Source organism: Delphinapterus leucas, chromosome 7, assembly GCF_059928025.1.
Source record: "Delphinapterus leucas isolate spDelLeu-1000000601 "Yukka" chromosome 7, BTC_Dleu_Yukka2, whole genome shotgun sequence".
In the NCBI taxonomy this organism is placed as follows: domain Eukaryota; kingdom Metazoa; phylum Chordata; class Mammalia; order Artiodactyla; family Monodontidae; genus Delphinapterus; species Delphinapterus leucas.
Window position 1 is genome coordinate 69,678,409 of NC_143135.1, and position 71,745 is coordinate 69,750,153.

The 71,745-nt window shown below is 46.1% G+C and overlaps 1 protein-coding gene across 1 annotated transcript; it reads left to right on the plus strand.

Annotated features, from left to right (window-relative positions):
* The first annotated feature begins 6,096 nt into the window (after positions 1-6,096).
* Positions 6,097-50,988, plus strand: PANX1 (pannexin 1). Its single transcript, XM_022561358.3, has 5 exons — positions 6,097-6,898; positions 30,711-30,850; positions 43,631-43,854; positions 44,505-45,163; positions 45,721-50,988. Exons 1-5 carry the CDS (start codon positions 6,718-6,720, stop codon positions 45,798-45,800), a joined length of 1,284 nt encoding a protein of 427 aa, XP_022417066.1. The 5' UTR covers positions 6,097-6,717; the 3' UTR covers positions 45,801-50,988.
* The last annotated feature ends 20,757 nt before the right edge of the window (positions 50,989-71,745 follow it).

The following is a 71,745-nucleotide window of genomic DNA, read 5'->3' on the forward strand; positions in this document are numbered from 1 at the left end:
AAGAGATGTGGGAACATATGTATATGTATAACTGATTCACTCTGTTATAAAGCAGAAACTAACACACCATTGTAAAGCAATTATACTCCAATAAAGATGTTAAAAAAAAAAAAAAAGCTGGAAAAGGCATGGGAATGCATTCCCCACTAGAGCCTCTGGAGGGAGCTTTGTCCTGAGGGCACCTTGATTTTATTCCATTGAAACTGATTTCGGACTTCAGATTTCCAGAACCGTTAGAGGATAAATGTGTGCCAAGTTTGTGGTAATTTGTTACACCCTCTCCATAGGTTATTTCACTCATCCTCATGGATCTGAAAACCATCTTTATGCTAATAAATTCAAAATGTGTTCCTCCTTGGGTTGCAAACTACAAGTCCTATTCAAGCAGATCACGGTAGCAGTCCCCTAACCAGTCTCTCCCTTTGTCACTCCTGTCCCTTCCAGCCACAGTCCACACAGCTGCAGCAGTGTTCTTCCACATCTGATCACATCACTTCCCTGGTGAATCTCCTTTACTGTCTTTCCACTTCACTTTCAATAATATCTACACTCCTTACCTTCGTCAGTAAGACTCAGACCGATCTGGCTGCCCAACATGTCCACCTCTCCAACTTTATCTCTGGCTCCTCTCTGCTCCAGCTTTTATCAGTTCCTGTGCCCTGCTAGTTCCTTCTTGCCTCAGAGCCTTTGCACCTACCGCTTTCTGTGCCTGGAATGCTCTTTCTCTCTAGCACCCTCATCCCCTTTCCTGCCTTTCCTACTTCAGATGTGAGCTCCCCAGACTGCCCTTTCTAAAGTGTTATTTCCAATTTCCATTATTTCCCTTTGTAGCACATATCACAGGACATATCCATTTTACTCGTTAGTTTGATTTTTGTCTGCTTCTTTGACTGAAATGTAGGCTCCATGGAAGCAAGGACCCCAGACCTGTTTTGCTCACTGCTGCATCCCCAGCACAGACCATAGTGTAGATACATAATAGTTGCTCAGCAAATATTACTTGAATGAATAAATGAATATATAAACTGAACAGGCAGAACAGGGCTTAACTATCTTGACTTTGACTATTTTGGTCACGAAAGATCTCATATTCAAATGTCAATTGTCAAGGATACCAAGCAAACAAAAAACAGTTCTGGCACCATAGCTGTGAAGCCCACAGCTGCTTTGGCCTTCTAACTACTGACACTGGGATAAGGAGTGGGGGAAGGGAGGATTTGGAGGAGGATGTGTTATTTAATCCCTAAATGCATGTTATAATTATAAAAAGCAATGTCATCAAAAATAAGGAAATCCTAAGAAATTTTCACGGCTAAGGGGAGCTAACGAGACAAGACAACGAAAAATAATATGGTATCCCTGTATGGGATCCTAGAACAGAAGAAGGATAGTACGTAAAAATTAAGGAAATCTCAATAAACTAGACTTTAATTAATATAAATTTATCAATATTGGTTTGCTAATTGTACCAAATGTACCATACAGGGGAAACCGCTACGGGTGTCTTGTACCATCTACTCAATTTTTCTGTAAATCTGCAACTGTTCTAAAAATTAAAGTTTATTTTTTAAAAAAGCAACATTATACATACTGTCATGTGACACCTTAAACTCCTGAGATTGGTAGTGACAGCTCTTAAAAGCTAAGTGCCCTGGGGAGGCGGAAGGGTAAACTGCAACAACGTGAGAGAGTGGCATGGACATATATACACTACCAAATGTAAAATAGCTAGCTAGTGGGAAGCAGCCGCATAGCACAGGGAGATCAGCTCAGTGCTTTGTGACCACCTAAAGGGGTGGGATAGGGTGGGTGGGAGGGGAATGCAAGAGGGAGGGGATATGGGGATATATGTATATGAATAGCTGATTCACTTTGTTATACAGCAGAAACTAACACAACGATGTAAAGCAATTATACTCCAATAAAGAAGTTAAAAAAAAAATCTGCAATGATGCGGCAGGCACTGTTACATATATGATCACATGTAATCCTTAGAACAACCCAATGAGGTAGGCGGTCTTACCCTTATTTGGCAAATGAGGACATTGAGACTTAGAGATTCTCAGTGATATACCCTTGGTCACATAGCAAGTAAGTAGCCAGTCCAGGAGTTGAACCCAGGCCCTTACTTTCTCATTTCCTGCCAGAGAAACTTGGCACACATTGGATTATTTGATCTGATTTTTGCAGTAGGAAAAATGGCTCCTTTAACCACCACTTTTTTTTTTTTAATCAGAATAATCTTTATTGATATGCTCGGTGCTACCTTGTTAATCCGGTCACGTTGTCGCTGTGGCTGAGGTAATGGGGAGAGCCCCGGCCAGCGCCGGCCCGGGCCCTGGGGGCGGGGGGTGGGGTTGGCCTGGAGGAGACCTGGTTATTCCACTGATACCGACCAGGGTTCTTGGCCTTCCCCAAGCAATAGAAATTGACTAGAGGCCAGACAAGAAATTCAGGAAGGCTTTATTGCGGCCCCTGCTGTAGCAGGGGGAAGTGAGAGCAAACCACAGGTTCCCTTGCTTGCTTGCTCTTATATGGGGTGAGGGTAAGGGTGTGTCCAGGGGTCAGGCCAAAGGGGAGGCTTGGGTGTCTTGCCCACCGCTTAGGTGGTGCTGTGTGCAGGAGGCATGCGCAGTACCCTGCTTTTGCTCCCAACACCCTGTTTTTGCTCCTGCTCTTCAGAAGTGGCAGCTGAGTTGTTTTTGTTTTTGTCTTTTGTATCTTTTGGTCCAGAATTTGCCTCAACTGTGCATGCACACAGTTATTTTTAGTCCCATAGAGTTTCTTTGTATTTTGTAGCTTGAGGAGAGGTGTGTCCACCTGCCAGCTTTGCAGCACTGCAGCAAAGGGTCCCAGGTCCCAGGGCTATCTCACCACCACCCCCCGCAGCTCCCTCCTGAGTTGTCCTGCCACCCCCCAGGCCCTTCACAGGCCAGCATCCCAGGCCCAAGACAAAATCAACCAGAAAAATTAATTCTTCTTCTCTCAGCTGAGCACCTGATGTAGGGGAGAGGGGCGGCTCCAGGCCTTTCTGGCCAGGGGCTCCACTAGGGTCATGGTCAGCCCCTGCCCAGCCAGTGCCCTGACGATGCCATCTGGGGCACCGGGTGGGAGAGGTGCTGAGCCCCACAGCATGCGGACAGGAGGCTGGGGGCGTACCACCACTCTTTTCTGCGCCATTCATGTCTGTTCTCAAAGACAAGGGGCCAGTTTGGGCTCTGATTACTTCTCATGTGCAAAATCTCAGCAACCTCTTACCTTGCCTCTCCACCTCCACTCTGCATTTCAATCCACTCTACATGTGGCTGGAAGACATCTTTCTAAAGTGCAGCTCTCTGTATATTACTCCCGTCCAAAACCTCTCTAATGCCTACTGAAAAAAAAAAAAAAAATTCCAGACTAACTTCTCTGGCCCCAACCCCTTCACTTTTGTCTCCCTCACCTTCCTCTTCCCTATACCAGTGTCAGAGGTCTCCACTTCCCATTTCCTAATGGAAAGGTCTCCACTTCCCATTTCCCACTTTCACTCCCTCCTAGAAAGTTCCTGTGCCAGCTCTGCCTGCCACAAACGGACGCATCCCACCAGGCCCCATCTTCTTATGCACACCCCTTGGCATACCCTACATTTCTCAAGAAAGTTCTCTTTCTTGCCTCCGTTGTAAATTCAACACAGGTGGATTGACTTCCTGCTAAATTTGAAAAACTCTGCCAGGGCTGAGGGTAACTGACAAAACTGTTGGAATTCCATCCAGATCCTCAAAGGAAGTGATACCTAATGAGAAAGCAGACATGCAATCAACCATCACGCAAGGCAAAATGAGCTAAATGCTAGAATAGAAGAAAGGGATAAGGGAGAGAATGATTCATCACAACTGGGGGATCCTGGAAGGCATCCGGAAGAAGGGACATGGGAGCCTGTTGGATATGTAGATTCTGACGAGAGAAGGGGCAAGGCATCCATGCTTTCACTCCTTCCTAGAAGGTTCCTGTGCCAGCTCTGCCTGCCACAAACGGACGCATCCCACCAGGCCCCATCTTTTTATGCACACTCCTTGGCTTACCCCACATTTCTCAATATTACTTACACTTTCTAACCTGTATCATAGTTAATTGTGCACGTACCTTATTCCTCTTACTAAGCCATGAGATCTTTAAGGAAATGGAATGCGTCACTTCATCTTCGCTTCCCCATCCATCGAGCCCACACCTGGCCCATCACTACCCTCTAATACATGCCTTGAATGTATGGCAAAATGAATGTAGGTTGGGCCACCTGTTTTTAAACAATTTTCAAAGTGAAAGATTTTCATCTTCCTTCATTTAATAAACCTTTATTAAAGTACCTACTATGTGTCAGGCATTTATGCTAAGCGCTGGAGATGAGAGTGGTTGGTATACACAGGTGTGGACCTGCCCTCATGAAGCTTACCATATAAAGGGGGAGACAAACGTTAAATAAATGGACAAACACATATTTGTTGAATTATACTTGTGATTTTCATTAAGAAGGAAAAATAGAGGGCAACAGTAATGGATAACATTTACATAGCACTCATCAATTGCTGGGCAATGTCCTAGGCGCTTTACGTATATTAACTCTTTTTTTTTTTTTGCGGTACGCGGGCCTCTCACTGTTGTGGCCTCTCCCGTTGCGGAGCACAGGCTCCGGACGCGCAGGTTCAGCGGCCATGGCTCACGGGCCCAGCCGCTCCGCGGCATGTGGGATCTTCCCGGACCGGGGCACGAACCCGTGTCCCCTGCATTGGCAGGTGGACTCCCAACCACTGTGCCACCAGGGAAGCCCTATATTAACTCTTTTGATCTTTATCTCGATCCTAAGCAGTATAAACACTTTACAGATGAAAAAACTGAGGTACAGGAAGGGCAAGTAACTTTCCCAAGGCCCACAGCTAGTATTACAAGAATATTTAACAAAGGGACCTAATGTAGTTTAGCATTATCAGAGAAGATTCTCCTGGGAAGTGACATCCAGTAGGGATCAGGAGGGTGAATCTGAGTTGGCCAGGCAAAGAGGCTACCGTGGAAGCGTTTTGGGCAGGGGAAGGTCTGGAGGAGGCACGGGGCTGGCTAACTTGAAGAACTGACTGGAAAGTAGTGAAGTTGATAAGGCAGGCAGTGGCCATGGTAAGAAATTTGGATTTTATCCTAAAAACAATGTACACTTTAAGTAGGGGAGTGAAAGGATCAGACGGGAGCTTTTAAAAGCTCCCTCTGGCAGCCATGGGGGAGAATGGTTTGCGGGCCTGCAGGGTACATAACCTGTATGCGGTTAGGAGAGAGGATGGCGGCAAGGAGCGTTGGCAGTGCAGGTGGAGAAAAACTATGAGATTTTCTACATTTAGGAGAGAGACGCCGCAGGATTTGGAAACTGGTTATGGCACCTGGGGAGAGACTGCAGTGTTACACAGGGCACTCCAGGTTTCTGCTTTGGGCGTCCCGGTGGATGGTGGTGAACTGAGCAAGATGGGGAAGACTGGAGTTCAGGTTGAGACGAGCATAAGGATTGCGGTCCTGGCCATTGTGTGGTCCTGGTCTTGTGAGTCATCTAAGTGGAGAGTGGCGCAGGCCATCGGATGAGGGCTCAGAGGGCAGGGCAGGGTGGAGATGTACATATGGCAGTTGAGGGCACAAAGAAGAGGCTTGTGTGCATGGACCTGCCCACGTACAAAGAGCAGAAAAGGCAGCCCAGCCCCAGGGAGCGCTCACGTTCAAAGGTGCTGTCTGCCCCCAAATGTTGCTGAATAGAGCGTCTCTTGACTATTTCTCAGCATCCACTACCTGAAAGTGGTTCAGAAGTAGCTCTCCCCCAACACCCGCTTCCCGCAGACACCCACTGCTGGCTCCCAGACCGAGGCTCCCACGGGGAAAGCAGGAGGCTAAGCACAGACACCTGAGACCTAGTCAGACGCAGGGCTCACCACCACTGACCCCGCGCCTCCCTGTCCCGCAGTGCTTCTGGAAGAGTCCAGCGTTCCCTCTTCCGCACCGGCTTGGTCTAACGCGCTCGATAGCCCTTTAGGGCCCCGTTGCTCTTTGAAGCGTTTGCACCTGCTTTTAACCTGATTCCGCCACGTAGAAATGTTGGGGGTGAGGCGTAAAAGGGGGCCATCCTGTCCACTGGGTAACAGGTCGCTTTCAGAAATGATTTCAAAAATCCCGGGTGCCAGGAAGTGGGGAGAATGAGGTTGGGAGAGGCGCGAGGATTTGACGAGGTACCGCTCGCCGGGAAGCTCCCTTTGCTGGGGGTGGATCCCAGGGTCGCGGGATGCTGCCGCGCCCACCCGCCCCGCGTCGCCTCAGCTTCCGGAAACTCCAAGTCGCCAGGGCGCAGCGGCAGAGCCGCGGCGAGGCTAGCGCTTTGTTCCGCGGTTGAGTCTCGCGCCCTCGGGCGCGCGCATCCCGGGGACCTGCGGGTGCGGCTCTGCCCCAGGCCCGCGGCGGAGGAGCAGGCGCGATCCCGTGCGCCCGAAGCAATCCCGGGACCCGCCAGGCCAGGCCCCCAGAGAAGACAGCTGCGGCGCTTCGAGACACAAAGACCAGTGGGATGTGGAAGCAAACGGGGAGCCGGCAAAGGGAAAGCGAAAGCCGCGGGCCCAGTCAGTAACCGGGTGAAGGCACCGCGCCGCCCTCCCGACGCCGGCGGTACCCGGGCCTGCCCTTGCGAGCCTTCCTGGCCCAGGCTCGTGCGCCGCAGCCATGGCCATTGCTCACCTGGCTACCGAGTACGTCTTCTCAGACTTTTTGCTGAAGGAGCCCTCGGAGCCCAAGTTCAAGGGGCTGCGGCTGGAGCTGGCCGTGGACAAGATGGTCACGTGCATCGCCGTGGGGTTGCCGCTGCTGCTCATCTCGCTGGCCTTCGCACAGGAAATCTCGATTGGTAAGGCCCGGGGACAGCGGCACCGGGGCGGGCTGGGCCGGCGTTATCAGAGGTGACCGGGTCTCTGGCGAGAAGTGATTTTACCGCGCGTCCCTGGCGGTGCCCGCCGTTGTCATGGGCGTGAACGTTGGGAAGGAATGTAGCCCGAGCTGATGGGCCGAAGCATTCTTTGTTCGCGTGCTCCCTTCCCCCCCCCCCCCCCCCCCCCCGCTGTGGACCCTTCTCGCATCCCTGCTACCCATTTCTGTTCCCTGCTGCCCACTGATCCCGGCTCTGGCTTAGTGTTCAAGTCCCACTCTTGAACAACGCCGTTGTCACCAGATTTGCCTCTCTTTTCCCTCCCACACATTTCTGCGGTCACCCAAAATTTGTATCAGAGAAGCTCCCGAATGGCTAAACGGAGGACGTGAAGAAAAGTAGCCCATGAAAAGTGCTTTCTCCCTTATCTTACATTTAGTTGGTGTGTACTGAGACTTTAGCTCTGCAGGGTTGTGAGTGATGCGAAATAACTGCTCTTGGCCAGTATTAGAAGGGATACCCAAATCCTCTACCTGGACGGCCTTATTTTGAATGTGAGATGAACGAGTCCCCTTCTTGTAAATCCTCCTTTGTCCTAATAACAGTTCTGTGAGATTCTGAGAGTCTGGTGGTTTGGTCAGGATCACGTGGCTAATAAGCAGCTGGTCTTCCTCATCATCTCTTCTGACTTTGAGCGCAGGAGAGAGTGTTTATGAGTCAAGAGGAAGGCCGTGTATGAGGCTAGACACAGCTCTGTGGGGAAGGAGGCCGGTGGGGCTGGACAATGGGGAAAGCTTATGTGAAGGATTGGGCTGGCCCTGAGCCCCTGCCCGTGGGTGGGATTTGGATAAGCAGAAGTGAGACCTTTGCCAAGATATTTGGGATGTCAGAGAATGGTACGTGTTCCTGGAAGGAGAGGAACAGCGAGGAGTGTCCTAACTGAGGCAGGAGGATTAGTCAGGGTTCCTGGAATATAAGAGTGAATATGGGCCTGGGTTAGTGAGAACAGAGGAGTACAGACTTGATGGTTTAAAAAGTGCAAAGTTGGGCTTCCCTGGTGGCGCAGTGGTTGAGAGTCTGCCTGCCGATGCAGGGGACACGGGTTCGTGCCCCGGTCCGGGAAGATCCCACATGCCGCGGAGAGGCTGGGACTGTGAGCCATGGCCGCTGGGCCTGCGTGTCCGTGTGCTCCGCAACGGGAGAGGCCACAACAGTGAGAGGCCCGCGTACCGCAAAATAAATAAATAAAAAGTACAAAGTTATTATTTGAGCAGAGGCTGGACTGGTTGAAAACAGCCCTTAATAAGTAATAACCCGAGGGTACATGTAGGGTCTGTGAAAGAGGGGAGTTGGAGCTAGGGAGGATGCCATAAAGGTGAGGCATCAGTTGAGGTCTTGTGAGAGGGTGGGTGCCAAGACTAGAAGGGAAAGGATGGGAAATTTCCAAGATCAAGGAGTAATAATCCACTCTTGGGCCCCTAGCTTTTCATCGGCCACAAAGGGCCGAGACTGATCAGAGGTATCAGAAAGGCTGCAGGCCTGGGTGATTGGAGAATGATATTGATGGAAATGGTGAAGTTGAGGGAAGAGTTGGTTAGAAAAAGGTTACAGTGAGCTTGATTTTGTGATCCACACCACTAAGTTGTTCAACTTGGCAGGAAGCCGCCAAATTCATTTTGGAAGGTAGTCTTCAGTTTTCCTTGTCATTGGGCAGGCATAGATATAGTCAAGGCTTTCCCTCCGCCTTCCAGATGGCCGGGTGTTGAGGCTTCCGGTTGGAAGGAAAACCACCAAGTAGCATGGGTCCTGGAGATAATCTTTCCCTTCAGCAAATGTTTCTTGAGTACCAGCTGTGGGCTGGACCCAGTGCTGGGCACTGAGGACCCAGGAGTCAGGGAGACATGGACCCTGGAGGAGGGTGCCATCTGATGCCAGGAGGGAGGACTGGTTACCGTTCATGATGAATCCCGTTCAGTTGCCCCACTTGACTTATAAGCATAGGTTGTATTGCAAATACCTCAAATTTCCTTTTGCAGTAATTTCCTTTCGCAGTATTTTTATGGCAAGGAAGAATCTGTGTTTGAAATGTTGAAAGGCTCAGGGGAAGGTGGATGAGTGTCATTCCATGTGGCTCCATAGAACACATGAATGTCGCCATATGGTAGGTGCAGGAGGTCAGAGTTGTGTGCCACAGAAGGACCTTCATTTCTACCACACCTGTCCCCAGATGCCTCTAGAGGTGCAGCCCCTTTCACCTGGAGGTATATCTATATCTGTATCTATATCAAGAGAGAGTTAGTGAGTTAGTTTAGGAAATAGCTGAGTGACAACTCTGTGTAGAATACAAGCATAATTAGGCTACATGGCCTTCAGACTCTGAAATTATAGGAGTATTTATCTAAATTGTTGAAGAAACTAATTCCCTAAGCATGCTGCTTTTCAACAGACCAGACTCTGAATGGGATTCTTATTATTGGGGTCTTTTGATGGGTCAGCAGTACCCTTGGCTTAGGGCTACTCAGGACCTGGGACCGAGATGTCCTCCCTCAGGGACTGCTTTGACTCTCTGGTGCCTTAGCCTGGTGTCTTAGGAGACGCTGGGAGAGCAGAGCTCCTATCTCCCACCAGGATGCTTCATGCCCGGTGCCAGGGTGGCTGGACCAGATGAGCAGCAGGGGCAGCCACTGGACCCCTGGGGAAGGGTGTCTGGTCCGCCCAGGGAGCCTTCTCTCCCTGCTGCCCTCCCAGCAGGCAGCTGTAGTTCTGGACAGAGGGACTTGGTCCCTTAGGGTTAGCTCTGCTCTGCTGCTGTCATTACAGGGCAGGCGCTGGGCCAGCCCCAGTGAGCCAGGGGACAGAGAGAGCTGCAGCTGCTTCCAATGCTGTTAGTTCCCAGTTCCCCTCTTGTTTCCTCCAACTGAGTCAGCAGCCAGGTGGCTTAAGTCATCTGCTCTGTCGTGGCTGCTGTAGGCCCATCTTTGGAAATGTGTTCAGGCTGCCCTTCCAGGTGGCAAAGCTGATTCTTCTTTTCAGGGGTGTCTATAAGAATGGGCTAATACTTAGGGTCTCAGGGCAAAGGTCCCAAAACAGCACATCCTCAGCTCACGTTTAAAGGCAAAGCACCAAGGGAGCCTCCTGGTCCCTTTCCAGAAAGATGCCTGCTATCCAGAGAGGCTACTGATACATACATGTTTTTCTTTGTTAATTTTTTTTTTGGTACTTTATTGTACAGATAGTACCTAAATACCTTCTCATGGTAAAGGATTCATAAACCTCCTTCACTATGTGTTAGAGGTGAACACTGTGGACACTTTGGACAGACGTAAAATCCCCTTTCTCTGCATTAATATAACGTATACACATTTTTTTTTTAACCAAACTGAGTCACATTGTAGTGGTTTGCATTGTCCTGCTTAGTATGGAAAGCACACTGTGTGGAAAGGTGTGGAAAGCCTTCTGTGTCAGTACAGAGGTGTCACCTCACTGTTTTTTTTGTTGTTGTTGTTTTTGCGGTACACGGGCCTCTCACTGTTGTGGCCTCTCCCGTTGCGGAGCACAGGCTCCGGACGCGCAGCCTCAGCGGCCATGGCTCACGGGCCCAGCCGCTTCGCGGCATGTGGGATCCTCCCAGACTGGGGCACGAACCCGTGTCCCCTGCATCGGCAGGCGGACTCTCAACCACTGCGCCACCAGGGAAGCCCACGTCACTGTTTTTTAATAGACAGGCAGGCAGATCTTCCATAGTGTGGAATGTTCCCATCATAGTTCAACCAGGCACTCCCCTCGTGATGTACATTTAGGTTCTTCCGAATTTTCCACCATTACACATCAGGCTTGTTGGTACATAAATCTTTGTAACTACTCCCCTCCTCCCAGCATTGAAAGGAAAGGAGAAGAGACTAGTATCGGTTTCCAGAAGGATGAAGTCATTTTTCAGGATAGTTTTGCACTCCTGAATTCTTATTTCAAGTAAGGAGAAGAAAATGCTGCTTTGTATACCCTCCACCTCCAGCTCCCTCTGAATGTGATGCTGTCAGACGAGTGGAAGAGGGATTTTGATGTGCTCCTGGTTTTAAGAAAGAAATAGCCTCTTTCAGGGGTAAGATTGCAACTTGCCATGGACTTTTTGATGTGTCCTTGTAGCACACTACATTTCCTTCCAAGCACTTATCACAGGTTGCAGTTAGGTAATTATTTGCATAATTATTTGTTGAATACTGTCTCGCCACTGGCCTGTAAGTTCATCAGGCACAGGAACCATCTATCCTCTGTTGGGTTGACTGCTCTGTTCATAGCTTCCACCACAAAACTTGATACATAGTAGGCATTCAATAGAGTGTGTAAATGAATGGAATCATCAAGGATAGCAGTAGGATTTTAGCATTTTGGGATCCTGAGTGTTAGTTGTTCTGTCGTCTATAAGATGGGATTTTATGTATCTTGAAAGAGTTCGTGTTAAAAAAAGTACCATCAAAAATATTTGAAAACTCTGTATAATGTCATTGGAGCTGACTAGAATAACAGTAATAGAGCATAGAATGTGAACTGACAGATAATAAGCAAACATTTAGTAACGATGAGATTGATTTTAAAAATATACTAGAATTTACCTGTTTGTTTAGCATTTGTTCTGTTTCAGTGTACACTGTTGCCTGACTTTGAAAGACCCAGTGAATTAGAAGATCTATTTTTAATTATTTACTAATCCCTTTCTCTTCCCCCCACCCCACAGAAAAAAAGAAAAGAAAATGAAGTTGTGGGAAAAACCCTATTATTTCCAAATAGATGAAACTCCCACCCTTATCACAAACTGAACATATGTCTTGAAATCTTTGCAGATTCTGGGTTTGGATTAGCAGCATCCTTTTCAAAGCCACGCAAACACCCACCCTTCCTCTGCACATTGCTTTCTTCTCAAACCCCTAACTGAAGCAGTGAGTTTAGTCCAGTGTGGGGGAGGGGAGGCAGTTTGGGAGCATCATACCCTGGCTGAGTGAGTTGGATACAGCTGCGTGCTTTGGGGTTATCAAGGGCAACTGGGGCCACTGGTTTCCAGGGAAGGCACCGAGGTGAGCCTGCCTCTGTGTGGGGTGCAAGGTGTATGGCAGCAAAGGGAGATTCTTCTCATTTATTTATTCAACCTCTCTAAAGCTTGCACTCCTTTTTCTCAAAAGCCATTTGTGTATGTGTATATTTGTCTGATTAAAAAGATATGGCTGACTGTAGAAAATATGGGAAATGTAGCAGCTAGCGGCTGCTTCCCACTAGCTATCTATTTTACGTTTGGTAGTGTATATATGTCCATGCCACTCTCTCACTTTGTCACAGCTTACCCTTCCCCCTCCCCATATCCTCAAGTCCATTCTCTCTATCTGGTCTGTGTCTATTCCTGTCTTACACCTAGGTTCTTCATGACATTTTTTTTCTTAAATTCCATATATATGTGTTAGCATGTGTGTTTTCCCCCAGACTTTATTAAATGTGTGTTTTCCCCCGGACTTTATTATGTATACAGAGCTGACAACTTGTATTCTACTTTTTAAAAACCAAACTCCATTTCGGGTCATTTTGCCTCGTTCTTAAATCTTATAAACTTGCTTTTTGTTGGCTACCAAATTAAATGTTGAATAGGTGTATTGAAACTGAACCCATTTACAGAGTTTTTTGCTAATATAAATAGCATTATGAGGAACACTCCTGAACATAAACCTCTAAGCTATAAAGATCTCAGTATTTCAACAAATTATATAAATCTAATTACAAAATCAAAGAAGAGTGGCATTGTTTTCCGATTTTGCAAGTCTCCTTAATGCCTGGCTCAGTAGAAGACCACTGCCTGCTCCTATCGGCTTCTCATTCATTGTGCAGTGATATCCCATGTCAGTAGCCTCTGGAAACCATACTGTACATACTCACAAGAGAATGAGAATGAGAAGGCAGATAACAACTTAATAATATTGTGAAAAGAGGGTTCACATCATGAACCTCCTGGAAGAGTCTCAGTTTCCAGATCCCCCTTTGAGAACCATTCTCTGGCGTCAAACTGGAGAGTGGCGTTTGCAGTTAGAAGCACACGAAGTGTGCACGTTTCACGTTCAAAAGGCACTTCCAGTTGCCCTTCAGAACACGGTTTACACTCCTGTCAGCATGTAGGGAGCAGCCCTTTCCTCACTTCTTTACTGCTACCTAATATTTTCAGAGTTTTCAGTTTGCCATTCTCGTGACGGAAATGACATCTTGTACCTCACTGTGACTTTGATTAAAAAGAAAAATTCAAAAAAAAATTTAAAACTACACATAAAAAAAGTCTATTTTGTTTGATTTAAAAAAAGAAAGAAAGAAATGGCATCTCACTGTTTCAGCCTGCAGTTCCCAGTATGCAGGGAATTTCACAAAACACTGGGATTTCACAAAACATAGTTCTGGGCTCTTTGTCTGACACTTGGCAGTTTCTAGAGGCTGCTCATTGCCTCCAGGCTAATTACCATTGCCTTTTGGCCTGGAGTATTTGATCCTAGAGACAGTCAGGTCTCAGCTGGTTATCATTAGCTTATAAAATATTTCCCTCCCTCCTTCACCCTTCCCCAGTCTCTTTTTATCTTTCTTTTTTTTTTTAAGCTAAAAGGTTAAAAAAATAAGTTGTTTCCCTTCTGACCCCTCTGTTTCCTGTTTAAATTTAATTAAATAGCAAAACTAGCAAGTACTATTTTTTAGGAAATATAAAGATGTCTTTACAAAATCTTTCTTTAATATTAACATCTGCTCCACATTTGATGATCAAATGTGGGTTCTCAAAGTTTTCAAAAAGCACAGTCACTGCAGTGTGGAAAGGTGACTTTTCAGAGAGAGAAGTGCTTATTCAGCTGTACCCTTTCTTGGCAAGGTTCACCTCTCCTCTCTGATCAGGTTTTCTTTTGCAAAACAGATAATGATGCTGTTAAACAAGATAATACATGGAAAGACCCTGACACATGGTTTGTATTCAGTACATGTTGGTTGACTCAAGCTCGTGACATAAGCTTCTACAATCTGAAGGTAATTTGCAGCCAACAAAGCTGAGACGGAGGCCTCACGCTTCTCTCCAGGGATCGTGCAGATTCAGGGGCTATTCAGACAGGCACTGGAGGCTCAGCTCGGATGAGTCTGGGTGACCGTAACTGTGACTTGCCCACCTTCCCTTCCCCTGTGTTCCTTGGAGAGAGGAGAGTCCAGGGGCTGATGGACTTGACCTTCTTCTAAATAAGGCTTTATTCCTTTTGAGTCTCTATAAACATTCTAAGCCCTTATGTTCTCCGTGTTTCTGTTTTGCACACCTTGAAGTGAATTCCAGAACAGAAAAATGATGCACTTTGGAGAATTGAAGGAACACTCTTCCGGCACTTCTTGCTTACCAGAAAGGAACAGCTGTGTGGAGCGTATGTGACCGGAAGGCGTCTCACCTTGACTCAGTTTCATCCTTTGTAACATGAGGACGTTGGATTAAAATTAGTTATTATGTGCACTCCAGTACCTTTCTGATTCTGGCAGTGGTTCATGCCTCGCCTTACTGTAATTACTCTTTCTTACCTTTTGTGTCCGTTCATTCACATCCTCATTCATGTCACTTATTCACTGAGCACTGCTCTGTGTTCTAGGATCTATCAGTGAAGGAGACAGACATTGTCTGGGAGCTTGCAGCCTGGCAGGGGAGACAGCTCCCCAATAATTACAGAGTTCTGGCTGTGATAAGTGCTTTGAGACAAGTGCCATTGCAGGAGCTTCGCCCAGTCGGGGGCATTGAGATGGCTTTCTGAGGAAGTCACAGACATGATTTCTTGGAGAATGGAAAAGGGTCAGTGTTACTGGGGCCTGCCGAGCAGGGGGAAAGGGTGAGTGGTATAGATTCGAGAGCTGGGCAAGGATCCGATCGTCGAGGGCCTCATGGGAATTTGGATTTTAGGGTTTATCCAGAGCAGTCGGAGGGCTTTTAGTTATAAATGACATAATCAGATACACATTTGAAAATCTCACCCCAGATACTTTGTGGAGACGGGAATGGAGATGTGGAGAGACTAGTTAGGGGCTGTCACGGTTAAGTTAAGGCTTACTAACTCTGTGTACTTGGAGGACGGGGACTGTTATATGTATCTTGGACTCCACCATGGTGCTTTTTTTTTTTTTTTTTTTTGCGTTACGTGGGCCTCTCACCGCTGCGGCCTCTCCCGTTGCGGAGCACAGGCTCCGGACACGCAGGCCCAGCGGCCCTGGCTCACGGGCCCAGCCGCACCGCGGCATGTGGGATCCTCCCGGACCGGGGCACGAACCCGCGTCCCCTGCATCGGCAGGCGGACTCCCAACCACTGCGCCACCAGGGAAGCCCCACCACGGTGCTTTGTATGGGGCAGATAGTTTATAAAAGTTTATCGGGAGCCATTGCTGGGAGCTCTGCGGGCACACCCGATACCTCCCCGTTGTCCTGGGATGTTGGAGCTGATTTGGGAAGGCCCCAAGCTGGCCGCATTCAGCGGTTCTGCTCTGGGGCTCCACGGTCTCGTGGAAGCCCGGCCTGGAGCAGTGGACTATCAGGAAGGCTGTGCCTGGCAGGGGTGGGCCGGGTCCATGCGGAAGTCTGGTCCAGGGTAGACCCCAGCAGCCGGCTCTCATCGCCTGGCACAGCAGGAAGCCCTGTCCGCTGAGGGCCTGGGAGAAGCTGCAGCTCTGGAAGGGCCTGGCCGGGGCCCTGCAGGTGACCAGCCAGAGGGGTTGGTGTCCAGAGGGAAATGTTGCCTCTCCCCTCTGCACTTAGGCAGTTGCTTCGAATGCCTTCCTTCCCCTGCTGTCCTTAGGAGCGATGCTAATAGCTGCTGTGTGTACGTGCATACACACGCGTACGTTTTCATTAAGACTTTACCCTGCTCCCACACATGCACAGCCTTCTCTGTTATCAACATTCCCCACCAGAGTCGTACATTCTGTGGGTTTGGAAAAGTGTATAATTATCCATCATTATGGTATCATATGGAGTATTTTTACTGCCCTCAAAATCCTCCGTGCTCTACCTATTCAACCCTCACCTGTATAACCCTTGGCAACCACTGGCTTTTTTACAGTCTCTATGGTTTTGCCTTTTCTACAATTTCATACAGTTGGAATCATGCAGTACGTAGCCTTTTCAGAGTGGCTTCTTTCACTTAGTAACATGCATTTAAGATTCCTCCATGTCTTTTCATGGCTTGGTAGCTGTTTCTTTTTAACACTGAATAATATTCCATTGTCTGGATGTACCACAGTTTATTTTTCCATTCACCTACTAAAGGACGTCTTTGGTTGCTTCCAAGTTTTGGCAGTTACGACCCAAGCTGTAATAAACATCCATGGGCAGGTTTTTGTGTGGACATGAGTTTTCAGGTCCTTTGGGTAAATACCAAGGAGCACGTTTGCTGTAAAAGCATGTTCAGTTTTGTAAGAAGCTACCAAACTGTCTTCCAAAGTGGCTGTACTACTTTGCAGTCTGACCAGCAGTTAATGAAAGTTCCTATTGCTCCACATCCTTGTCAGCACTTGGTGTTGTCTGTGTTCCAGATTTTGGCCCTTCTAATAGGTGTGTACTGGTATCTTGTTGTTCCATGTGCTTATTTTCTATCTGCATACCTTCTTGGGTGAGGTGTCTGTTAAGATCTTTGGCCCATGTTTTGAGTTGTTTGCTTCTTATTGTTGAGTTTTAAGAATCTTTTGTATATGTATTTTTTATTTGAGGTATAGTTGATTTACAATGTCGTGTTAGTTTCTGGTGCACAGCAAAGTGATTCAGCTATATATATATACATATATTCTTTTTCAGATTCTTTTCCATTATAATTTACTACAAGATATTGAATATACAGGAGGACCTTGTTGTTTATCCATTATATATATAGTAGTTTGTATGTGCTAATCCCAAACTCCTAATTCATCCTCCCCCCCACCCCACCGTGCTCCCCTTTGGTAACCATAAGTTTGTTTTCTCTGTGTATGAGTCTATGTTTTATAGATAAGTTCATTTGTATCATTTTTTTAGATTTCACATGTAAGTGATATTATATGAAATTTGTCTTGCTCTGTCTGACTTACTTCACTTAGTATGGTAATCTCTAGGTCCATCCATGTTGCTACAAATGACATTATTTCATTCTTTTCTATGGCTGAGTAATATTCTATTATGTATATATACACCACATCTTCTATATGCAAGGAATTCTTTGTATATATTTAATAACAGTCCTTTATCACATGAAGCCACCATATATTGACGCTGCCTGTGTGCTAGGTCCTTCTAGCATGATATTTTTCCCAGCAGAAATTCTTCAAAACAGGTGTATATTTTAATTCTGGGGAGACTGTGGAATATTGGTTAAGATGTGAGTTTGGAGACAGACTGCCTGGGTTCCAATCCTGGTGCATCACACATACACTGTGACACATTGGGCAAGTTCCATAATTTCTCTGTGCCCCAGTTTCCTCATCAATAAGTGGGGTAATAGTAAAACCTATCTCACAGGGTGGTGAGAATTAAATGCATTAACACACGTGAGCCCTAGAACCATATCTGGGACATAGTAACCTTACAGTAAAGGTTAGCTGCTAAACACGCCCCAGTACTGTATGACTGACAGATGAGGAACTGAGGCCAATAGAGGCCAGATAACGTGCTCAAGGGCACACAGAGCAGAGCTGGACTGTAGCTTTGATTCTGAAGCCTGAATTCTCGGGCACCACTGTGTCCTCTGCCCTCTCCCTGTCCTGTGCATGAGGAACAGTGCACTGAAAGCAGAACGAGCTTGTACCCAGCACAGAGGCTACTAGTTTGTTCTGAGTCTCGGCCCTGCTGCCACGGGATCATCCTCCCCACTCTTGGGACCATCTCCCCACTCCTGGCTTTCTTGCTGGGGAGGGTGCCTTCTCTGTTAGAATCATGGCCGGCACTGCAGCCTCAGCAGGGCATCAGGACCATGGGTGCATGAATTACAGCCCTAAGGATATTAAAACACAGTCCCTCCACCCGTCCTGCCAGACCTCCTTGCTATTATCATAGCATCAAGTCTAGACTGCAGCATGTCATCCCAGGACGTCCTTTATCTGATTCCCAGCTGGACTCTGTTCCAGGCACAGTGCTGTGCTCCCCTTCGTAACATGCGGTGAACTTTAAAGACTCCGAGCCTTTCTCATGCTCTTTCCCAGCCTGGGTTTTCTCCTCTCCTCCCTTCAGGTATGAAAGTCTGCCATGGCTCAGCCATTACCTTAGGCAATTTTTTTGTTTGTTATCATTAGTGGTTCATATTCTTGGCCTCCTCCTGCACTGCAAGGAGGACAGGGACCACGCTTTCTTTGTCTTTGAATCCCCCGTGGTATCATGCCCAATAAATGCTTCTTGGCTGGAGCGCAACGCCATCGAGGTCTGCATACCTTCGGGAGAACAGCTGTGCTCTGTTGTACCATAAGAGAAACAGAAGGAACAGCCCTTGGGGAGAGCAAGGTCCTTGGCTTGTTTTGGTATGCTGCTGGCACAAAGGCTCTGTGGCATTAAATACCAAATTTAGACACTCAAGGCCTTCTGCAACACAATAGGATTTCTTTGTTGCAGGAACTACAAGATCTAGCTCTTAAAAGGCAACTTTGAGGGAGAGGTGATACAAAAGGACTTAACAAAGTTGGGTCTAGTTTCAGGCTGGGGCCCCGTTAAATCTCAAATCCCGATTATCCAAGGCCGGCTTTAACAATGCGTATGTTCAAGATTTGTAGAAGATAAGACAAACAGGTAAACCAGTAAGAACGGTGAAATTCAAATAATTATAAGTGCACTGAAGAAAATAATACAGGATGTGACAAAGGAACCGTACATCTTTGTATCTCCAGAGCTTACCATGGTGTGCCGGCTGCATAGAAGTAAAAACAGCTACCATTTATTGAGTTCTTACTATCTCCTTGCGCTGTGGTAGATGTTTCACTAATCTTTATAGGAATTCTATGAGGTTTTGCAAACAAGAAATATTAGGTTCAGAGAGGTTAAGTAACTTACTAGCAAGTAAAAGAGAAAACTTAATAACTGTTGGATATAATGGGATCTTAAAGCAATATTCAGGAAATAGAGATTCTAGAACCTCTTCTTATAGATGTACCTAATTTTTTCCCTTTAGGCTAAAATCCCTTCCCCACTCCTAACTGGACTTCCATGTTGTTTCGCACAAATTAGGTCTCTGGCCCTTTCCTGCTCTGCTTGTGTTACTGGCTGGCCTTGCTGTCCACAGCGCCTGTCCTTCTCCACTCCGCCCCGCCTCCACCTTCTCTTTCCCCTGGTCACTTGTTCTCAGGGTGTCATCATATTGGGGAAAGAGGAGGGCCACACACTTGGGATTGTATGGAACCTACACCGAGTATTAGCTGTCTGCCTCTGGAAGTTGCTTAACCCCTCTGAGCCTCTGTTTCCGCATCTGACAAATGACACTAAATGATAACTAGTTCACAGCTCTTTTATTCGATTGAGTGAGAGCATCTAATTCCTATCTACTCGTAGTATTTAGTAAATGACATCTGTTCTTGGTGATTCTGTGATGGACAGTAGCTTATATGTGATTAGTGTATGGGGAATACCAATATCATGTGTGAGTCACATTGGTTCATATACTTTTTTTCAGCATGTGAGTGATTTGTGCCACCAAGGAAGAAGATCTGGATGAAGAAAGCTTCAGAGGAATATGGCGCACATGATGCCCATTAACCCCATGCTCTTCCTCTTGGCTGCACATTGGTCAAATGCCCTGTTCTGGAGGTGCTATCACGCGGTTCTGTCTGGTCTTTGTGTGTTTCCCTTTTTTCCTTGGGTGCAGAACTCAGCAGCTTTTCTTACACACCCTCCATCACACTACTGTGGTTTTTTTTGTTTTTTTTTTGTGGTACGCGGGCCTCTCACTGTTGTGGCCTCTCCCGTTGCGGAGCACAGGCTCCGGACGCGCAGGCTCAGCGGCCATGGCTCACGGGCCCAGCCGCTCCGCGGCATGTGGGATATTCCCGGACCGGGACACGAACCCGTGTCCCCTGCATCGGCAGGCGGACTCTCAACCACTGCGCCACCAGGGAAGCCCACACTACTGTGTTTTTAATCAGGATGGTTGCTGTTTGATTAGTGCTCTAGGTACAAAATCTGCAGAGACTTGGAGTGATCTGCCTCAATCCTGTATACTCCATAGCTCTGTTATTTTAGTGATTTTGCAGAATATTACTTTTTTTTTTAAATACACAAATTGTGTTATAGCAGAGATGTTTGTATTAATTTCCCTTTTTACCTTTCATCTACCTTTTGTGTTAATCTTCATTTTATAGAAGCAAAACCTTTGCCCTGGACCAGGCTAGGACCTAGAGGTGATGGAAGAGACTTCGGGCAGACGTGTGCTGTGACTATTTCTTCATACTCTCTCTCATCTGGACTATTTTTTTTTATTTGTGTTATCGTTATTTTTATTATTTTTAAATTAATTCTTATTAGAGTATAGTTGATTTACAATGTTGTGTTAGTTTCTGCTATACAGCAAAGTGACTCAGCTATGCATATACATATATACACTCTTTTTTAGATTCTTTTCCCATATAGGTCATTACAGAGTATTGAGTAGAGTTCCCTGTACTATACAGTAGGTTCTTATTAGTTATCTGTTTGATATATAGTAGTGTGTATATGTCAGTCCCAATCTCCCAATTTATCCCTCCCCCCCTTCCCCCTTGGTAACCATAGATTTGTTTTCTACATCTGTGACTCTACTTCTGTTTTATAAATGTTTTTAGAGTCCACATATAAGCGGTATCATATTTGTCTTTCTCTGTCTGACTTACTTCACTCAGTATGACAATCTCTAGGTCCATCCATGTCGCTGCAAATGGCATTATTTCATTCTTTTTTATGTCACTTGGACTATTGCAATAGATTCCTGACTGGTCTCTACTTCGGTTCTTGACCCTGAATGGCCAGTTTTTGACATAGCATCCAGAGTGAACCTTTTAAAACGAATACCAGAAGATGTCTTTGCTTTAAAAATTCTGAAATTATTATTATTATTTATTGATATTTTTGGCTGCATTGGGTCTTCATTGCTGCGTGCGGGCTTTCTCTAGTTACAGCGGGGGATGCTACTCTTCGTTGGGTGCACAGCCTTCTCCTTGCGGTAGCTTCTCTTGTTGTGGAGCACAGGCTCTAGGTGCGCAGGCTTTAGTAGTTGCAGCACACGGGGCCCAGAGCGTGTGGGCTTCAGTAGTTGCGGCGTGCGGGCTCAGCAGTCCTGGTGCACGGGCTTAGTTGCTCTGCAGCATGTGGGATCTTCCCGGACCAGCGATCGAACCTGTGTCCCCTGCATTGGCAGGCGGATTCCTAACGACTGTGCCACCAAGGAAGTCCCTAAAAGTTCTGAAATTATTTTGTGTGAATTTTTAGGATTGAGCCAATGAGTAACTATGTTGATGTATTTGGGAACTAAGGGTCTAAATGAAAGGAGGATACAAACATGGAATGAGGGAAGACAAGGAAGATCCCAGTGGTGTTGGATTGGAATTAGAAGTCTCATCATAAACTCACACACACACAAATAGATTTCCTATCTGTGTCTGAAAGGGCCTGGGAGCAATGACATCTCAGTAGCAGTGAGCACAGCTAGCGTGCAAATCTTCGTTTTAAAATTTTATTACCGGGACTTCCCTGGTGGCGCAGTGGTTAAGAATCCGCCTGCCAATGCAGGGGACACGGGACACGGGTTCGAGCCTTGGTCCGGGAAGATCCCGCATGCTGCGGAGCAACTAAGCCCATGCACCACAACTACTGAGCCTGCGCTCTAGAGCCTGTGAGCCACAACTACTGAGCCTGCGTGCTGCAACTACTGAAGCCGGCGAGCCTAGAGCCCGTGCTCCGCAACAAGAGAAGCCACCGCATGAGAGGCCTGCACACTGCAACGAAGAGTAGCCCCCCACTCGCCAAAACTAGAGAAAGCCCGCACGCAACAACGAGGACCCAGTGCAGCCAAAAATTAAATAAATAAATTTATTAAATTTTTTTTTTTTTTTTTTTTTTTTACCGACTAAAGGAACTGAAGGTTCGTTGGAGAAATGGCCAATTGTAGGGCTGGGGCAGGGAAAGTACAAGATAAGCCCAGAACATTTTGTGCCAGGAAGTATGGAAGTGCTCAAAACCAAAGGGAACATATTAGGTACAGGAGCTAGTTTGAAACAATTTAAGCATCAAAATAAATAAAAGTAACGGATTATAAAATATTGAAAAACAAAAGACTACCTGAGTCCATGTTTATGCTAAAAAAGAAAAAAATGTGGGGAAGGTGAAGTTCCTTTTTGTAGTAAAATGCCAGCTAATAAATGTAGAGGGAAGAATAAAGTTGGAAAATCTTCACTTTGCAACCACAGTTGAAGTATTTGATTCACCACTGGATGAAAGCTTGTTGGGGAACAGAATACTTACAGTCTAGGAGGGTCGTCTCCCCATAGACCACTTATTTCTCAAGGGAAAAAGGCACTTTTACAGCAGAGCCCTGGCAGAAGGCACCTTAACCAAGTGACCATCATAGGTGACCTTACCTGTCATGGGGGAAACTGTTGTCAGGCGCCTCCGGGGGTGTCCTGTGGATGACCAACAACCCTTCCCTTATTGGGATCCCTGCCAATGATGCAGAACCTAGATCAGAGTATGGAGAAACAACAAACACAAATGAAGGGGTGTCGCACAAAACAGAGGGCCAGTGCTCTTCACACGTTAGGGTCTTGAATGACAGAGAAGGGTTGTGGAACCCTCCCAGGATAAAGCAACTAGAGAGATATGACATCTGAATGCACTGTGTGTGGTGCGGGATTTGATCCTGAGTAGAGGGGAAAAAAAATTGCCGTAAAGGATAGTTCGCGAAATCTGAATATAGATAGCAGTAGTGTTTTCGTTTTTTTGTTGCTGCTTTTAATTTGGTAATTGGACTGGGTTACGTAAGAGAATATCTTATTTTAGAAGATATACACTTTGAGAGGAAAGGGTCATAACCTCTGCAAGTGGTTCAGAAAAAAGGTATATGTTATACATACATGTGTATAAAAGGAGGATGTGTGGCAGAATGTTGACAATGTGGTATTTCATTGTAAAATTATTTTTTATGGTGATGCTCTATTTTGTATGTTTACACATTTTATTTATTTTTTCCAGTTTTATTGAGCTGTAATTGACACATAACATTGCATAAGTTTAAGGTGTGCAACATAATGAATTGATATATGTATCTATTGTGAAATGATCACCACAGTAAATTTCATTAATATCATCACCTCAAATAGTTATATTTTTTTTCTTATGATGAGAACTTTAAAGATCTACTTGCTTAGCTTTCAAATATACCATACGGTATGGTTAACTATAGGCACTGTGCTGACGTTACATCCCAGAATTTATATATCTTATAACTGGAAGTTTTTACCTTTTGACCACCTTTACCCATTTCCCTCACCCCACCATGCCCGGCCTCTGTCAACTACCAATCTGTTTTCTGTCTCAGTGAGTTCAGTTCTATTAGATAAAACATATAAATAAGATCAGAACTATTTGTCTTTCTCTGTCTAATTTATTTCACTAAACATAATGCCCTCAAGGTCCATCCATGTTGACACAAATTGCAGGATTTCCTTCTTTTTTATAGCTGAATATCGTTGTAATATTCTTGTAACTTTTCTATAGGTCTGAAAATAATTCAAAATAAAATGTTTAATTTTAAAAAAGAGATGAGGTAAACAAAGCAAAATGTCAATATTGTTTTAAACCCCTAGGTATCTGTTATATTATTTTCTGTAATTTTCTGTATGTTTGAACTAGTTAATCTCAGATGATGAAAATTTAAAAAATAATAACATTTAAATACATTGAGTACTTTTTTTTGCATCTTTACTAGAACATTAAGTTCTCATATCTTTTTCCCCTGGTACCCAGGTCATTGAAACTTTATTCACTGGACAGTTGTCAGGTTTTACATGGATTAATGCAAGTTCTTCCTTTGTGTGGTCTAGACGTTCTGCATGTACTAAGGGACTGGATTCTCCACCTCAGGAAAGCGACACTTCAAACCGCTGCTTAGTTGTCTAGTCTGTTCTTCTGGGTATAGTGCTGGCCTCGTGGTTCCTTCAAGCTGCGGTCCCTGTCTAGCTCCCTTTTCACTTCCGCTCTTGCACTTAGCAGGCTGTGTAATATTATATTGTTTACGCCATCATTCTTGACTGAATTAAAGGAGCCCTGCAGTTTCCATCGGAGGCTCGCCACCTTAACTGTATGTTCCCTTGGCTTTCTGCCCTGTAGTCACAAATCCTGGACCATGTGGTCCGGGCTGTTATTCCCCTCCATACGTGAGAGCATTGTGCACTGATGGGCCTTTGTCTGAAGCAGAAAACTATTAATGCAGAAATGCCAAACAGTTTATTGTTTGGGATGGGTAGTGAAGTATCTGGGGACTTCTTGGGTCTCATTTAGAAGATAAAACTAGATTATGCCCATCTTATCAAGGAACAGATATTAGCTCTGGTTGGGTTGTCTTTAAAAGCCAGGCTTAGCTGTGGGAAAAAAGAGAACTGGTGAATCAACTTGGTTTAAAGGAAAAGAAAACTATCATTCCAATTCAGTTTTTTCAGTTTGGGCTACAGAGAGTACTTACATATTTTCACACTGGTTTAAAACACCTGTGCCGTGGGGTCAGTTCCCGCAAAGCAAAAGTGAAGGCAAGAATGGACCATTTGGGACTTTATTTATTTGCTTGTGTTTGAAGCTAGAGGTTGGTTTGAAGTCGCCTGGAGAGGTGAAAGGGGAGGAATTTGTTTCTTTTTTAGAGAGAGAAGTAGTCCTGAGATTCTTGGAATTTTACTCTATTTTATCAGGGTTGGGCTCTCTGAGTATACGGCAAGAAGCGATCCTTTGGGACAGACTTCATTTGGTCTTATGTTGGTGTCGAAGGTGCTTGAAACAGATTCAGGCCTGTTTCATCCTTATGAGTTCTTGTTACTATTTCATGTTTATTTTTAAGCGCTGACCACTACCCATCTCTTTCTCTACCACACAATCAGGGTCCCTTTCTATGTGATTATTCCCATTGAACTTGAGAGTTTATAATACAGTTGTTTTCAACTTTTTTGGCAACCTTAAAATATAGCAAGAACTTTCAAATTCAGTGCTTCATAGGTTGTATTATGACCTACCTGGATCCCCTGGGTATGTGTATATATGTGTGTGAATGGTGTGTGTATGTGTATCATTTACATTAAAGTGAAATAGAACTGAGTTTTAGTTTTGCAAAATAAAAACATTTTGCAAACTTTTAAAATATTCTATCGATAGTAATGACTGCTGTGTTCCCTTTCTGCCTCCCAGAAACAGCAAGCCCAGGACTTACTCTTTTGTTCAGAGAAACTTTCCTGTCTCCCTCCTTCTCTTTCGACCTTCTCTGACCCAACTTTCTTCAATAACCTGTGCTTCTTGCCTCCTCTTCCTCGTGTTTGGAAGGTAAAGATGGAAACCTGGGTTGATACCCCATCTCTATAACGCACTAGTCACGAAATCCTCACTTTCCCCATTTTAAAATGGGGTCAGAGTACACAACAAGGGGTGGTTCCTTTTTCTTGCTTCTGCTGCCCCTTCACTCTCTTCACTGTGCTGGTTACCAGGTTAGAATCTCTTCCGTTTGAAAATTCCTCTAATGTCCTCCCAGGCAGTTAACTAGATCTTTCTATTGGTGTGTTGTTAAACTTGCGATTTTGGTGAGTTGCATTAACTTCTCAGGAAGCCTGATTCCTGCACTACCCTGACAGTTGCATGTAGCATTTAAATGCAGAAGCAACGCAGATAACTTATTCCCACACAACACCCGGGGAGGGAGGATGCATATGTTTGTCAGAAGATGCTAGGGGCTGGCTCAGAACTCACAGCCCTTCAGATGTGGGCCCTCCTAACCAACTGGGTGATAATAATGAGAAGAATGAAAAGAAAGCTTATCAAAAAAAGAGGGACAGCAAAACGAGGCCAAAGCCCCTCTGGATGGGTTGGACCAGGAACAGAGAGCCTTGCACTAGCTAGTGTTGGTGCCACGGAGAAGCTGCTGGGCTGGCCCACCTCCCTGGCTCCCGTCCTGTCTCCCCTCAGGCTGTGTTACCCTCTGGTTCTCCACCAGCTGCGTCTGTGGTACAGGAACAGGTTTTAGCTGGGCTGACACTTAGGAGAAGGGGTGACCCGCGCCCTAGGCTCCAGACCGGGGCCCGGAGAGTGGGTGGAGGGACGTCCGTGACGTGGGTCACTTGTTAGCAGATGTTGCAGCTGCTGCCACGGAGCCCCCGGAGCACGTTTCCTGCCCATGATCTTTCGTTCTATCCGGCCAGACACGTATGGAAAGCCCACAGCTCTGTCTGCACTCTCAGCTGGACAGAAGCAGTGGTATTGTTCTTGGTGTAAAGCCAAAACTTATTTCTTGGTTTCTGTACAGTTGTGAAAGGCGATGCAGATCTCACTTAAAGCTACTCCCTAGAAATCAGAGTGCCCTCATTCAGCCAACATGTGGCAGAGCGGAGTGGAAAGGGCATGGGACCCAGGCTGGAGGATCACTGTGGATTAGGGACTCTGTTTCCTCAGCTGGGATAGTGGTATCTGACAGGGAGACTTGACTGTTAGTTGAGATACTATTTATCATAGTACTTGGGAACGTTTAAAGCACTCAGACAGGTGTTATTTATTTGATACAGGGTGCTCTATGAAGTTGAGAGGGAGGGAGGGAGGGAAATAGAGAGAGAGAGAGCGAGGGGGAGAGAGAGAGAGAGAGAGAGAGTGTGTGTGTGTGTGTGTATGTTCACTCTGCTAGTCAAGCGTTGAGATATTACTAGAGGAGATAAGACGTGCATGTCTGTACAACATGGTTGAAGGTGATTCTCTGTCTGTGATGGCTTTAAAGGGCTCTGGGAGTTGAGTGGGGACAGTTTCATGCAGAGGGTGATATCTGAGCTGGGCTTTGAAGGATGGGCCATGGAGGTGGACATGGAGGGGCATTGACTTTAACAAGTATTGGAGAGAGGGCCCCCCGGGCAGAGGGATTGATGTGAGGAAAGGCACAGATTTAGGAGCAGATGGGGCCTGTGCAAGCCACAGCAATAATTGGGTTGGACTGGAGCATCGGTTTGGATTTGTCTTCTGGGTAACGGGGAACCAATGAAAGAATGTTGAGCCAAGGGAGTGTCAAGATCAGAACTGAGCTTGAGGGTGAATGATCTGGCAACAGTTTAAAAAGGTGGACGAAAGAGACCAGAAGCTCTCCTTACTGGAAGACTGCTAGGAAAATATATAAAACACCTGTTTACCTCCCAAAATTATTGGTTTTTTCTTCCAGTTTTACTGAGGTATCATTAACAGAGAGCACTGTATAAGTTTAAGGTGCACAGGGTAATGATTTGACTTACATGCATCCTGAAATGATCACCACAGTACGTTTAGTGAACACCCATTGTCTCATACAGATACAAAATAAAAGGAAAAACAATTTTTCTTTGTGATGAGAACTCTTAGGATTTGCTCTCTTCACCACTTTCATATAGAACGTACAGCAGTGGTCATTATATGTGTCATGTGGCACGTTACGTCCCTAACAGTTATTTACCTTATAGCCGGAAGTTTGTACATTTGACAGCCTTCATCCAGTTCCCCCGCCCCCCCCCCCATCTTCCACCTCTGGTAACCACAAATCTGATCTCTTTTTCTATGAGCTTGTTTGTTTGTGAAGTACAATTGACCTACAACACCGTGCTAGTCCCTGGTGCGCAACATAGTAATTTCGACATTTTTATCCGTTACAAAATCATCACCCCCCAATATCATTTTGAAGAGTAAATGAGATAAAGGATGTGGAGTTAACATTTGGAGATGAATCACGATGGTCCAGGTCCCGAACATCCTAGCCGCATGGCTGCAGCTGAGCCTCCTGACATGTGCTTTTAGGCCAGGCTAGGCTGTCAGGCCCTGGGGGAAGGTGTAGGTCTGCACAGCCCAGCTCGGGCAGGTCCCTGCACCCTCCCGCTTGGACCTCCTGCAGGTCCCTCCCTTTACTCCTGCCCCTGCCTGGTTCTTGACTTCCTTTGTTTCCTGTTTCTGGCCTGGGAATATCCAATACCCGGGGCTTGATCTGCTCCTTTTCTCAGATTTGACCTTGACCCTTGCTAGGAAGCTCTGCCCGTGCTGGTTAGTTGGAGTAACCGTGTGTTCAAACCACCCTGCTCCACCAGGCTCCCGGGACCTCCTCCAGCTCGGCCTTGTTGGAGTGACTGGTCCAGAGAGGAGCATTTTAAGAGACTGAGAGTTAGATACACATTCAAATTCTGATGCTACCACTGACTTCCTCGGCTGAGGGATTGCTGAATTACTGTGAGCTTCGGTTTCCTCCAGGGTAAAATGAAGATAAGACCTATCTATCTGTCTATTCCCCTCCCTCGATTTGGTTGTGAGGTTTAAACGAGGTAATGTAATGATTTAAAGGTGGCGTGGTGTCCTGTGAATATTGGTTGTCTTTTCTTCTCATCTTCCATTCCAGATGAAGAATATTTACTTAGGAGCTCAACGTGTGCTCAACCTCTGTCTGTAGACTCTGTTAAATTTCCTTTCTTCTTCGTTTGCAAAAGCTTTGGTGTGAAAAAGTTGAGTTATTTATGCTCCAGCAGTTTCCATCACTGCCCTGGGGGAGGCCCCTGACGTCCCAGGACAACTTGAAGCACTTTTCCTATGGAAAGAAGGTTACTAGATGCTGGCTACATGCACGAGGACTACAGGCCAGACGGGTTTCCATGAAATCCTAACAGCATTGTCCCTTTTCAGGAGAATGTGTTTGGACAGATGCTGCTAAGCATGCATCTTGCCAGAAACCATCCATCTATAACCTGGGGCCTGTCTGTCCTTCTTACAGTATCTGCTGTTTTATGCCCAGTAAGCCTTGGTGTCCGGACCTCATTAGAAGCATTTAACAGAGGAATACTGATGCAAGAGCAGAGTGAGGCTAGCCCCGGGGTCCTGTGCTATCCTGATTGCTCTATTTTTTATAAAACGTAAGAACTCAAGTTTAATGGGATAAGAGTTGGAAGGGACCTTAAATGTCTTTCCCACCCCCAACTCATATTTAAACCATTCCTGGTTGGCAAGAAGTTACCCTATTAGAGGATGCTTTCAGAAAGTGTGTGACTTTTCACAGTCATCTCCAAGGGCTCTGAGGAGTCCCTTCTTGACGTCTGTGGGCATAAAGGCACCTGATGAAAAGAGGGAGTACTCAGAGCCTGGCCTGTTGCACCCCCTTCACCACAAGAATCTACTCTCCAGACAACATACCCATCACCACCCTCTCCTGTCACAAGTATAAAGGCCGACCCCTCACCAGAGGAGGGCGACCCTTTGAGGCTTTTTATGTCCCTCATAAAGGGACCAGGGAAGTCCAGCTCAGTGTCTTCCTACTGTCCTGTCCTCTCTGCAGGGTGGGAGGGAGAATGGTGGGCACCCCCTCCTCCATCTTTGAAGCTGTAACAGAATCTGCTAGCCACTTGGTACAGAAGGATGTGCCGTGTACAACTGCCGGGAACCAGGTAACACTACTCAGAATCTAGACATTAACGTCATCCCCATTTGGAGATCCCTGGCTTTGTAAGTAAGTGACCTGAGGTCAGCCGGCTGTGAGGGTCAGAGTTAGGTTCAGATGCAGCTAACATCAGTGCCCAGGCACTTGGCACTCTCCCGCTGTGCAGGCTGTGGAAGAGAGTGTGTCAGCTGTCCCCCAGCAGCTGGTCCCTGTGCCTGGAAGGGACACATGTTCCTGTACCTGCTTGATGGGGCAGGGGAGTGGGGCTGGGCTCAGGGCTATCAGGACAGGCTCACTACCAGGCCCTCTGCCTGCTGGCAAGGAGGGGAGACACGGCTTCAGCCCTGCACCCTGAAAGTCCTATTGGCCTGTTTTCCACGGTGACCCATGTGAGTCGGGAGGCACTCAGGGGCATGAAGAATCTTCCAGGTAGTAACGGTAGCCTTTGCGGAGCGATGTAGTTCTCAGTTTGCAGAGGAGAAAACCGAGGTCCAGAGCTCCTTCCCAGAAGAGCAAGTTAACGGCAGAGCCTCGAGTGGGACCCAGCGCTCCTGGTTTCCCATCCCACGCCCATCTCCCTGCCTGCAGGCTTGCAGTTTGGAGCATCTGCCTTCTGAGTGGAAACCACTTGGACTGCAGTTTGGGCCTGTGCCTTCTTTCTTCTTAGAGGAGTTGGAAAACGGTCGATTTGCCGTCCAGTGGTGTATTACCAAATGTTCCATCAGGCTTCTCGTCCTCAGGCTGAATGTCCTTTGTTTCTTTGCTCTAAAAAGGACTCCTTTTCTGGTTCAATTTTCTGCATTGACTCTCCTCCTCGCTTCCTACTCCCCGCCCTATAACGCTCTCCTTTCTCTCAATCCTCACCCCAAATTAAACCAACTCAGCGTGTTTCCTTTGCACTTTTCCTTTATGATGGTTTCACTTCTTTCAAGGGTTTTTCCCCACCTGAGCCCAAGCTGCTGTCATGACCAGTGTTGACCAGAAAGCTCGCAAATATTCAGCTTTACTGCAGACTTGGGGGTTTGGTTTTGGTGCTGGCCTCGCTCGTGTAGTGGTGTTTGGTGACTTAGCAAACACCTGAAAGTCTGAGGCAGGGAGGGAGGGATTATGGGTGGGGCAGGAGGGGTCCAGACACCTGCACTTTCATTTACTTGGAACAATCTGTTTTTGCTTCTTAGGTACCCAAATAAGCTGCTTCTCCCCTAGTTCTTTCTCGTGGCGTCAGGCCTCCTTCGTGGACTCTTATTGCTGGGCAGCCGTCCAGCAGAAGGACTCCTTGCAGGGTGACTCTGGAAACCTTCCATTGTGTCTGCATAAGGTAACTGGGGACATTGCAAATCTCACCTGTTTGCTTTACAGACGCGGGAACTGAGGCCCAGAGAGGCTGCACCAGTCCAAAGCCACATGGATGCATGTGGCCAACCAGGGCTGTAACTCAGATCGTAAAACTGTAGCACATTAAAATCAGAAGGAACCTCAGAGATTACTTGGTCCAGCACCTTCCTTGAGCAGATGGGAAACTGAGGCGCTCCTTGATTTTAGCTCCATAGTGGCCGGCACCTCATGTGTCTCGGTGGCCTTTCTACCCTTGATGCCCAGCGGTGTCAACCATATGAGGCTCTCAGTACATTTTTTATGCCTCAGTGAGCTTTGTTAGAGAACAGCAGAGTTGGGACTCAGAGCTTCGGCCAGCTCCTATTCCACCACACACAGGGTCTCTTGGAAAAAGTAAGGACCAACGTAGAGGTCAGTAGCTTCCAGCACATGTGTTACTGCAGCATCGAGAAGCCCAGGGATGATTCCATCTGGGGGTATTGATTGCAGCACAGCTTTTGGAATACGTGCCTTTGCTTTCTGATGGGTCCACATGCTGCAAGGAAGGGGAGATGCTACCTGGGAGACACCAATGTCCTGCAGAGAACAGGAGCAGGTCAGCAGCTCCGTGGTCGGGGGAGTGTGGAGGCAGGGCTCACAAAGGCTGGGCAGTGTGGAACTTGGGCCAGAGTTGGCAGGTTTGTGCAGCAGGACGTTCTCTGAGCAATGAAGCAGCTCCGCTGGGTCTTCTCCATACTTGTGAAAGTAGGACTTTGTTTCAGCCTGTCATTACTTTCAGCCACTGGTTCTTTTGTTCATCATGCAAATGAATAGAATGTTTGTGCATCTTCAGCATCCACCAAGGAAAGCATGGTGTGTTAGCTTTTTTTTTTTTATTATTTTTTATTTTATTTATTTATTTTTGGCTGCGTTGGGTCTTCGTTGCTGCGTGCAGGCTTTCTCTAGTTGTGGCGAGCGGGGGCTATTCTTTGCTGCGGCGTGTGGGCTTCTCATTGCGGTGGCTTCTCTTGTTGCAGAGCATGGGCTCTAGGCATGTGGGCTTCAGTAGATGTGGCACATGGGCTCAGTAGTTGTGGCGCATGGGCTTAGTTGCTCCGCGACATTTGGGATCTTCCCAGACCAGGGCTCAAACCCGTGTCCCCTGCATAGGCAGGTGGATTCTTAACCACTGCGCCACCCAGGAAGTCCCGGTATGTTAGCTTCTAAAAAGCCAAAGACTGATGTTTGTTTGACTCTCTCCTGCCTCGACCTGTTGCTGAACAGTCAGCATACTTCTTTTTTAAAAAGAACAGTTTAAGTCCCTTGCTGTGACTCAGGCTTGTTTCCCTCATGTTTATGTATTGCGTGCCATTTGGCACAATGATGCCCTACACTGACTCCTTTCTTCTTTGGGGTTGGGCTTTTCTCTTTGGCTTTCGGCCTTAGCATCAGTTGGGTCCTCATCAACTTTGCATGACGTAGTAGCCCAGGCAGCGAGTAATAAGGATCTTCCGTATGAATGGGCACAGTTCTAGAAACTGAACATCTTTGTTTGCAAATCTAAATGCATGCTGTTGTAATTTAAATCTGTCTGTTTTAATGGTCTTCTGAGAATGGAAAGTTGTAATCAGTGGCCGGGCTGGAGATTGATGGATCCACAGAAGAAGAATGTATATTATGGGATTGTCCAATGTAAGAGTTGGCAGGGATGTTTAGAGACTGCAAAACCTTTAGAGCAGGAAGAAATTCAAAGATTGTGATCCAAATGCATTTTACACGTGAGGATAAGGACACCTTGAGAGGTCACGCCCAGGAGTCACAGGACTAGTTGCTGGCTGTAAGATGAGAATCAGTTCTCTGGGCTCCCACTGCCCCTGCAGGATAGGAGGGGAAGTCTTGTAGAGCAGCGTGGGTAGTCAAGCTTAAGTTTTCGATGTTAGTGAAAGACGAAGGAGCTCTCTTTCTGGTGATGGTAGTCTAGCTTGTTTTCATGGAAGTTTGGCTGAGGATCTGAGCAGAGTTCTTGCCAGATTCACAGGGCTGGAGACAAAGATTGAATAGCCCAAGTTGGAAGGACCATGGTCAACACCGTAGGCTTGAAAGGCCATCGCTGAGGAGTGAGGGGTGATCCAGAGTTCAGCCAGCCCTCATAGAGTCTAGAGTCTTGGTTCAGAGCATTTCAGTGTCGACTGAATGAAGAAGATTTGGGATTGTCAGTGTCTCTAGTCCACCTGCCAGCCAGAAGCAGAAACAAGCCAGTCCTCCCTGGAGGAAGTAACTTCTCCAGAGCCTCAGATTCTCGCTCCGGTTTTTCACCTGTGATGTTCAGCACTCAATCAAAAACAACCAGAGCACGAGAGAAAACCCAGAAGTAGAAACAGACCCACAGGAGATCCAGATAAGGTAGGAGGATCTTACCTGGATAAGTGTGACTTTCTTAGCCAGGCCAGATTCTGTAATCACAGCTGCCTTATTTTCACATTGATGCCTTTTCAAGTGGTGTGTGTATGTGAGAAAGTATACACATCGTAAGATTCATCGTGTTAGCCATTTTTACGTGTGCAGTTCAGTGGCATTAAGTACATTCACGTTGTTTTGCAGCCATCGTCACCACCCATCTGAACCTTTTCGTCTTCCCAGACTGACACTCCGAACTCATTAAACACTAACTCCCTGTCTCCGCTTCCCCAACCCTGGCAACCACCACTCTGCTCTCTGTCTCTTTGAGTCTGCCTACTCTAGGTACCTCATAGAAGTGGAATCAAATAATATTTGTTCTGTTGTGTCTGGCTTATTTCACTTAGCATAATGTTTTCAAGTTTCCCCCCGTGTTGTAGCATGCGTCGGAATCCTCTTCCTTTTAAAGGCTGAATAATATTCCATTGTATGTATACGCCACATTTTGTTTAGCCATTCATCCATCAGTGGCTACTTGAGTTGCTTCCACCTCCTGGCTTTTGTGAGTAATGCTGCTGTGATCATGGGTGGATAGATATCTGTTCGAGTCCCTCCTTTCGGTTCTTTTGAGTACATGCCCAAATGTTGGGTTGTTGGATTCTTTTTCAAGTTTAGAAAGCTTTTCCTGTTGGTTTTCTTTTGGCCTCTCCACACTCAATGGACTCATGAATCTTCAGCTGGCTGGGACCATGTCCTCCAGGCTCCTCATTTCACAGAGCAGATGCGGAGGACAGCGGCAGGCGAGTGTCCAAAGTCCAAAGTCCTTGTCCAAAGTCCCATGGCCAACTGGGTTGAGCCCATGGCCTCTGTCAGATTTCAGGTGTTTTTCACATGTGAAAAGGTACAGGTTTGATTTGTGCGGCTTCAGAAATCTAGACTCTCACCTGTTAGTGAAAGTTACCAGTTGGTGAACTGTAGCTCGGCACCAAGAGGGTCTTCCCAGCAGAAGAGCTGTCCAGTGGGGGAGCCCACTGTTGACCCAGGAGGTCCTTAATTCAGGGTGGACGTGGAGATGTGTGTCGTCTTCCCATATCTTTACTCCTCACTCTGTCTGTGCTTCCGTCATGTAAAAACCCGCCTCCTTAGATTAGCTCTTCGTTCTCGACACCGAGCTACATCATCCCCACCCCCTCATTCATTCAGGACTTTGGTGAGAGTTCTTTACCCTAGGGTGCCTTCTGCGCCCTCCCAGATACACATCTGATGCACCATTCTCTGTCTCCAAGGACTTTCACCCCCTTGCCACTTGTCACCGTTCTGGTGGCTGCCTCGCTCTGTGTGCCTCATTACCTGGAGGTACGTTAGGACATCCCACTCCCTACTGCCACCTCCTGCCCTCCAAGGCCCTCCCCCACCCCCTTCAGAGCAGACGGAAGCTCAGACACGAGAACACCCTCAGCTCCCTGCCATCACACGTCCCTGATGTCCCCATGCAGCACCAGCCTTCTCTGTCCTTTTGGTGAATGGATGAGGCCCCTTCTCCCGAACGAAGCTGCTCTCCTGTGTGACCCACTGTGCTCTGGATCCCCCTCCCCATCTTTCTCCTCTGCATCCTCAACCCGTCCCTTCTCGCAGGCTCTCTTCCCACTGATATTTTAGCATGTCCATCTCCACCAAACTGGTCTTGCCCAGGGTCACCTACGACCTCCCTGTTGCTAAGTTAATTCTCACTCGCAGGGGCTTATGCTACTTGGCTTCTCTCTGACATCCAGTCTGGTGGACCATGCCCTCCTGCAGATGCTCTCTTGACTCTCCGGTTAGAGTCTCCCTTTGTCCATCTCTGAGAAGTTGGAGTTCTGTCCTAGGCCACCTCCTCTGCACCCCCTCCCTGGACCATTTCATGTCCCTGGTTTCAGTTTCTTTCCACGGGCTGTTCACAGCCAGGTCTTTGTCTCCAACCCAGCCTTCTCTCTCTCTCTTTTTTTTTTCTTTGCGGTACGTGGGCCTCTCACTGTTGTGGCCTCTCCCGTTGCAGAGCACAGGCTCCGGACGCGCAGGCTCAGCGGCCATGGCTCACGGGCTCAGCCGCTCCGCGGCATGTGGGAACCTCCCGGACCGGGGCACGAACCCGTGTCCCCTGAATCGGCAGGCGGACTCTCAACCACTGCGCCACCAGGGAAGCCCCCAGCCTTCTCTCTTGAGCTCCAGATCCACACACCCAGCTGAACCCTGAACTTGAACACGTGAAGGTCTGGCACGCAACTCCGGCCCAGCTTGTTCAGAGCTGAACTTCTGTTTCCTGCCTTTCCCCACTGTGACCTCTAGCTCAGTTAATGACACCACCAGCCACCCTGTTACCTCAGCCAGAAGTCTGAGGGCCATTCTGACTCTTTCTCCATCCCCACATCCTGTCAGTCACTGAGCCCCATCGGGTCTGTCTTCATAAGGAGCTCTTAAACTCTTCATCCTTCTTTCCAGCCCCTAGGGCAGGGGCCGTCCTCTTGTCCATCTTGCCGCTGTCATTCCTACTCTACTACCCCTTGCCACATAATCACAGGTGTTCTTTTTTGCCTGACTGTCATTTCCCTAAACAAAACCCTCCAGTGTCCCTATGAAATGTCTTTATTTCTTTAAAAAAACAAAACAAAACAAAACTATTCTGGCTGACAAGGTTCAGTCTCCCTCTGGCCCTTGTGAACCACCGCAGCCTCACTTCCAAATCCGGTGAACTCCTAATGCATTTTCCCAGTCTCAGCTTAAATATCATTTCCACCTAGAAGCTTCCTCTAAACCTCTAGACTGAGGGTTGTTGCCAGTTCAGATTGCTTCAAGGGCCAGGTGGGTCAATGTGAAGCATCCAGGAATAAAACTGTGGGCTTGCTGTGTAGACAGTAGACTACATGCCCTGCCTCAGACTTTCAGATCCTAGAAATGGGCCACTGGCCAAGCAGAATATCAACTGCACTCCACCCTGGTCTGTGTTGCTTGGTTGTGTATTCCCAGAGCAGCCTGTACTTTTCCTGGAATCACCCTGGGATATGGTCCTTACTTGCCTTAATTCTCCTTAATTGATTCTTTATTTCCAAGACTCTAAGTTCCATGCAGGCGGAGACCATGATGTGTCTTGTTCATCACTGTACCCCGAGAACAATGCACAGTCCACAGTGGGTGATCAGAACACACATATGGAAGGGAGGAGAGGAATGAGGTAGCTTGCAGGTCATGATCAGAACCAGACTTAGGTCTCTAGGAGCATTCTGACTGGTGCTCACAATGAGGGGGTTAGAGGCACAGGGTTTATGTGAACACTTCTCAACGCACTTCTGATGCCAGACTTAAAACCAGGAGACCCAAATTCCTCCCCCCCCAAAGAAGTTACTCAGTGTAATATTAAAGTATGTACTGGTGTAGTTTATGGCAGTGGTATAACTCATGCTGTCATCCCTCCCCACCTACTTCTTTCATTTCTCCTGCCCTGTTTCTCCTCCCTTTCTCTTCTGCTCCATTTATTTCTAGTAGCCTCTAGTATCTGAGGAGTCGTCTCTGGTGGAAATATGGGTTCATTCATTCAAGGGGCCAGCAGGTGGCACTCTAGGACTGTTTGACAACTGGCCTTTTTTGGGTGTTCTGGTCTCTTTGTTCAAGTTCATAAAGTAAGCAACTGTTAGGCAAGATTTCTTTCTGAAACAGAAAAGCCAGTTTTTGACTGAAAAACAAAAACAAAAAACAACAAGAAAATAAAATGAACAGAGTTGTCAAATCTTGCTGTATTTCCGTTAAGTGGATTCACAGAAACGTAGTTGCAGGGCTTCTCTGAGGCTTCCAGACCAGAGTTTTTCAAACCTTAGTATTATCTGTGTGAAAACACAGGGTCCTAGGCCCCATCCAGAACACAAGTTGGAACCTGTGGGGTTAAGGCCAGGAATGTGGTTTTTTATCTACTTTTTAGGAGAGTCTGCTTCTGCTGGGCCAGCTTGGGTTCCAGTGTAGACACCACTCATCTAAACCAGTGTTTCCCAAACTCTGTGTGCACGCAGATCACCTGGAGATCTTATTGAAATATAGACTCAGATTCAGCAGGTCTGATGGGGGCCTGCATTCTGCATTTCTAACAAGCTCCCGGGTGATACTGAGGGTGCTTGTCTGTGGACCACTCTTTGCAAAGCAAAGGTCCAGGGCAGGGGCTGGCAAACTGACATACACGCTCCGGCCAAATCCAGCCCATCACCCATTTCTGCATATAGTTTTATTGGAATACAGCCACGCCCATTCATTTACACGTTATTACCTGTGTCTGGTTTATACTATGACCGAGTTGCCTAGTTGTGACAGAGGCCCTATGGCTCACAGGCATTTCCCGTCTGGCCCTTTGCGGGAAAAGGTTTGCCCATCCCTGATCTAGAGCTCTGAAGCCCTCCCAGATGATCCAGTGAAAGAGAACTCCCTGCCTCGTACGACAGTCCATATCATGTTCGTACAGATCTTTAGGAAGGTTTTTCCTTGCTTCCTTGTAACTTGGTTCTAATTCTCTTGACAGGAGTCTTTTCTTCTTTCACACACAAATGTTCTGCTTGCCATCTTCTCTTTGACAGGTCTCTCCTCCTGTTAGGTCCCTTCCAGAATGTCACCCAGCACGAAGCCTGCTGCCTTGGGTGTCTTCCCTTGAGTGCAGAATAGAATGACATACCCCCTTAATTCTCTCTCCTCTGTAAACTGCCCATGGAATGCATCAGCCTTTCAGGGGAGCTCTTCACTCATTGGACTTCCCACAATTGAGGTTATCTTTAAATGCATCACTGTCCAAACAACATGCCTTCAAGAACCCTCATCTTTCCCGAATCCTTATATGTCGCTTCCCCTATGGAATTTGTTCTTGGTTTACCTGCTTCCCGCTAACTGACCCTTAAACGTTAGGGTCTCATGTCCTCCCTGGCTCTCTTGTCTTCTTCTCCGTGTTCTCCTTGGACGATCCCAGCCATGTTCTTGGCTTTGACCATCTATAACCTACAAAATCCAGAGTTGCGAGGATGGCCAGGTTGTCTTCTTTATTTTAGTTATGTACGACACACCTCCACCAGGGCAGTGCCTTAACTACACCTCCACCACCCCTGCCTTAACTACAGGTATCTCGCGTTCAGACTCTCATCTTCTCAGGTCTGCCTCACTCCCCTCTGCTGTGAATCTTTTCCTCCTTGTTTCTTTATTTCAACTACTGGTACCACCACCCATGCCCTCATGTAAGCCAGAAACCCAGGATTAGCCTTAGTTCTTCCCCTTTTCCATCCATCACTTCCAACTGGGCACTGGAAGGTATATTTCCCCCTCTGTGTGGTCTCAAGTCTGTCTTCCTCTCCCCACTGCTGCTGCCTTCGTTAGTGCTTATCACTTACCCCCTCTTTGCTGCAGTAAGCTCCTGCCTTGTCTCTCCTCTCCAGTGTCTTCCTTTCTCCACGGCTGTAATAATCTTTCTAAAATAAATTCCCATCATGCCCTCCACCGGCGGCTTCCCGTACTGTGGGAGCTTCATAATTCGGTCCCTGCTTCCCCTTTGTATGAGTTTCCTAGGACTGCCGTGACAAATGACCACAAACTCAGTAGCTTGAAAGAACAGAAATGTCTTCTCTCCTAGATTTGGAAATCAGGGTGTCAGCAGAGTCGGTTCCTTCTATGGGGCTCAGAGGGGAGGGTCCATCGCATGCCTCTCTGCTAGTTTCTGGTGGTGGCCGGCAGTCCTTGGCGTTCCTTGCCTTGTAGATGCATCGCTCCAGTCTCTGCCTCTGTCTTCACGTGGCGTCTCCCCTGTGTGTCTCTGTGTGCTTAGAGGGATACCAGTCACTGGATTAGGGTCCACCTTAAGTTAGTATGACCTCATCTTTGCTAGTTACATCTGCAAAAACTCTATGTCCAAACAGTGTCGTATTCTGAGGTTCGGGGTGGACATGAGTTTTTCAACCTACTACACACCCTTCCAGCCTCAGCTCTTACTACTTACTCAGCTGTGGGCTTGCTCATTTACTTTGGTGACCGGGATGGGTGAGAATTCACCAGGTAGACAAGGAGAAAGAATTCTAGACAGAGGAAAGAGGATGTCTAAAGGGCCCCAGAGAGCTGAGTGTTAACATAATAGTGCTTTTTATTTTTTGGCTGCATTGGGTCTTTGTTGCTGTGCGTGGGCTTTCACTAGTTGTGGTGAGCGGGGGCTACTCTTCGTTGTGGTGTGCGGGCTTCTCATTGCAGTGGCTTCTCTTGTTGTGGAGCGTGGGTTCTAGGTCCGCGGGCTTCAGTAGTTGTGGCATGTGGGCTCAGTAGTTGTGGCTCGCAGGCTCTAGAGCACAGGCTCAGTAGTTGTGGTGCATGGGCTTAGTTGCTCGGCAGCATGTGGGATCTTCCCGGACCAGGGCTCGAACCCGTATCGCGTGCATTGGCAGGCGGATTCTTAACCACTGCGCCACCAGGGAAGTCCCCATAATAGTGCTTTATGGGTTCTTTGTTGTTGTTGTTTTGCCTCACTGTACTTTAAGACATAGCTCAGACGTTACCTCTTTTACAAAGCCTTGCCTCACCTCCCCAAGGACATCTCTATTCCCTCAGTACTACATATTTTGTGATCATCACTTTTACGTTTTGATTATTTAATTATTAGCTGGTATTCCCACCTGACCTGTGTGGTCCTGGGGCAAACTGTGCACTTCCTCTTTGGGGCCATGCTCCCAGCCCACTGCCTAGTACCTGGCAAGTGCCCAGGAGATATTTTTGAATGAATTTACCCATCTGCATTTAATCCCATAAGACGTGATCACATCCATTTCACGGGAGGAGTCGCTCAGTCCTAATTGGATGTTCCTTTGCCTTAGATGAGCTAGAGGGGATTTGAACATGGAGGGAGGCTGGGGCGCATCCCCTCCAAGGTCCCTGCCATCTGGAGGGTCTGTTGTTCTAACTACAACCCTTTCCAGAAACAAAACAAGATTTTAAGGCAGATTAAAAAAGAGACTTTTCAGTCTCTTTTCAGAGACTGAAAAGTGTACCAAGTTCTTGGTTTCACCTTGCTATGAGAAGCTTCACCAACTCTGGAATAGCTCAGCACTAACTAACATGGGCATCGTACAGAATCATGCAGTCATAGCTTTGAAAGATGCCAAGCATCTCAGAACTAATTGGGAGTAGACAGAGCTTAGAAACAAAGCCGTTCCCATCCAGCAGATGTACTCATAAGGCTCGGTAGTTTTTCCATGTTCCTTATTTGTACAAAAGGATTTTAAAGACTATAATTTAATGCTTTTTTTGGATTCGCATTTCATTTGAATTCACTTTAAAGCCATCTTGCTGCAGATTCACTGCAAATCACCTTTTTATTTTTGATGAAAAAGAAAAAAGAGGTTTACCTATGGAGAAAAACTAAGAAACGGGGCATTCAACTACATTCCCCTAGAGGCGATCAAGGTACAAGGATATTTTAGAAGAAAGCAAACACCTTTAAACATTCATGTAATACCTTTAAACATTCATGTAATACCTTTAAACATTCATTTTTCAAACTGCAGTGAGCTGCGTTGAACTGTTCATTGGTGCTAATTATTACACCGCGTTGGCATGTTAGAAAAATTGCTACAGACTGTAAACGGTCACTTCCTACTTCACAAGAACAGTTCGAGATGAAATACTATTATTCAAATAGCTTTGAACCAAAAGTGACTTATACACATATTCCACAGCCCCAAGTTAGAAATACTTTTCCCTCTGTGGTTCCCAAAGGAAATGTCTGGTTCTTTCAGTTATGGAAGCAGCACAAACGCTACGTCACGCAGTTAAATTTTTATACTAATGAGCACCCTTCGGACTGACTAGGATTGAAGGAACACTGCGTTTCAGTGTAGCCAACTATGAATTATGTAGCCAAAATGCAGCTAATCACAGCCTGTTGTGTGTGTCATTGTGTAGCAGCTCTTTGCAAATTGGATTAATAGTTGTTTGGTTTTTTTGGTTTGTTTGTTTTTGCGGTATGCGGGCCTCTCACTGTTGTGGCCTCTCCCGTTGTGGAGCACAGGCTCCGGATGCGCAGGCTCAGCGGCCATGGCTCACGGGCCCAGCCGCTCCGCGGCATGTGGGATCTTCCCGGACTGGGGCACGAACCCGTGTCCCCTGCATCGGCAGGCGGACTCTCAACCACTGCGCCACCAGGGAAGCCCGGATTAATAGTTTTGAGGACCCCATCCCATGCCAGAACCCCAAAGGGAAGCAGCTGCGTTGGTGAGGGTTTGTGGAGTTTCTGAGCCATTTGTGCTATTTCTCTTGCCCTTGGGGCAGGGATTCCTAAAGTGGGCTCCATGATAGCATCAGGAAGTCCACGAACTAGGATAAGAAAACACAGGGCAGCTTTATTTTTTATGTACCTCAAGCTAAAACTTAACATTAAAAAATATGTATGTAAGTAGGCAAGAATCTGTAGTGGTATTAGTGCCATGTGTGACTGTCACCAACAGAAATCACAGCTATCTTAGAGTATTTTTTACTCTTCATCACTTCAGAGTTACTGTGTTGTTGGACCATCTGTTAGATCCCATTAAATGTGTTGACAATGATGCACATACAAATTTGTCTTTTAATGTTGTGACAGCTGTATATCAACATCATCCATTTCCTTTGCGAATTTATGTGTTCTTTTATGCATTTAAAAACGTTATTCTTCATGAAAAACAAGGAAAGACTGAGGAGCTGTCACAGAACCAAGGTGTCTAGGGAGGCGTGACAACAAAATGCAATGCATACCCTGGATGGGGTCTTGAAACAGAAAGAAGACAACAATGAGAACACTGGAGAAATCCAAATAAAAGCCTGAAATGTAGCTAATGGTAATGTACCAACGATGGTTCCTTCGCCTTGACAAGTGTGCCGTGGAGATGTCCAACGCCAACAGAGGGGAAAACGGGATGAGGGTTATTCGAGAACGCACTGGACCACCTTTGCAACTTTTCTGTACATCTGATCTATAGTGAGAGTCACACTCTTACTTGGTCTGCTGCCGGCTCCCAGAGAGGTCGGGGTGGGAGTTTGGTGTCAACTCAAGGCCATCGTAGCCTCTTCCTGTTACAGCTCTGAGCAGCTGTGGAAAGAGACCAATCCAAAGGTAGGGAGGAGTTTTCCAGAGAAGTAAAATAATTTGCAGTGTATTATGGTGAAAGAGGCATGGTTCTGGGATCAGAAAGGTCAAGCTTCATATTCTGTCTCTATCACCAGCTTTGTGCTCTGTGGCCAGAAACTGCTCTGGGCGTCTTCTTTGCAGAGTGAGGCCATCGGCAACGGCTTTGCCAGGGTCACTGTGAGGACTGAAGATAACGTGCTCACTCAGTAGCCTTTCCGTTGGTTTTAGCTGCTGTGTTTTAGTGCCTACGACGTGCCAGGCACCATGCAAAGCATTTTTCATAAATTATCTAATTTAACCTTTATAACACCTGTATTACGCGACCATTTGATAGATAGGGAAACTGAGGTCAAAGGCTCAGCAACCTCTCTGCGAAGACCACTCAGCTGAGTTTAATTTCAGATCTGTTCTGGCTGCAGCTTCCTGGTCTTCTCTGAGGCTAAGCCTTTCCTTACCGCCCCGCGGACCTGGTTACTGGATGCACTTAGCTCTCTCTGACTTCTGAATCCCCTCTCATTTGTTTTGAATGTACATCGAGATCGGGTTGCTCCCCTCATGACTGTCACCCATTGTGGTTCTCCAGGCTTGAGATTATCTGGCTGTAAAATGAGGATGTTGGGTGGTCCTCACGGTCTGTCCACTATGGAAGTCTGTTCTGCATTTTGTGAATTTTACCTGCTTATTTCAGCTGTTTCATGGGGTGATTACAGGATCACTGAAGCCAACATTTTTCTAATTTGTTTTGAGCAACGTTATGCATTTCTGCCATTCTCCCAAATTCCAGAGAGGAAAACGACAGAGTTCTAAAAGCCTTAGTGACCTCCTAAAACCATAGCAATTAAAAAAAAAAAAAGAAGAAGAAGAAGAACCCAGAGGCCACTGTGACATTTACATGTTCCTTAATTGCGATTTTGTCAAGGGATTATTCTAAAGGACAAGGGAATAATTTTATTTTTTTGTTTCCTTCTGTAATTAGGGAGGAGACACCATGTGTCACCATGTAGCTGCCAACGATTTCAAATTAAAGTCTATCGAAGTGGAGGGGAAAGGTAGTTACCAGTGTCACGTATTACCTGGACAGGTGAATTTAGCCATAAGAAGTAGTTATTGGGTAAGGAGCCTGACTTTCACAAGCGATGTGGGTACGCACTTTTGTGTCAAAATGAGAAAACCGCTAGCAGTGCTTAACATGTTTACTTCAGGGGGTGGTCTGTTGATCCCGTGATTCGCTCTCTTATTTTTCAGTTTTTCCCCTACATCCTGTTACTGGTGGCGATCCTGCTGTACCTTCCCTCCCTGTTCTGGCGTTTCGCAGCTGTTCCTCATCTTTGCTCAGATTTGAAATTTATCATGGAAGAACTTGACAAAGTTTACAACCGCGCAATTAGAGCTGCAAAGAGCGCGCGTGACCTTGACTTGAGAGACGGTGCCTGCCCAGCTCGAGAAGTTAATGAGAACCTGGGGCAAAGGTAACTTAGCCCCCAGCCGCTGGCCCATCAGGATTTGGGAGTATGAGTTAGCAGCCCTGCTCTTGCCCATCTGGGCTTAGGGTTCTCACTACCAGTACATGGGGAGCTGTCATCCACCTGGTGACCCCCTTTGGGAGCCAGGAAGGCCCACTGCCCCAAATCTCACCCTCACCTGTCTGCCCCAGCACCTGTCGTCACATCAAGGGTCCTTCCCTTGGGGCTTCCCTGGTGGCGCAGTGGTTGAGAGTCCGCCTGCCGATGCAGGGGACACGGGTTCGTGCCCCGGTCCGGGAGGATCCCACATGCCGTGGAGCGGCTGGGCCCGTGAGCCAGGGCCACTGAGCCTGCGTGTCCGGAGCCTGTGCTCCGCAACGGGAGAGGCCACAACAGTGAGAGGCCCGCGTACCGCAAAAAAAAAAAAAAAAAATTAAGGGGGGGAAAGTGTTTTATTATTGCTTTTCCTTCTTTTTTTTTTTTTTTTTTTTTTTTTAAAAAAAACCTGATTTTATTCCCTGGTACTCTAGTGAAGTTACAGGTAGAGAAGTACGGGAGGGAAGGCATTGGAGATTTTCGGTGTGATACTGTTGAATGTGTTTCTATTTGACAGTCTTGGTTAAGGGTTTAAATTATTTTTATTTGTTTCTTTTCAGTTTGTGGGAGATACCGGAAAGCCACTTCAAGTACCCAATTGTGGAGCAGTACTTAAAGACAAAGAAAAACTCCAAAAGTTTAATTGTCAAGTACATCAGCTGTCGGGTGCTGTCACTCAGCATTATACTGTTAGCAGGCGTCTACCTGGGCTATTACTTTAGCCTCTCCTCCCTCTCGGATGAGTTCATCTGCAACATCAAATCTGGCATCCTGAAAAATGACAGCACTGTCCCCGATCGGTTCCAGTGCAAACTCATTGCCGTCGGCATCTTCCAGTTGCTGAGTTTCATCAACCTCGTGGTGTATGTCATGCTGGCTCCCCTGGTGGTCTACACGCTGTTTGTTCCATTCCGACAGAAGACGGATGTTCTCAAAGTGTATGAAATCCTGCCCACTTTTGATGTTCTGCATTTCAAATCGGAAGGGTACAACGACTTGAGCCTCTACATTCTTTTCTTGGAGGAGAATATTAGTGAACTCAAGTCGTACAAGTGTCTTAAGGTTCTGGAGAATATTAAAAGCAGTTGTCAGGGCATTGACCCCATGCTTCTCCTGACAAACCTCGGCACGATCAAGATGGACGTGGTTGATGGCAAAAATCCTGAGCCCGTGGAGATGATGGCAGAGGAGCAGGGGGACCAGACGGTAGATCTCAAAGGTAGGCTTAGCTCTCAGGGTGGAAGCTGCGGAAGCCCACGGAGCACCTCTGCAGCCGCCTTTTATGAATGACCGACAGTCTTTACCCCTGCCCACCGTTGTTAAACCGTTTTCCTGGTGTGGTTTTAGGTGAAACCCCTCAGTGCTGGGAGAGAGAGGGGAAAGCATTGGTGCTGCCCCAGATTTCCAAAGGAAAGCATCTGTGCTTTCTCTGGGCTGTGCTGTCTTCCTTCTCCTCATTCTCTGTCTTTCTTATACTCCATCTCTTGCTCAAGCATTCTTCTCTGATGTCATTCTTGCTAATTTTTGTCTTGTTTTACCGGCTTTTCTCCCTATACTGCCGATCGTCTTGTCTGTCACTCTCCAACGCTTACAAAAGGGACTGAGAGTTTATTGATTTAACTGTCGCCCTGACCCAACTTCTGCTGCTCTGCAACGAGGCTAAGATTAACTGGGTAAGGCAAAGACCAGGAGGTAGATTTATAGCAGAAGTTAATTAGCGCCGATGGGTCCTGCCGAGGGACTTCCGTCATAAATGCTTGTTTTCCATTTTGACAGATTTGAATGGACACAGTGGAACGAAAATAAATAACGGAGAGCAGAATGCTCGACAGAGGCTTCTGGATACTTCTTGCTGACGATTTTTTTTCCCGTGAACTTAAGATCAGCGACCTGGGCAACATGGGATTCATTTTGGCTGAAGAACCTCTGGCAGGTACCCAGCTGGTTCGCAGTAGATGGTTCTCAGCAGAGATACTGGGTATGTCTTACTGAGTCCCTGGTGAAAACGATGGTCAACAAAACGTTGTGGAGGATGGTTCGTGAGCTTCCTACGAGACAACGTGGAGACAAGTAAGCCACAGCAAACGTAGATGTGTACGTCATCATCAGACAGAAAGTGGAAAGACTAATCCTAGTAAGAGTAAGAGGCCTTTTAGTGCCTCAGAGAAAAACACCTTTATGTACAGATGGTGCAACGAGCCTCAGAGCTGCTGGAAAGCAAGGACTTTGGGATCCAATCACTTTGGAGAGGTTGTCTGCAGGGAAGTCCTCTGTGGTCAAAAGCATTTGAGACAGGATGTTACTTAAACAAATTCACGGAACACAGAAGGCTTAAAGTGAGGGACGTTTTGCCTATTACGATCAGAACGTATAAATGACATCTGCCACATGGGTGTGCTTGGAGCCAGAACAACTTCGCAGTTTATTTATATTTAAGAACATCTTTTAAAAATTCATTTAAATTTAGAATCGTGTGAGGTCAAAATTGGGGCCATTTGGGAAGAACATTCTAGCATTGATGGGGAATTATAGAATAAATGTTACAAATGGGTATATAGTGTATCACCCAAGCATTGTTTCATAAACATTTAAGGCTGACCCAGAATATCAAAACCCTTTTTCCAATTCTGATCATGTAAATAGATCCTAACTATGTTTACATTTTATACAAAATTCTTAAAAATGACATCTGTGGGGTTTCCCTGGTGGCGCAGTGGTTGAGAGTCCGCCTGCCGATGCAGGGGACACGGGTTCGTGCCCTGGTCCGGGAAGATCCCACATGCCGCGGAGCGGCTGCGCCCATGAGCCATGGCCGCTGAGCTTGCGCGTCCGGAGCCTGTTGCTCCGCAACGGGAGAGGCCACAACAGTGAGAGGCCCGCGTACTGCCAAAAAAAAAAAAAAAGACATCTGTGGACCTCCCTCTTTTTATTCTTAGAAAGTTAATACATTGCTAGTGAATAATCCTCAGGAGCTTCAAAGTTTATGGATGGCTCTTAGGGACAGTTGTTTACCTGATCTAATTACATAAGCTGCTCTCCACCTTTCAGAATATTCACAAAAGCAGATTTTATTTATGCTTCTGTGATGGTTTCTGAGATGGAAAGCTAATGATAAATATCCAGGATGCAATCAGTGTTTTAAATTATTCTTACTTGCATAATATTTATTACCATTGAATAATAGCGTGACTTAGAAATGTCAGTAACCTAAATCATCAATTTTGCTGCATTTTTATGTCACTATATCTGAGATATTATATTGCAGTTCTCTACACTGGTTTCTTTTTATAATTTGAAAATTTTCTGGAATATATTTTTCTGTGCTATCCTTCTTTTTTTTTTTTTCAGAAAGCCTCAACTTCTTTATAGATAGCCCCTAATTTATAGTTTGAAGTGGTAAAAATAGGTACATTATTTTAGGGGACCAGGGACTCTCTAAGCCCTGTCACATGTAATTCTTTAATTAGAGCCCTTAACCTCTGCATCCCCCCATCCCTACTCTCTGAGTTCCAATAACATCTGTGATGTCCCGGACATCACGCTAGTGACCGGCTATAAGGATGTGAATAAGGCAGGTCCTCATCTTTGAGGAGTTTAGAGACTAATAAAAGGCAGTGAAGACAGAGGCAGGTATCTAGAGGAAGAGTGACTACACTGAAGGCCCTTCCAGAAAACTCCCTGCAAATGCTCTGTGTTCTCAGGAGACACATATTGTTCTTCTCTTTCCCATCATTTCTGTAGCTGATGGTTTCGAGAGTCTAGTTACAGTTCTTCCCAGAGGTTCTTGAGCCACGTATCCCCCAGGCTGAAGCTTAAACAAAACAGTAACACAGACTGATCTTGAACAGAAAGTGCTCCAATCACCTTTTGTACCTTACTTGCAGGGTTTGGGGAACCCAGGCCTTGGGGTACATGATGCTGCCCATGAAGAGTCATGGCACTAAGAGTCTGACGTGGATGTCTGGTCATACATTTTGGCTTGAGAAAAAGTGTTATTAGGAAAGTTAACTCCTCCATCCAGTGCTGGCTTAGAGGGAGGACTCCGTTTGAGGTGGCAGATTTCCAAGGATGAGGAGTCATCATTGCTTTACAAAAGGGGGCAAAACAGACCCTCAGTGACCACCGCCAGTAGTAGCTGACCTTGTTTCTGGCCTGTATCTTCCTAACAAACCACCACGAGGCCTCTAAACCAGACTTGTAACACCAGCATTACAGCTGGGGCTGGGACTGATTGTTCTGACAGCCGTGTCCAGCTCCACACTTAATTTCACCAAGGGACAGGCAGAGACCCTCTAATATGGAGGCTCTTAAACTTTTGGGAGGTTACAAACCCCCCTTGTAAGTATATTCTTTAAAGCTATGGACCCTCTCCTCAGATATACACACAACGCTACATACACCTTCAAGGGTCATGGTGGTCCTCGCACCCCAGGTTAAGAAGCTGTGTTGTAACGCCTGGGGACCGAGCCGCACGGCAGGGAGGCTCCCGTGACCCTTGTGGAAAGCGTCTGCTTTCGACAGTAAGTCTCAGCTGTACATTTACTTAGTGAAACCACATTTGCACACTTTTGAATGAACTGTCGTCCCCTTTGAGTAACTGACATCATTTCCTAGAGTCAGACTGAAAAAGTCAATTAAAAGAGCCGGTGGGGTGGGGGCAGTAGCTTGGAGTGATCAGGGAGCTGGCATGGACTGCGATTGTCTCTCTGGCCACCAGAAGTGATCTTATTCCAAACCCAAGTCATCGTCCCTGTGCAGCCAGCCTCACTGGAATGTGGGGAGAGAGGGCATACACCTGACCTGTAAGGTGCTTTGTCCTACTTTGTAGTCGTCCTGGGAGAACGCGAGAAACGTCCCATTGTATGGCGGGTCTGGTTGCATGTTTGCGTTTCATGTGTGGAAGCTTCGTCCTGTTCCGAGTACCCTCTCCTTTCCAAAAATGAGCTAAGGTGGGATGGCAGGACACCGTGGGCATTGGCCCTGTGAGAACCGTTCAGCTCTTAGAAGCGGATTGTTGCACAGCATTTAAAATGCGTCCGTGTTGGTTTCTTTTGCTTATCTCCAGGATAAATCGAAGATCTAGGAGGGTGGGAGTTTTTACCCATTGCTATATCACAAGCTCCTGAAAAACAATGGCTGGCGTGTAGTAGGCATTCTGTAAATATTTGAATAAATGAACACACCGTTATAATAAATCCTAGTTTGTGGGCAACTGTAATTTGTTTTCAAAAGGCAAATGGTCCTCTGCAAGGGAGGGGAGGCTCATTTGGCCTCTTGGTGGAGAGAGGAGTAGTTCTGCAAATGAATAGGTTTCTGCATGTAAGTAGTGACGATTTTTAGCTTTTTATTGTGGAGTAAGTTGTGATCACTTTCCAAGTTCAATACAAGTTCAGTGTTGCCTCGCAGTGATTAGGGCAATTGAAATTATAAAGGTCCTTGTCTCTGTAATTTCCCAAAATAACCTCTTGAAAAGGGATGTTGAAATGTGCGATTGTGAGTAACTGAGGTTTCATCTGATGTCACTGGGATGAAATGGCTCCTTCTGGGCAGTCATTGGCAGTTTCGCCCTATTTTTCAAGTAAAGTGAAACCTTCGAAAAAGGTTGGCAAAGATGATATTGTGTGGTTTGTGGAATGTAATAGATATGAGTCTGTGATTGATTTGTCCTGCCTGCTTTAGATGAAATGTATTGTTTCTGGGTTCTCATTTTAGCTGTAAAAATACTGTCAGTTAAAGCATGCGGTTTGATCAGTCATTGTTCTTCAAGTTCCTGAAATTTATAAAAGTTTCTTATGCCTTGAGTGCCTCCCCCTGCTCTACCAGAAGAGGAAGAAAGAATTCCACAATGTCACAAGCGTTTCCTACAAAAACTGAAGCCATCTGCTCCTCTTTAACAAGTTGGCTCTGTTTAAAGTACCAGAATGACAATTTAATGGTATTCTATAATGTGGTGCTAGGCGTAAATTCTTTCTGATGACTGCATTTCTTCAAAACTTCTAATGAAAAATAAGTACGTTCTTTCTGCTGTGTCATTTGGTAAGAATGATTGGTTTCTATTCCACAGAGGTTGAAGGATGGGAACAAATTACGGTCTTAGAAAATGACCTTTTAAAAAAACCAAGAACCTTGAAAGCTCTGCATTTGGGTGGTTATCACTGTTATATTTCATATTTCCACATATGTCACCTGTCCACGTCCTACATTCTGACCATGCTGACTTCTGTGTAAGGAGAGTTGAAAGACTGAAAATCAAGGCTGCTGTGTCTATACATACAAGTGAAACAGTGTTTTTGTTCTGCACTGGCCTGTCTACCTAAATAAAACTTCTTTTCTAATGAAAAATGTGTCTTAATATTTCTCACCTTCTCTTCAGGGAAGATGTAGCAGAAGCTCAGTTCTGAAATGTCTTGAGGCTCATTCCTCTCTGCTGGATACACAAAATTCAGTAGGCTTCATGGCGCATATTAAAATCCATTTGTCAGTAACTAAAGGAAAAAAGCCCTTGATGAAGGGCCCACAGATTCTGGAATTTCTAAAGCAGAAATCGGATGCTTTCTGATTGGGAATTGTTTGCCTGGGGTTGGAGAGGAAGGAATAGAGGCTGTATACTGCCACACATGGGTTGGCCTGCCTCCCTCTCATTCCTTGTACAATGGTCAATTAACACAATTGACTGTTGTGGGTAATAAATCGGCTGCATGAAATCTTAATACAGTGCCTGCCACATAGTGAGTACTCCATAAGTACTAGCTGTGACTGTCATCACCTCCTCTAGCTCCCCCGCTGTTTCCTAGGGTGCCCCCCCCCAGGAACCTTGGAGGTTGTATTCGTTGTCTCTTGTTCCATAACTCTTTACTATAATCACGACAGCTTAAAGCAACGCATATTTGTTATCTGGAAGTTTTCTAGGTTAGAAGTCTGGACGTGGCTGAGCTGGGTCCCCTCCCCAGCGTCTGACAAGGCTGCAATCAAGGTGTGGGTGGGCAGCGTTCTCATCCGGAGGCGACCCTGGGGAAGGAGCCGCTTCCAAGCTCCCTCCGGTCGTTGGCAGAATTCATTTCCCTTGCGATTGTCTGACTGCTTTCTCTGACTGTTCGCCGGAGGCCACCCACAGGTCCTGGCATGTGAGTTTCTCTAGCATGACTGCGTAAGTCAAGCCCATAGGACTGTCTCTCACAAAAGGAAGGGCCTGGTCCCTCTTAAGGGTTTTGACCTGATGAAGTCTCTCCCTCTTGATGAACTCAAAATGAACTGCTTTGCAGCTGCATTTCATCTGCAAAATCCCTCCTCCTTTGCCTTGTTCTGTTGCCTAGAGGCGAGTCACAGGTGCTGCCCCACTCGGGGAGATTACACAGGACGTGAACATCAGGGAATCATGGGGGCCACCTTAGTGTCTTGCCTGCCAGGGAAGTCATCCTAAATCCCAGCCTCTCTGTTTCCGAGCCTGCGGTTTAACCTACCCCGCACCCTTCTGAGGCACTCGTACCCAACACTGTTTTTCAGGCTCTTGTCACTGCTTCCCTGAATTCCTCTAATGGTCCTTCTGTGTCTAACGCATCTTCCGCATTCAGTGGCCTTCGTGGGAAGCAGATCTGATAATGCCAACCCTCATCACCACCCCAGCCCCACCACTTCTAAATCCCTTGGGACTCTCCATGGATTTCAGTATAAAAAGCAAACTTGGGCTTCCCTGGTGGCACAGTGGTTGAGAGCCCGCCTGCTGATGCAGGGGACACGGGTTCGTGCCCCGGTCCGGGAAGATCCCACATGCCGCGGAGCGGCTGGGCCCGTGAGCCATGGCCGCTGGGCCTGCGCGTCTGGAGCCTGTGCTCTGCAACGGGAGAGGCCACAACAGTGAGAGGCCTGCGTACTGCAAAAAAATAAGCAAACTTTAGGAGACCTACCTCCTGCCCACTGCTTCATGCTCATCCCCGCCGTCCCTCCTGTCTTTGATGCAGCCACATGTACTGTTCCTTCAAGGTCTCTCTGCTTCCTCAGGTGCTTGTCTCTGTCCCCATCCCCTCTTACCTTTTTTTCAGAAGTCAGCTCCATGTTGGTAAGAATGCAAAATGGAAAACAGCATGGCGGGTTCTCAAAAAAAATTAAGTATAGAATTGCCGTATGATCCAACAATTCCACTTATGGGTATGTGTTAGTCAGCTCAGGCTGCCATAACAAAATACCAGAGGCTGGGTGGCTTAAACAACAGAAATTTACTTTCTCACAGTTCTGGAGGCTAGACGTCCAAGATTGAGATTCCAGTCAAAGCAGTTTCTGGTGAAGACTCCCTGACTTAGAGACAGCTGTCTTCTTGTTATGCCCTCACAAGGCCTTTCCTTGGTGCATGCACATGGGTGAGAGGGAGAGATCTCTCTTCTTCTTCTTATAAGACTACCAGTCCTATGGGATTAGGATCCCACCCTTATGACCTCATTTAACCTTAATTACCTCCTAAAGATCCTATCTCCAAATAAAGCCACATTGGAAGTTAAGGCTTCAACATATGAATTTTAGGGGGACACAGTTCAGACCACGGCAGGGTGTAAACCCAGGAGAATTGAAGGTAGGGTCTTGAAGAGGTGGTTGTCCACCCATGTTCATAGCATTATTGTTCACAATAACCAAAAGGTGGAAGCAGTCAAAATGTCCATCAATGGATGAACAAATAAAGAAAATATGGTACATACGTACCTCCCTTGTAGCATGGTACATGCCACAACATAGATGAAACTTTAGGACATTATGTGTGGTGAAACATGAGTATTTTACCACACTTTAAAAGAAACCTCCAGCATCTCCTGCAAGAAACTCTCATGACTTCCCCGCTCCTCTTTCCCTAATTCAGATGTCCCCCCTGTGCTCAAGACTACACACTGCCTGGGTGCTTGGCGCACTGCAGTATTGCATGGGGCCAGCAAATCTCTTGAAGGCAGTGCTTTCCTCGTTCTGTAACCAAGAAGGACCCCATGGGGCCTCCCCCATATCCTCTGCTTAAGCTCCTCTCTGAAGTACCTAGATAATAGTATTTGATGTACATTTCCTGAGTGGTTTTGTGGATATGAAACCCCACCCCCTCTTCACCAAAGGAAGATGTTAACTACTTGACTACCATGAGCACATAGCCCCAGGCCTCCTGGAGCCTAAGGACTTATAACTGTTAACCCCTGTGACACCACCCTGCTACCTCACCATCAGCCAATCAGAGAACTGTGCACATGCTGATCACATGCCCTGCGACCCCCCCCCCCCCCACCTGGCTTCTAAAAGTGCTTTGCAGAAACCCTACAGGGAGTTTGGGGCTTTTAGGGCATGAGCAACCCGTCTCCTTGCATGGCCCTGCAATAAACCTTTCTTTGCTCCAAACTCCACTGTTTCAGTTTGTTTGGCCTCACTGTGCATTGGGCACACAAACTTGGTGTTAACAGTTCTTGTATCCCCAGCACCTGGCCCACAGCCTGACACCCAGACACTAAGGAACTATTTATACCCCTGTATACCCATGAATGTCTTCTGAGAATACCCAGTGTAGATGAGAGCATCAGATCAGAAGGGAACTGCCCCCTCCCCCAGCCCAGCCCATCATCCGGTCTCTACCACCACTCCATCCATTTTGCCCAATTAGAGGTGCCACGTACAACACACCCTCCATTTCCTTCTCTCACTTTAGTGACCGAGGGCCGAATTGGGGGTCTTTCCGAAACACCTGTAAAGAACTCTCCTGGTTGGTGACTTCTCCATCTGCACCCGTGCGAAATGATATCTGAGCGGCCTCATTTCTTTCTCTAAGGTGTTGGGCTGCACCCTGCAGGTCTGCAAGCCTGTCCTTGCCCAGCCTCAAGACCGAAGAAAGAGCCTGGAATCAGCGACAGGGCAGGGGTGTTAGGAAGCTTTGATTGAAACCGCCTGCCTTGGCCAGGCACAATGATAACCACGTGCCTGAGCTGTCTCACAACCGGAGGTGCCCCTAAGGAGCACAGTGCTGCCGCTGAAAGCTACTGGGAGAATTTGGGAGGGGCCAAAAGAGGGAGGAGATGACCAACCTCCCAGAGCCCTTCGTGCTGGAATCCGTCTTGGCTGAGAGATGTGCACGCCACCAGGAAGGACCCCGAGTCAGACTATGGGCCAAGCAAGACTACTAGCCCGAGGCAAGCCGGAAACTAACCCCATTAGCATAAACCCTGAGACTGCGAGCCATGTGGAAGAGCAGTTCCCCTGGGTTCCCTTACCCTGCTGCCCTCCGCCCAGGCCCCTTCCCAGTAAAATCATTTGCTTTGTCAGCACGTGCGTCTCCTTGGACAGTTCATTTCTAAGTGTTAGACAAGAGCCCACCCTCGGACCCTGGAAGGGGTCCTCCTTCCTGCAACAGGGGGAGCTTACATGTCTGAAGCAGGGCACTGGAGGGACACCCCATCCTTGTGCACCAGATGGCGGGCAGGACATGGCAGCACTCTTCCCTCTGGAGGGAAGGGGGAGGTTACCAGTTATAGAGGGAATTGACATCAGGTCACCTGAGAAACCAGCAGAGGATCATACCCCTCACTGCCCCTTTGATAAACTATCATAGTAGAGAATTCTGCTCTAAAGATCAGAACAATCACTAGCTGGGACTGGGGGCAAGTATGTAGGCGTTTACCGATTAGGCTCTCTGATTAAGAGGGAAGGTGAGTCAGGTGAGTAGGGTGTGGGTGAGGCAGGGACTGGTCCAGCAGGGGATATACAGAGAGCAAGAGAACAGCCATCTGGAGTGGCCTGATCATACAAAGGGGTTCTAACATACACCACCTTATTTAAACACTGATGCCAGTGGAGTAAGAGAGCGGTGACACCTTCTGTTTATGACTTGTGCCCAGTCAGGAAAGAGGCTTAGTCTATGCTGCTCCCCTATACCACCACCACCACGCCGGGGTGAGGGCAGGGCATAAAGAAAGATGCTGGAGGCTGATTACCAGGGCCAGCAGCTCTGTGCTGCTTCTGATAAAACCGAATTACAGTAACTAAACCGCAGAATGGAGAATTTGTTGATTTGAATCCTACCTCTTCCCCTGTCAAATAAGATCAGTGTTCTGATTCCCTTCTTGAAAGTGAGATGAAAAAAGAGAAGGAACAAATAAATGCTTCTTTGTGGTTCTCTAGAGACTGCAGACCCCTCAGGGAAAGCAGAAGGAAGTCAAATCCAGTGACTGAAGGAAAATCAAGATACATTTTCCAAGAGCCACGTTCCAATGTTTCAGTGTATCTTTTCTCAGACAGGAAAAAAAGAAAAACCAGAGAAATCAAAATGCTATCAAAAATCACTTCCAAATCCCCAGAAATGTAATTCACATTACCTCAGGAAGCAAAGAGATAGAGCCTGAGCTTCCATGGAAACTTCAAAGATATGAAAGGAAATGTTCTCATGGTAATTTCAGAGGTAAAGAAACCCATAAAGATTTTAACGTTTGTGCATTTGTTCATTTTGAATATCAAAACTGTCTGTTGCAAAGGAAGCTTTAAGCACAGAGGCCCTTGAGGCTCTTTACTATCTTTCAAAGTACTTAGTAAATAATCACCCCTTGAGATAAGCGAGGCTACACTTTTTAAGGAAAGAGAAAAGAAATTGCCCCAAACTGTGGCAGCTGCAAACGGGAGCAGAAAAAAGAGTAACCATTAGACAGAACAAGGGTAGTCTAGAGGGCTCCCCAATAGAATATGATGAGAGCCACATAAACAATTAAAATTTTTCTGGTAGCCACATAAAAATAATAAAATGAAACAGGAGAAATCAATGTTAAGAATTATTTCAGCTGATCCAACATATCCAAATTCTCATTATTTCAACATGTAATTGATAGAAGAAATACTGAGATATTACACATTTGTTTAACTGAGTGTTGAAATCCAGCCCATCTCATTTCAGACTTGCCTCACTCAAAGTGCTCAGTGGTCACATGTGGTCAGTGGCTACCATAGTGCACAGAGCAGGTCAAAACAGAATGTTTCACCCATGTCCACTCCCACCCCATGGCATGAAATTTAATGACTTGTGTCTTTGCCAATGTCTTTCTTTTGGCCTTGGGGTCTTGAAGTCCAACTCCTCTCCGAAATATTATCTGTCCCTTTCATCAGAAAACTGAGTGCACATTCTCTGTTCTCTGAAACACAAGTCTATGAGTACGTACCACCTGCTCACCACGACATGCACATTAAATACCTCCTTCCTCCCCTTGCCGCAGCTTTAATCTAGAGTAAGAGGAGTGGCTGCTCCCCCAACCTGCATGCACTCTTGCCTTAATTGCTGTTCTGTTTGTTGTTTGCTACTTGTCCATGTTCTCCTCAAACAGGCTGAAGGCTCTTGTCTTAGTGTCTTCATGGTGAAACAGAGCAGGACCCTGTGGGTAACCCCCCACCTCCACCCCATACAAATCCTTTCTGTGTCTCCCATTTCTTGTTTGTAGGAAATAGGCTTCATTCAGCCTCCTTGACTTTCTCTGAGTTCCAAAGGGCAGATTCAAACAGTTGCTAATCAGGGAAGAGAGGGAATGCAGAAACAAGGGAGGAGTAGTCAAGAAACAATAGTGCAGCTGTGGAGCAGGGTCCTGGTTCCACCTCAAGTAATAAAATAACAAAATACTCTTGAGTTCTGTAGGAACTAAGGACCCCATGCAGGTGGAGGGTGGTGATTTCAGGCTGAGCACAAGATCCCTGGAGCCCCACCCTGTAACCTCACAACCAACCAATCAGAAGAAAGTCTGTGTAAACAGTGGAAGATAACAAAGACTCTGACCCCCTCCCCAAATGATTCTCCCTTTAAAAACTTCAATGGTCAAGCAGAATCTTCAGAGTTGGTTTTTGGACACAAGTCCACCTTCTCCCCAGGTTGCCAGCCTCCTGAATAAGCAGTCTCTGGCAATCATTAATCAGTTCTCCAGCTCTATAATTTTGTCATTTCTAGAATGCTACACATATGGAATCATACAGCTGTTGACCACCCCTCACTGGGATCTAAATTTCAGATCCTGAATGTTGAGAATTGTGTTTCATTCAAGGACATTCTGAGGACTGTAGGCTGGGAAGGCAACCTCTCAGATAGCTCTGAGGGAGTGTTTCAAAGAGGTAAGGGTGCAGCCACGATACGTAGGAGTTTGTTGCTAAGCAAAAATGTAGTAAAACGTCAAAGATTATTGCTAATCACAAAAAAACAGACATCTCAAGTTAATGATTTTAGTGCTTTTCTATATATGGGAAGATGCAAGGGTTTGGGCTCATTGAAATTACTCCTTTCATATGCACCTTACCTATATAGGGCCAGTGTCCTGTTTTTCTCCATTCTGAATTCCCCTCAGGGCACACTCAGGGGCAGCTGCAGTGCCTGATGGCTCTATGGCCAGGACATCCTTTATTTACTGAAATGGTGGGTGGCATTATTTGTCCACGCAAGAGACAACCTTTTGAATTGGCCTTTTTTTCACTCAGCTCAATGCCATCCAAGTTCTTGCATGTATCAATAGTTTGTTCCTTTTTATTACTAAAGAGTATTCTGCACAAGCTTGTTTGAGGACACCACAGAATAGCACAAGACCAGCAAGTCACTAGCACAGGGCTCAGTAAATGTCAGTTCTTCTTTCCTGGCAGCTGATTCTGAGGTCTTGCTGAAGATGGACACCGGCTTGGGGCAGCGATCCCCACGGCCCATGAATTCAACTCCCCCTCAGTTTGTCTTTCTGCTGGATAAACCCTATGGTCAGAGCGCATCTAGTCCACTCTCTCCTTTTAGAGCCAAGGATAGTAAGGCCCAGAGAGGGGAGGAGGAGAATATAAGACCCCAGGTCCTGGATGCTGAGCCTGGGGCTCCCTTGCATTGCACTGTGCCTGCTTCCGGGCCTGCAGGCTACGCCAGGTGGCCAATCCCCCGCTTGGCCCTGGGGCAATCTTTGTTCAGCACATCAACTGGGGAACTGGGCTCCTTACCAAGCCGGTGAGTCACCCCTGAGCACCAATCGGGTTGGGGCAGGGACCCAAAGATGGTGAGCTTTTCCCTAGATACAAAGCTCTGATGAGGATGAAGACTCCATGACTTCAAACTCTGCTCAGCTGCAAGATGAGACGGGAGTTCACTCACTCGACAAAGGCTTCTCAAACTCCTACTGGGACCAATGATGGGGACACAAAGTTGAACAAACCAACAGGCCACAACTTCATGGAGTTTCCTGGGATAGATGGTGACAAAAAAGGGAGGGAGAAGCCAAGGAATACTGTTGCCACGAAAATAGAAATGAGGTTTTTTCCTCTCCTGATAACCAGGAAAATAAAGGGAACAGTGAACAGGCTACCTAAACTGGCCTTAGTTAATCAATCCTAGTTTTACTTTAACTGTTACTAATCTGTAGTGTCTGTAGTCAGATTTGTCCTTTACAAAGCTAACCTATCATCCCTAATCCTGTGTAATTTAGGTAATTTACATCCTGCACCTGGTATTTATTCTTTACTCTCCCTATAATCTCTCTCTCTTTTTGTAATAAATTCATTTTATTTATTTATTTATTTTGGCTGCTTTGGGTGTTCATTGCTGTGCGCGGGCTACTCTTCGTTGTGGCGCATGGGCTTCTCATTGCGGTGGCTTCTGTTGTTACGGCGCATGGGCTCTAGGCACACGGACTTCAGTAGCTGTGGCACTCGGGCTCAGTAGTTGTGGCTCACGGGCTTAGTTGCTCCGCGAGCATGTGGGATCTTCCCGGACCAGGGCTCGAACCTATGTCCTCTGCATTGGCAGGCAGATTCTTAACCACTGTGCCACCAGGGAAGTCCCTCCCTATAATCTCTTGTAGCAAATCACCCCTTGTAGCTGTTTGCATTTCAGAAAGGAGGTCGCAGACCGGTAACCCAGAGACTAACAGACCCAGTTACCCGGCTGCCAGACCCAATTATCGGGTTGCCTTACTCCAGCAGTGACTGTTTTGAAATAATGCAAGGAGAGGAAGAATGCAAGACCCTCACCATTTCGATCCTTATCACTCACTGCAGACCACAAACTCCCCTATAAGAATCCCTGTAATTCCCTAGGAAGGGGGGTGCCCAGTTCTTTTTTTTTTTTTAAATAACTTAAGCAGGTACTTTATTTTTTTTTAACATCTTTATTGGAGTATAATTGCTTTACGATGGTGTGTTAGTTTCTGCTTTATAACAAAGTGAATCAGCTATACATATATATATATATCTATATATATATCCCCATATCCTCTCCCTCTTGCGTCTACCTCCCACCCTCCCTATCCCACCCCTGTAGGTGGACACAAAGCACCGAGCTGATCTCGCTGTGCTATGGGGTGCACAGTTCTTGAGGCACTATCCTACTGTGTCTTCCCTTTGCCTGGCAAAGAAAATAAAAAGCCTCTCCATTTCTTATCTTCCAAATCTCTGTCTCCGTATTTTTTTGGCATTGGTGCACATGGAGACAAGATTTTGGTAACAATACTAAGCCTTCATTTCCATCTATCATTTCACCTCTCCCAGCCGTCTGCCCAAGGAGGGGCTCAGACTAAACACCTCTGAAATCTAATGTCTGTTCTTTGGATCCAAGTCCTCTCCCGACGGTCCCGCACCGGCTACCAGGAACCCAGATAGAAGGAAGAAGGGAAGTTGTATTTGTTGAGCACCTGTATGCCAGGCCTTAAATAATATACATTGGCTCACTAAATCTTCACAATCTAGTGAGGACGTTCCCTTAGTTTGGGGATGAGAGACATAGGCAAGTGGTTAAGGGAATGGGCGTTCAAGCCACCGGGGTTCCTTCTGTTTCGAGGCCACCCTCTGACTGCTGAGTGCCCTTGGTTCCTGCCTCCGCTGGGCCTTGGTTCCTTCATCTATAACATGCATCATGGGGTTTGGTGAGAATGAAAGAGATTGTCTAAATAAAGGCACTAAATATGGTGCCAGCACATAGAAAACACTCAAAGCTTAAAAAAAAAAAAAAAAAGTCTAAGCATTTTCTTTGTTCACAAGTAAATCATGTTTGAAAACTAGGAATCCCAAGCGATTGGAGCATAATAGAATGCACTGTGGCGTACTGAAAAAGTTCAATTTTGGTTTTGATCAGAAAATCTGGTTTAGCACCTGAACTCTGAAACAACGGGTGATGGTGGGAAAGTCATATAAAATGTTTCTCTCTGTATGTACCAATGTCTACCTTTCAGGGCTGTTGTGAGGATTCAATGAGACAATGCACCTGGCACTCAAGAGGAGCTCAACAAATGGTAGCTGTTTCTCTTCCCTCAAAGAGAAACCCACTCACAACAGCGAAGTGCAAGGGATGACTCTGAGTTTCTTGATGGCAGCCGGTGGTGGGACATTCGGCTGGGAAAGCATCCTGGAAAAGTGATTGCAAAGCCTGGAAGAGCTCCACCTTTTCTAAGAGCAGCCGCACACCCTGCCCTTAATCCCCGGGTTTTGTGGCTGGGCCCCATGTGAGTCGCAGCAAAGACAGGGGAGGGTTGTGAGAGTGACGTGGGTATTTTCAAAGCTACTTGGGAACATCCCTGAGTCAGAGAGCCCCTGAAGAGCAGCCAGATGGGCCTTGTGGGTTTGAACCTTGGAGCATTTGGAGCGGAGGCTGGAGAAGCTACGGTGGTGGGGGGGAACCCCAGCCCCCGGCTCTGGGCAAGCCTGGGTGGGCGCTGGGGAGACCAACGCATCACGCACGTCCCAGCTCTGACGTCAGCGCTCTTGTCTCCAAACCTGAGCCCCCGCTCACCCCTTCCCGGCCACTCTCAGTTTCTATTCCCCCTTCCTCTTCTTTTCTTTATTATATTTTTAATTAAAAAAAATAAAGATGATGCAAGCTGTTCATGATTACATATGTGTTTCCAAAAAAGAAATCAGACAAGACAGTGATATATAGAGTGAGAATCCCGCCTTCACTCTCCCCCATCCCCCTCCCAAGCCCTGTGCCACTGCCCTGCGGGAGTCACGGTCACCGCCTAGGTGTCAGCCTCCTTGCCTGTCTTGGGTGCGCCATCCCTCACCCAGCTTCATCTCCCCATGAGCCCCTGCCTCGCTGTGCCCACTTAATGGTTTTGGGACTGAATTGTCCAGGAAAGGAAAGAGTGTCATAGTTTTCACACACATACATTTTTCAACCAACAAACCATTTTAGTCAAGCGTTACTGGGTCCGGAGAACTTCTTTCTCCAGTGGATTTAAACAGGGTTAAGAGGGTGGGCTCTGAAGGAGGGCAGCCTCTGGCTCCTGCCTGTGGTTTTGCCCCATGACTTGAGCAAGTTCTTCAACCTCCTTGCAACCCAATATGCATTTGGAAACTGGGGATAATAACATCCGCCTCAGAAGACTTGTGAGGATGAGATGAGGGACCACGTGGAAGAGCTACATGCCTGGCACAGGGGAAGCTCCACGGGAGGACTCCTTGTTTGATTAGAATTCGTTATGTTTGCCTTAAAATTTAACTCTCAGACGGTAATCTTTTTTGTTTTTGGCCCCCCTGCGTGGCTTGCGGAATCACAGTTACCAGAGCCAGGATAGAACCGGGGCCCCCAGCGGTGAAAGCCTGGAGCCCTAATCGCTGGACCACCAGGGAATTCCCCCATCTCGGACGGTAATCTTTTATAGCGTTTTCAGGTTTTTAGTGGTCACCTCACGATATGAATCCATCCAGTGTACAGTATCCAAATGAGCGTGGTGAATTTAGCCTTCTGATAATGAAGCCCAGAGGAGTCGGGTCTGGTGGGTGGGGCTTACCAGCAGGTGCATTTCTGTTTTCCTGGTTAGGGTAGTAACATATGTTCCTAGGGGGAGAATTTGGAGAGTACACACAAAATATAATATAAGAATCAACTGTAACGTGTATGGCTTGCCCAGGTCATTTGACAAGAGTGACAGTTGTTGAGGTTTGTTGAGGATTCTTTGCCAAGTGCTTTACAGGCAGGGACTCATTTGATGCCTGGGACATTCATAGGATATATCTATATCTATATATCTATATCTATCTATCTGTATATGTATATATATCTGCCCCTGGTTCCTGACACTGGGATCCTGAAACCCTTATAATTTCCCGGGTGATAGGAGTGTCTTTTGTTCTAATGAGGTGACTCTGAGCGAACTCCTGGATGGCTCCTGGATGGGGGCTGATCATTGGAAAGACCAAGTCATGATTAGAATCTTAGGATTTTTCAGCCCCGCCCTACATCCTCCAGAGAGGGTAAGGGGATGGAAATGGAGTTAGTAATAGATCATGCCTACATGAGGAATCCTCCGTAAAAAATCCTGATAACACGGGGTTTCGAGAGCTTCCAGGTGGGCAGACACATCCATGAACTGGGAGGGAGAACTTCTGTGCCATAGGGACAGAAGCCCCTGCACTGGGGACCCTCCCAGACCTCACCCTATGTATCTCTTCATCTGGTTATTTATCTGTATCCTTTATTATATCCTTTAATAAACCTGTAAACATAAGTCAATGTTTCCCTGAGTTCCGTGAGCTGCTCTCACAAATAATCAGATCCAGGGAGGAGCAGGTCATGAGAATCTCTGATTTATAGCCAAGCTGAACAGAAGTTGTGGGTAACCTGGGGACCTGCTACTTGGGATTGGCATCCGAAGTGTGGAGGGGACAGTCTCGTGGGATTGAGCCCTTAACCTGTGGGATCTGACGCTTCCAGGTAGATAGTGTCAAAATTGAGTTAAATTATAGGACACCCAGCGGGTGTCACAGAGAATTGCTTGTTGGTGTGGGAAACAAACACACACATTTGCTGACCAGAAGTGTCAGAAGTAAAGTGTTCTGTTGAAAGAAGAGGAGCCACACAGGAGGAGAACTGGCTGGTTTTCCTAACACAACACCTATAAGCACTGTAAGAGACAGATACTGTCCATCCCAATTTTACAGATGTGGAAAGAGAAGCATATAGAGATGCATTCAGGCTCCGCCCTCACTTCCCACTCCCCCCGGGGGATCCCGAAGTGTCATTTCTTCAGAGAAACTTGCTCTGGCACGGAGACTCCATTAGATCCCCGTTATACAGAATCAGAGCAATTAATCCTTTTTTTATTGTTCTTATATGTTTTTAAAATTGTTTTGTAGTTATTTACTTAGTGGTTTGCTTATAGTCTCCCCACCCCCAGCCTACAGGCTTCTCAGAGGCAGTACCTAGTCTGTGTGTAGCTTTCCCTGGTGGGCCTAGATGCTAAATAAATTCTTGTTTAAAAAGAGATGCATTCACCCCCAAACCAAACAGCTTTTGAAGGAGAAGTGGAATCTGGGTTCCAAAGGCTGTGCTCTTAACCGTTCTTCCAGGCCGATCCTCTTCTTTGAAAGGTGACGCCTGAGGTTCTCGCAGTAGAATCAGCCTGGCATCATTCCTTCATTTCTTTACTGTATGGACATGTCACATGCTTCATGGTAACAAATACTAGGGTCAGTCAGACCCCGTCCCTACCCTTGGGGGCACATGGGCTAGAAGTAGAGAAGCAGAGTGTGTGGTAAAGCCCCACAACACTTGACAAATGCTATCAAGGCGGTGTGTGTAAAACACCCCTTGGCATATTGTATAGGAACACAGAGAGGGAAACTTCACAGAAGAAGTTGCATTTGGGTTGGCTTCTCATTTACCAGATAAAGGAGCCAGAATGGTAGTTGCATTCCAGTCAGGGACCTGCAAGGGCAAATGAATGAAGGTGTGAAAGGTGAAAGTATATGGCCCACAGTTCACGGTGAAAAGGAGTGGGCCGGGCCCCATCTCTTCTCGGTTCACCTCCGTCCCAGGCCACCTCAGTCATCCTGCAGTCTCCAGGATAAGCCAGCAGTCAGGCAGGAGATACACAAAGAGAGGCCCGGACCCGACAGAGCTCCCCATTAGTCAAAGGAAGGGACAGGTGGAGGTACACAGGTTTGGGGTCAGTGACGGAAGTCTTGCCCAGGAAAAGAGAACCTGCACGCAGCACCTGCCTTGGTAGGCAATGGGCTAGAGCATTTAATCTAAATTGACGAATTTATTCCTCACCACACATTAGCAAGTAGGTTTGATTTGGTATTCTCCTAATGCTGGATTTTGATTCATGAAGGAAAGACACAAGAAAAGCCACTTTAAAATTATTGCATTTGGGCTTCCCTGGTGGCGCAGTGGTTGAGAGTCCGCCTGCCGATGCAGGGGACACGGGTTCGTGCCCCGGTCCGGGGAGATCCCACATGCCGCGGAGTGGCTGGGCCCGTGAGCCATGGCCGCTGAGCCTGCGCGTCCGGAGCCTGTGCTCCGCAACGGGAGAGGCCGCAACGGTGAGAGGCCCGCGTACCGCAAAAAAAAAAAAAAATTATTGCATTTGCCGTAAAACACATATAACATAAATATGTAATTTAACCATTGTTAAGTATACAATTAAGAAGCGTCAGTTACTTTCACAATGCTGTACAACCATTACCGGTATCTATTTCCAGAGCTTTTCTTTATCACCCCAAACATAAAATATGTACCCATTAAGCAATAACGCCCCATTCCACATCCTCTCCACCTAGCTCCTGGCAAGCTCCAATCGACTCTCTGTTTCTATGAATTTGCCTATTCTAGATATTTCATATAAGTGAAATAATACAATATTTGTCCTTCTGTGTCGGGCTTATTTCAGTTAGCATAATGCTTTCAAGGTTCATCCATATTGTAGCATATATCACAACTCTGTTCCTTTTTATGGCTGAATAATATTCCATTATATGGATATATCACATTTTGTTTATCCATTTATTTGTTGATGGACACTTGGGTTGTTCATTGCAGTATTACTTACAATAGCCAAGATATAGAAACAACCTAAGTGTTCATTGACAGATAAATTGAATATTATTCAGCCATAAAAAAGAATGAAATCCTGCCATTGTGACACTATGGATGGACCTTAAGGGCATTATGCTAAGTGAAATAAGTCAGCCAGGGAAAGCCAAATACTGTACGATCTCACTTATACATTTCATCTATTAAAACCAAACTCACAGAAACAGAGAACAGATTGGCAGTTGCCAGAGGCAGGGGGTGAGGGGTGAGGGAAATGGGTGAAGGTGGCCAAAAGGTAAAAGCTTCCAGTCATAAGATAAATAACCTCTGGGGATGTAAATGTACAGCATGGTAACTACAGTCAACAGCACTGTATTGTATATTTGAAAGTCGCTAAGAGAGTACATCTTAAAAGTTTTCATCGCAAGAAAAAATTTTTGTAACTACGTGAGTGATTGATATTAACTAAACTTGTGCCAATCATTTCACAGTGTATACATATATCAAATATTATGTTGTGTGCCTTAGACTAATACAATGTTATATGTCAATTATAGCTCAATAAACTGGACAAAATACAATATGAAAAAGAAGAAAAAGAAAAAAAGGCAGATTCCTGGGCCTCTCCACACTGAATCAGAACCTCTGAGGTAGGACCTGGGAATGTACATTTATTCCACCTTCCTGGAGACTCTGAAATGGGCCATCGTTGGAGAATCCATGCCCTACGCTGTACTGCCTACCCCTGCACTGGACCAGGGGAAGGGAGTGGGGAGGCCACTCTAGCAGAGGCTATTCTGCTGAGACCTATTGATGTGGAAGACTGTGGAGCTTTCAGGGATTGCAGGAACAATGGGCGTGCCTGAGGATCCACTACCCCAGGCCTGCTGGAGGCCTGTTGACCCCCACGTTCTTTTCATACTCACATCTCTAACTTCCTTCACCAGGTCCAAGACAAGACAAAACCCTGGTGCTCTTCAAGGGCACTTGCTTTCACAGAACCCAGAAGGCGGCAACAACACTGACCCACTGTACACTCTTAGGCTGCCGACCCTGATCTAAAGGCTGAGCATCCCTGAAGGCCCTCGGTACCACACCCCCTACTCCCAGTGTAGCCCGCTCTGAACTTGGGGCTAATGGCTGCTAATGCGGCAGCCACGCTTAGCAGGGAGGGAACCAAAGGAGTTAGAAACATCCTTTTGGAGATGTCATGACACTTTACTGGTGTCATCTCATTTTGTCCTTCAACAGCAGGTGAGAGAGGGTTGATTATCCCCATTTTACAGATGAGGAAGATGAAGGCTGAGACAGGGAATGGGGAGGTAGAATTCCCTGATTGGTCCTGCGTGGATATAGAGCGGGGCCCAGATCCTGTGGGGCAGAGCTCAGAAGCACTGGTAGAGGGCCTGGCCCAGGGAAGGAACCCCCAAAATGATACCACTATAATTACTGTCTGATCGTCCATTCACTGGACGTTTCCTGAATGAGTGCTCTGTACCAAGCGCTGTCCATATTTCCATTCTAACCCTCATGGTCACAGCACCCCGACTTGGCCTGTGGTGTCTGGAGACCTGGGTAGGGGCCATACTGAAGTCCCTAGAGCTGCCCTGCCATCCAGATGGAGCAAGGCTTTAGGGCTGGCAAACATGAGTGCCAGTCCTGCCCTGCCATTGACTAGCTTCAGGGCCTTGGGTGGCCACCGGCCTCCCCAGGGAAGGTGCTCTTATCCCATTTAAAACGGAGACGATGAGGGCTTCTCTGGTGGCGCAGTGGTTGAGAGTCCGCCTGCCGATGCAGGGGACACGGGTTCGTGCCCCGGTCTGGGAAGATCCCACATGCCGTGGAACGGCTGGGCCCGTGAGCCATGGCCGCTGAGCCTGCGTGTCTAGAGCCTGTGCTCCGCAACGGGAGAGGCCACAACAGTGAGAGGCCCGCGTACCGCAAAAAAACAAAAACAAAAACTGAGAGGATGAGACTTGAGAGGTGGGAGCACAGACTTGTTTCCCAAGGGTGGTCCCACAGGCTTCAGGATCTTCTGGGGTGTTCAGAGAGAGTGCAGATTCCTGGCCCGCCTCCGATTCACTGATGGAATCTCAGCGGTGTGGCCCTAGGACCTGCACTTCCCACAAGCTCTGCAGGTGATTCCTTTGCACAAAAAGCCTTGAGAGCTGGTTCTCCTGCCGCCTCAGTTCCAGTTATAAACAGGCATCTGCACAGCAGCTGGCGGCAGAAATGGTCAGCACTCTGGGAATCTGGTTGGTGAAGGCTCTGTCCATTACAGCTAACGGGGAGAAAGTTGCCTCCATGGCTGGCATGACATCTGTGACAGAAGGAAGTGACTGAGCCACGAAGAACTGCTGTGGGTCAGTGGGTACAACAGAAAACCAGGGCCTAGGCTTTCCTGCTCAGAATTTTACCCATTGCCCAGTCAGAAAGAACTAGAGATGACCTCAGAGCTGCACTGTGATTATCTTGGTATATTTTAATTCTAAAAATTTATATTTGTTATAAATGTATTAAATTCACCATTTCTTAGAGTGTGCTCAATTCTCCTCAATCTTTGCCCTACCTATAAAATTCCCAGTGAAGGCACAGTGATGTGAGCTTGAAATATCTTTTTAAAAATTATTTTAAACTAGAGGTGACATACAATAGTATGTAAGTTGCAGGTGTACAATATAGTGTTTCACAGTTTTTAAAGGTTATATTCCACTTGCAGTTATTATAAAATATGAGCTATATTCCCCATGTTGTACAATATATCCTTGTAGCTTATTTTATAACTAATAGTTTGTACCTCTCAATCCCCTGCCCCTATATTGCCCCTCCCCTCCCCCTTCCCTCTCCCCACTGGTAACCACTAGTTTTCTCTCTAAATCTGTGTGTCTGCTTCTTTTCGTTATATTCACTACTTTGTTGTATTTTTTAGATTCCACATATAAGTGATATCATACAGTATTTGTCTTTCTCTGTCTGACTTATTTTACTTAGCATAATGCCCTCCAAGTGAATCCATGTTGCTGCAAATGGCCAAATTTCATTCTCTTTTATGGCTGAGTAGTATTCCATTGTATATACGTACCACATCTTTTTTGGGCGGGGGGATTTTTTTTTCATTTAAACAGAAAGTCACAAAAATTATAATCATCCTCATCAGTTCACTCAGTCCCATGTAATTAATTTTTTTTATCTTGATCTTTTGTTAGCACTTTTATGAGCTCATCAGTTTTCCATTAGAGTTCTGAAAATGCTTATTCATTCAGTTCTGCAGTAGAGTCAGTTACTAGAAACCTGTACTTGTCAGAGTCTTTCCCATGAATTCCCTGAAGATGAAAACCTCTTATAGGAACATTTTTGCAAAAGCATCAGGGTACACCTGGTACTGTCCGTAAATGACAAAAGACTTAAAAATGACCACGGCTAAAGATTTGATGAAAGTTCATAATAATGCATGTGACAAGGGAATTTAGTTATTTCTGAGATATACATTTTAAAGTAATAACTCGAATTATGACTTATAACATTTTACCAGAACATATAAGATTTTTAGAAATTTCATGTAAGGTCCAAAACGTTTATATTAACATATTTCCATACAAATAACCCAAAGAAAGTTTAGTATTAGTTGTTTTTTGTTTGTTTGTTTGTTTGTTTATACAGCAGGTTCTTATTAGTCATCAATTTTATACACATCAGTGTATACATGTCTATCCCAATTGCCCGATTATGCACACCACCATCCCCACCCCACCATGGTTTTCCCCCCTTGGTGTCCATACGTTTGTTCTCTACATCTGTGTCTCAACTTCTGCCCTGCAAACCGGTTCATCTGTACATTTTTCTAGGTTCCACATACATGCGTTAATATACGATATTTGTTTTTCTGTTTCTGACTTACTTCACTCTGTATGACAGTCTCTAGGTCCATCCACGTCTCAACAAATGACTCAATTTCATTCCTTTTTATGGCTGAGTAATATTCCATTGTATATATGTACCACATCTTCTTCATCCATTTGTCTGTTGATGGGAATTTAGGTTGCTTCCATGACCTGGCTATTGTAAATAGTGCTGCAATGAACATTGGGGTGCATGTGTCTTTTTGAATTATGGGTTTTTCTGGGTATATGTCCAGTAGTGGGATTGCTGGATCATACGGTAATTCTATTTTTAGCTTTTTCAGGAAACTCCATACTGTTCTCCATAACGACTGTATCAATTTACATTCCTACCAACAGTGCAAGAGGGTTCCCTTTTCTCCACACCCTCTCCAGCATTTGTTGTTTGTAGATTTTCTGATGATGCCCATTCTAACTGGTGTGAGGTGATACCTCATTGTAGTTTTGATTTGCATTTCTCTAATAATTAGTGATGTTGAGAAGCTTTTCATGTGCTTCTTGGCCATCTGTATGTCTTCTTTGGAGAAATGTCTATTTAGGTCTTCTGCCCATTTTTGGATTGGTTTGTTTGTTTCTTTAATATCAAGCTGCATGAGCTGTTTATATATATTAGAGATTAATCCTTTGTCCATTGATACGTTTGCAAATATTTTCTCCCATTCTGAGGGTTGTCTTTTGGTCTCGCTTATGGTTTCCTTTGCTGTGCAAAAGCTTGTAAGTTTTATTAGGTCCCATTTGTTTATTTTTGTTTTTATTTCCTTTACTCTAGGAGGTGGATCAAAAAATATCTTGCTGTGGGCTTCCTTGGTGGCACAGTGGTTGAGAGTCCGCCTGCCAATGCAGGGGACATGGGTTCGTGCCCCGGTCCAGGAGGATCCCACATGCCATGGAGTGGCTGGGCCCATGAGCCATGGCCACTGAGCCTGTGCGTTCGGAGCCTGTGCTCCGCAATGGGAGAGGCCACAACAGTGAGAGGCCTGCGTACTGCATAAAAAAAATCTTGCTGTGATTTATGTCAAAGAGTGTTCTTCCTATGTTTTCCTCTAAGAGTTTTATAGTGTCCGGTCTTACATTTAGGTCTCTAATCCATTTTGAGTTTATTTTTGTGTGTGGTGTTAGGGAGTGTTCTAATTTCATTCTTTTACATGTAGCTGTCCTGTTTTCCCAGCACCACTTATTGAGGAGACTGTCTTTTCTCCATTTTATATCTTTGCCTCCTTTGTCATAGATTAGGTACGTAGGTTTACCTCTGGGCTTTCTATCTTGTTCCATTGATCTATGTTTCTGTTTTTGTGCCAGTACCATATTGCCTTGATTACTGTAGCTTTGTAGTATAGTCTGAAGTCAGGGAGTCTGATTCCTCCAGCTCTGTTTTTTTCACTCAAGACTGCTTTCACTGTACGGGGTCTTTTGTGTCTCCATACAAATTTTAAGATGATTTGTTCTAGTTCCATAAAAAATGCCATTGGTAATTTGATAGGGATTGCATTGAATCTGTAGATTGCTTTGGGTAGTATAGTCATTTTCACAATATTGATTCTTCCAATCCCATAACATGGTATATCTCTCCATCTGTTGGTATCCTCTTTAATTTCTTTCATCAGTGTCTTATAGTTTTCTGAATACAGGTCTTTTGTCTCCCTAGGTAGGTTTATTCCTAGGTATTTTATTCTTTTTGTTGCAATGGTAAATGGGAGTGTTTCCATAATTTATCTTTCAGATTTTTCATCATCAGTGTATAGGAATGCAAGAGATTTCTGTGTATTAATTTTGTATCCTGCAACTTTACCAAATTTATTGATTAACTCTAGTAGTTTTCTGGTGGCATTTTTAGGATTCTCTATGTATAGTATCATGTCATCTGCAAACAGTGACAATTTTACTTCTTCTTTTCCAATTTGATTACTTTTATTTCTTTTTCTTCTCTGATTGCCGTGGCTAGGACTTCCAAAACTATGTTGAATAATAGTGGTGAGAGTGGACATCCTTGTCTCATTCCTGAACTTAGAGGAAATGCTTTCAGTGTTTCACCATTGAGAATGATGTTTGCTGTGGGTTTGTCGTATATGGCCTTTATTATGTTGAGGTAGGTTTCCTGTATGCCCACTTTCTGGAAAGTTTTTATCATAAATCGGTGTTGAACTTTTTCAAAAGCTTTTTCTGCGTCTATTGAGATGATCATATGGCTTTTATTCTTCAATTTGTTAATATGGTGCATCAAATTGATTGATTTGCGTATATTGAAGAATCCTTGCATCCGTGGGATAAATCCCACTTGATCATGGTGTATGATCCTTTTAATGTGTGGTTGGATTCTGTTTGCTAGTATTTTGTTGAGGATTTTTGCATCTATATTCATCAGTGATATTGGTCTGTAATTTTCTTTTTTTGTAGTATCTTTGTCTGGTTTTGGTATCAGGGTGATGGTGGCCTCATAGAATGAGTTTGGGAGTGTTCCTGCCTCCTTAATTTTTTGGAAGAGTTTGAGAAGGATGGGTGTTAGCTCTTCTCTAAATGTTTGATAGAATTCACCTGTGAAGCCATCTGGTCCTGGCCTTTTGTTTGTTGGAAGATTTAAAACCACAGTTTCAATTTCATTCCTTGTGATTGGTCTGTTCATATTTTCTGTTTCTTCCTGGTTCAGTCTTGGAAGGTTATAGCTTTCTAAAAATTTGTCCATTTCTTCCAGGTTGTCCATTTTATTGGCATAGAGTTGCTTGTAGTAGTCTCTTAGGATGCTTTGTTTTTCTGTGGTGTCTGTGGTAACTTCTCCTTTTTCATTTCTAATTTTATTGATTTGAGTCCTCTCCCTCTTTTTCTTGATGAGTCTGGCTAATCGTTTATCAATTTTGTTTATCTTCTCAAAGAACCAGCTTTTAGTTTTATTGATCTTTGCTATTGTTGTCTTTGTTTCTATTTCTGCTCTGATCTTTATGATTTCTTTCCTTCTGCTAACTTTGGGTTTTGTTTGTTCTTCTTTCTCTAGTTCCTTTAGGTGTAATGTTAGATTGTTTATTTGAGATTTTTCTTGTTTCTTGAGGTAGGCTTGTATAGCTATAAACTTCCCTCTTAGAACTACTTTTGCTTCATCCCATAGGTTTTGGATCGTCGTGTTTTCATTGGCATTGGTCTCTAGGTATTTTTTGATTT

Coding starts and splice junctions, on each gene's coding strand:
- PANX1 (XM_022561358.3), top strand. CDS start 6,718: ATGGCCATTGCTCACCTGGCTACCGAGTACGTCTTCTCAGACTTTTTG. Junction 43,855..44,504: donor AATGAGAACCTGGGGCAAAG/GTAACTTAGCCC, acceptor GTTTCTTTTCAG/TTTGTGGGAGATACCGGAAA. Junction 45,164..45,720: donor CCAGACGGTAGATCTCAAAG/GTAGGCTTAGCT, acceptor CCATTTTGACAG/ATTTGAATGGACACAGTGGA.